The sequence below is a fragment of the Eschrichtius robustus genome, chromosome 19 (assembly GCF_028021215.1).
Source record: "Eschrichtius robustus isolate mEscRob2 chromosome 19, mEscRob2.pri, whole genome shotgun sequence".
NCBI lineage: Eukaryota > Metazoa > Chordata > Mammalia > Artiodactyla > Eschrichtiidae > Eschrichtius > Eschrichtius robustus.
Window position 1 is genome coordinate 68,129,745 of NC_090842.1, and position 71,192 is coordinate 68,200,936.

At 48.0% G+C, this 71,192-nt stretch overlaps 3 protein-coding genes across 3 annotated transcripts; all 3 read right to left on the reverse strand.

Annotated features, from left to right (window-relative positions):
* Window positions 1-3,764: 3,764 nt before the first annotated feature.
* Window positions 3,765-10,689, reverse strand: ZIM2 (zinc finger imprinted 2). The gene is made up of 6 exons (XM_068527198.1): window positions 10,311-10,689; window positions 8,604-8,707; window positions 7,912-7,959; window positions 6,507-6,633; window positions 6,219-6,311; window positions 3,765-4,747 (listed from the first exon to the last, which is right to left on the reverse strand). The coding sequence occupies exons 1-6, from the start codon at window positions 10,687-10,689 to the stop codon at window positions 3,765-3,767; spliced, it is 1,734 nt and encodes a 577-aa protein (XP_068383299.1).
* Window positions 10,690-24,222: 13,533 nt separating this feature from the next.
* Window positions 24,223-33,482, reverse strand: LOC137752559 (uncharacterized). Its single transcript, XM_068527245.1, has 6 exons — window positions 33,397-33,482; window positions 32,664-32,755; window positions 30,136-30,241; window positions 27,637-27,726; window positions 25,577-25,668; window positions 24,223-24,459 (listed from the first exon to the last, which is right to left on the reverse strand). Exons 1-6 carry the CDS (start codon window positions 33,464-33,466, stop codon window positions 24,277-24,279), a joined length of 633 nt encoding a protein of 210 aa, XP_068383346.1. The 5' UTR covers window positions 33,467-33,482; the 3' UTR covers window positions 24,223-24,276.
* A 7,114-nt stretch (window positions 33,483-40,596) lies between these two features.
* Window positions 40,597-51,418, reverse strand: LOC137753842 (uncharacterized). Its single transcript, XM_068529226.1, has 6 exons — window positions 51,333-51,418; window positions 50,600-50,691; window positions 47,483-47,588; window positions 45,018-45,107; window positions 42,935-43,026; window positions 40,597-40,833 (listed from the first exon to the last, which is right to left on the reverse strand). The coding sequence occupies exons 1-6, from the start codon at window positions 51,400-51,402 to the stop codon at window positions 40,651-40,653; spliced, it is 633 nt and encodes a 210-aa protein (XP_068385327.1). The 5' UTR covers window positions 51,403-51,418; the 3' UTR covers window positions 40,597-40,650.
* Between the last annotated feature and the right edge of the window lie 19,774 nt (window positions 51,419-71,192).

Sequence of the window (71,192 nt, forward strand, 5' to 3'; positions counted from 1 at the left end):
GTTTAGCTTGTAAAATGTGGAGGCAGTGGCTTATGCATATTCTATATGTTCCAAATACTCCAGGGGTGACAGGCAGAGTTAGCTCTCCATATTGTCACCACTGCCCTTTGTGGTATGAAAGAAGCATTAGAACAAAGTCAAGTCTGATGTTCCCTGACTTTCTTGAGAATCCCTGGCTCAGGGACTTCCCTGGTGGTCCAGTGGTTGACTCCTCGCTCCCAATGCAGGGGGCCCAGGTTCCATCCCTGGTTGAACTAGATCCCGCATGCTGCAACTAAGACCTGGTGCAGCTAAATAAATGAATAAATGAATGAATGAATAAATATCAAAAAAAAAAAAAAGAATCCCTGGCCCAGGGTCCTCAACAAATGGCCCACACCAGACCCCTCAAGGAGTCTCCACCACCTCTTAATTCAAGTACCTAAAGACCAGGGTGGAGTAATGGAGGGAGGCACATTGAGAAAAGTCTAGAAGAGGTAATGAAGAAGGAACTAAAGCAGCTGGACCATGAGTGATGGTGAAAACTTTGAAACCTCATTGTGTGTGAATGGTGCAGCGGCTTGGAGAATGACTTTAAAAGGCTGGACCTTTGGGAAGAGCCAAAAGCCTGATGGGATATGATATAAAGTACACAAAACCACCTATGAGGTGTTCTTGCCAAAGAAGTTGCAGATGAATCTAATTAAGCCTCCAGAGTTTAGAGCTAACTTCCATTTACAGAAAATATAGAGAGAGGAACAAGCTTAAGGATACTACAGGAAGCAAACAGACACATTTAGAAGGGGGGACATTCCACAGGACAACCGACCCAGTTTCTTCCAGTATTACTTGCATAATCACACAATGCTTTAAAGGAAAAAAAACAAGAGTGCTAGAATGATGGTTGCCAGGGCTGTAAGGAGGGGGAAAGGGGGAGTTACTGTTTAATGGATACAGAGTTTGAGTTTTGCAAGATGAAAAAGTCCTGGGGATCTATTGCACAACAATGTGACTCTACTTAACAGTACTGAACTGGACACTTTAAAATGTTTGAGATGGTTAATTTTAAGTTATGTGTTTCTTACCACAATTAAAAATTTAAGAATTTAAAAATGAGTGCTCCTAAATTAAAAAAAAATTAAACCTGAATATAAGGAGTACCAAGACTGTTAGATATATTAGGAATTGGGTGGAGAGAGGAGGGAAATACATTTCTACATTATTCTTGGGGTCACACAAGGCATTAAAAAAGTGAGAGGAGATTGCTTTAGATTGAGAGAGAATCAAGAGGTCAGACAACCAAATGCATGTTTGGATCCAGATTCAAACAAGCCAACTGTTAAAGGACATCTTGAAAATGATTGGGAAAATCTGATTATGGTCTGGGTAAAATCCTTTGAGTTGATTTAAAATTTTCCTTTTTAGGTAGATGTATTGAAGTTTTTAAAAAAAATAGAGATGACACAATTGAAAGAAAGTGTTAAGCAAATAACAAACCAGGTAGAATATAGATTTAGCAAAAATGGTGAAGGAAGAAATGAAATGACATATTGAGAAGGGTGTGAGTAAACCTATGACTCCGGGGAAAGCAGCAGATTTCACAAGACAGTGATGAGGTAGAAGCTATCATAAAGGCATGGCGTTTTCCTGGAGGTGAAGGGAGAGAAATTAAGCAGGGCGCAAAAGAAGTGTTCAGAAAAGGATGAGAGGAGCCAACTTGAAAGGACTCCCAGTGGCCAGAGCTGGAACAATCTGAACAAAATAAGTAATGGTAGTGTTGAATTACAGCCCATAGAATAAAATAAACACCCACGAATCCATACTGATATATATAAATTACTGAATAAATAAATAGGGAGGACAATTCTTCCTCAAAGGAGAATTCTAATTACTAAATGTAGAAGGAATGAGGAAAATTAAAAATCACCATTACAATACTACACAGTAAAAATGGCTGTAGGTAACATCCACTTGCTAGATGCTAGAATTTAGTAGGTAAAAGTGTGAGGAGAAACTAGATACTTGCATGATCTCAAAGCTTCTCCTGCAAGATATTTATTAATTACAAAGAGAAACAAATAAAGGTTAATTAACATCGTCAACAATAAGACATCTTGACATTATGTCCCTTTGCAGTAGTGGTGGCAGAATCGGAAACCAATTTATAGTGGGTTGGAGGGTGGACTGTGGTGAGAAAACAGGACCAGCCAGTGAGGACTGCTTCGTCAAGAACTTGGGAAATGAAGAAGAGGGGATGTGTAGCTCGCACTCATTTGGCTGGTATAGGTTCATGTTTGTTTTTAATTTCATGACTTTGGAGCCACACATCATAGATCAACCTCAAAAATGGCAGGATGAGAAAAAGCAGGGCAGTGAATGACAATAGCAGCAACCCACGCTTCCAGGCGAGGAGTCAAGTTCTGAGACACCGGATCCAACTGGTTCTCATGTGTCTTTGTATCTGACCACCATCCAAGTCAGTGATGGAAAACTTTTACATTATAGCAATATGGTATAAAAGAAATTTTTAGTGCAATTCAGGGCTCATACTTTTAAACAGTGAAGTGTGCCCAGCAAAGAATTAGGATTTTAGGTGAAGCTGGTCGTGCTGATGATGCCAGTGCCCAAGAAAAGCAGAAATACTGTTTTCAAACAGGATTTTTTAAAAGGAAGGAGAGGGGAAAAAAAGAAAAATACGAAACCTCAAACCTCCAAACAACTACAGAAAACTACAAAAATTCTACTTAATTAGTAGCAGATTTACGATCTCCAAGACCAATTATAAGAAAGTGGTTAGCAAAAATATCCTTCCTTGATCAGTGTCTCAAAAATTCATCTAACCCTAAATTGTAAGAGAAATGGCTATCAGAACTTCACCTTAAAAAAGCTTTCTGAACCCCTTATACTACAAGTGTCCCCATCTGATTTAATGTGAAATAGTGTTGGGATTACTAAAAAGGAAGACGGCTGCAGTCAGTATAGTACTGTACCTTTTCTTCAGAGGGGATATGGCAAGAATAAAACAAACCTGGGTTGAGCATCAAGATATAAAATAAATATCTCATGGAATCTCAAAAGCCAAACTTAACCAAACCACACTGGGGTTCAGTTCTTGCCCCATCACTTACAACCCAGGTCAAATCAAATGACAACTTGGAGTTTCAAGTTTGCTATACCTGTAAAAATGAAATAAATATCCTCATACTAGGTACAATGCAGCATTCCTTAAAAGATCAAATAATACATTTGGCAATGTTTTGTAAATTACCAAGTACTGTGTAAGCATATTACCAATTACTTCAGCTTTGTGGATGAATCAACATAGGTACACCTCAAAAATCTTTTTACCATGCCCTCTGCTGATACATCCCATGTGGTAAAGATACTGTATGTAAACACTTCTGTAGAAATTTAGGCAACAGAGTTCCTGTCTGGAGCCCAACTGCCAGTCGCAAGTTTTTTGTCAGGATGTCAAAATCAAGGTTCTCCATTCTATGGATAACACCAAAGAAGGGCAAAATCTATTAGCTTCTTTCGTATGCAACAAAAATATTCTTTGTAAGGCTTTTTGCCTGGGTGACTGACACATGTGCTGACTCTTCCTTTGCAAAAAGATTGTTCTAACCTCTTGCAACCATTCTGTTTTCTGACCACACCACGATGAATTTTCAAGTCGTTAACAAGGTGTGAGGGCTGGTCGAAGGCCTTCTCATATTCAGAGCACTCAAAGGGTCTCTCTCCAGGGGAAAGTCAAAAGTGTTGAGAATGTTCTGAGTGAAGGTTTTTCAACAGTAACTGCGCTCAACCGGTTTCTCTTGAGAATGGAGTTGATAATGTTGAGTGAGGTAGGAGGGTCGGCTGAAACACTTCCCACACAGCTGACACTGGTGAGGCCTCTCTTGAGCATGAATTCTGTAGTGCTGAATGAGATGTGAAGTATGAATGAAGACTCTGCCACAGTCACAACACTGACAGGCTCTCTCTCCGACATAGTCATGTTTCCGCTGATATCGAATTAAATGTGTCTTGTTTCGGGGCAACGCGGGTGGAAGGGCTTTTGCTGCCTCGTGGGCCTTGAGATGTTGAAAAAGATGCACATCCTGGATAAAAGCTTTGCCACACTGGAAACATTCATAGTAGTCCTCCTGACTATGAATTCTTACACAGCTGTTGATATTTGCACGCTGAGTGAAAGACTTTCCACCTTCGTTGCATCCAGGGGACTTCTCACATGAATGAGTCTTCTGATGTCTGGTAAGGTGTGGCATGAAGAAGAAGGCTTCTCCACACTGTTTACATTCAAAGGGTTTCTTCCCTGTATGGATCTGCTCGTGTCTCTCATGGGCCAACTGGGTACTAAAGCTTCTTTCACAAAATTCACTTCTGTTGTGTTTGTTCTCTTGGACGAAAGGCCTGCTGTCCACCGGCTGGGGACTGGTGCAAACTCCAGGAGGAGTGCGTTCCTGGGGATCCTTCCCTAGAAGACCATCTGACTGTTTAGTAAGATCTGAGCGTCTCTCAAATTGATCACTGTCATGGCTTCTTTCCTGAGCAAGGGTCTTGGGGTCATTCATTTTTACCGGACTCAAAAGTTTCTCCTGGTTGACCTGGTGCAAACCCAATGCATCATCAGGAGAAGACTCTCTTACATAGACACACCAGAAGTTACCTACCTCCAGATCCTGTCTTCCTGCCCCTGAGGATGATTTTTCTATAGGCAGGCTTCGCTCTGGAGTTAGATCTTTGGTTTCAGGTTTTTTCTCCCAATCTAAAAGCAATGTAAAAGTTCCTCTACTATTTTTACTCAGAGAGACACATCATTACAGTAGAAAGAGAAGAAAGAGACCAAACATAGCAGAACAGTTCTTAAAGAGGTTTGAGAGTTTTCTGGGAACCTAAGGAGAGAATGGGAGGATGCAAAGGACAGTAAGCAAGGAAGGGTGAGGATGAGGCAGAAAAGAGACCATCCAGGAGGACGGAATGTTGACAAAGATGCCAGAGACACAGACAGGAGAACAAGGAGGAAACCAGAGAAAGAGCTGGGACTGGGGTTTGTCTGCATCCAGACCATGCTTGGCAAATTACTACTATTCTGAGAAACTAATAGCTGTGGCGATAAAGGGATTCCACTGTCAAGTCAATTTGGGAGATACCATAGGATGCAAGTCAAGCAGCTTTCAATCCTGTAGGACTCTTCAGAACCTTTAATCAGCATCTCAAATTCCAAAGAGGGGAAATATAGTAGGCAGCATTTCTCTAACTGATCTCGTCATGGAACATTTTTTTTTTTTTTTTTTAAAAGAACGCCTATTACCATAGTTCTACAGGACCATTAGGGAAACGCTAGAGTAAACAGGTCAACAACCTCTTGCTCAGAATAAAGCAAAAGGATTCTAACTCTTTTCTTGGCTCCCAATCTCTAATCTTACCCCATTCCCTTCAATTCACCATTTATTAAATGCCTATTTTGAGCAAAGCATTATCCAACCAGATGGTCATAATAAGTCTGTAAAAAGGACCCCAATCAGGCAATAAATGACTACAGGAGAAGACATGGGGGTGGGGGTTGATTCCATTTAGGAACAGGAAAAACTCAACGGAGGGGATGGCATCAGGGCTCAGTAAGCAGTGAAGGGGGTGGCAAGCTTATGAAACATCCTGAGCAAAGACACTGAACTGTGAAAGTACACAGTCCTGGGGAGCCAGCAACACAGGTTTCTACTTGGAATATCTGTGAGAGATGAGGCTGGGATGTGAATTTTAGGCCACAGTGGGACGGATTTAAATGCTTTGCTAAAAGTTTGGATTTTCTTTTGAGGGTGGTAAGAAGCTAGTCAAAAGTCTGTGCTTTATAAAGGCAACTCTCTGAGTGGGGCTGGAAAGAGGAGTGGTATCACGCCAAAGTTTTTTGCTTGTCTCAGTTAAAGAGGAAAGACCTCTGATTTCTAGCTGCCAGGGGAAAGGCATGAATGAATGCAGGAGTTGGAACACTAGAGAAAAGGGAAACTGGCCTCCCTGGAGCTGCGCAGGACAGGAACTCATGCTGCAGGAAGAGATGAGCTTCAGAGAGGAGATGAAAGAAGTACCGAGTGCACGTGATGTGGGGAAGCGGCATGAACCCCTGAGGTGAGAGCACTTACCAACCTTCTCCCTGAGCTGAGAGGGCTTTGGGGAACAGCTCCCAGGCCCCTCCTGGCTGACCAGGGTTGTCTTCCCACGATTCCTGTCTCACTACTCACCTTGACATATCATTGTACTGCTGTCTTCCTCCACTGCACGTGACTCCTCTGCTTCCAGCCCTGAGATAATGTCAGGTTTAGGGAACTGGTACCCTGTTGAAGAAGGAGACTCATAACTTGGGGGTTCTGTCCTGTACCCACAGGAACTCCTAGCCTGGGTTATAAAGACGGTGAGATAATAAGGAAGATGCAAATTTAAACAGAAGAAAAATAAAGGCTGTTTCCAATGATTTTGCCACCAGGGACATATGGCAATGTCTGGAGACAATTTTGGTCATCACAGCTTACCTAGGGAGACCAGGTTCCTATAATTTTCCAGCATCACTTCCTGGTAGAGTTTCCTCTGAGCAGCACTAAGGTAGGTTAATTCCTCTGGACTGAAGTCCACAGCCACATCCTTGAAAGTCACCAGCTCCTAAAATACCAGACACACTCCTAAATGATCGAAATCCAGGAATTATCCCAAGGAGGGGGAAAGGTGCCTGATGAGAGGGGGACTGACCATGAAGCAGATGTTCAGACCAGCAGAAAGCTTCTAATCCAAGTGTTCTAATCCACTTAGATTATTTCTAGGGACTTAGAAAGATACCTTTTTTTGTCTTATAGTCTGAGAGAAGTGAGAACAGTTCTGAGATAGTTCCTGCTGCTAATTTTGAAAGATTTGGGTTGCAGGAGAAAAATCCTTTTAAGTCACTTTATAAAGAAAGAAAAAATGCAAATAATTAAAAGCTAAGCAGTATACCTCAACCTCAGGAATCAGAGACAGTTGGGTTTAGGTTCTGGGTCTGGTTCTTTCTAACAAGCTTTATGAGAATGGATAGGTTAAGCCTCAGTGACTCATCCATAAAACACAAAGAGCTCATAAATATGAAGAGATATTCGATCTTATTAATAAATAAGAAAATACATTTCAAAATGACAAAGTATGATTTTATACCCATTCAACTGACAAAAATTAAGAAGTCTGACAATACGAAATATTGTCTAAAATGTGGACCTTTGGGGCCTCTTATAAGATGCTAAGGGAAATGTAAATTAGTAAACCACTTTGGACTCAGAAATTCTGTTCCTAGGTATATTTGCTCATGTGTACTTGGAGATAGATATGTTCATAACATCTGTCTTATAACATCCAAAATATGGAAAAGACCCAAACATTCATTTATAGTAGGAGAAATAAATATATTATGGTATAGTCATACCATGGAATAGTATTCCAGCAATACAAACTAATTAACTACAGTTACATGCAACAATTTTGGTAACCGAAGGGCGAATTTAAAAAGCAGATATTAGAAGACTACATAAGACTATGATACCCATTTTACTAATATACATCTTTTGTGTTTTTATGGAAACATTATGCAGATCAATGAACATATGACTTAAACTAGAGGGCATATACTGGCTGCCCAGCTCCTACAGAGGGATTTATTTGGCTCACATGTGTTTTTTTTAATTCTTTCTTCAAAACTCATATTAGCTGCCAACACCAAAAAATTTGTATATTTCAAATTATTAACTGGATTTTTAGCTTCTCTTTAAAAAAAGTCAGAAGATCTGGGGATCTGGACCCACATTCTCACACGGTGCCATCAGCTGAAGCTGAGTCATAGCTGCCCCTTAGGTGGGGCAGGTGCCCCCCCAGTTTGTCATAATCCACCCACTTACATATGGTATTCGTTTATATTACCTCAGTAGTCCCTGTGGGCATCTTCACTTGGGATCCTTGACACGGACACTGTAAGGACAGAGGGCTACTCTCAGGAACAGATCATCTAGGACAGTGTTTCTCAACTTTTTCCCCCCATCTCTCCCTCAAGGAGCATTTTTAGACAATATTTTTCCTAATCGTCACCCCCTCCCATGAATTTTTTTCTGTTTCTAAAGGAAGTGCAGCATATTAATTTCTTCTAGGTTTCAAAATGTGATTTAACAAGAACATTAAGGAGCAAATTAAAAAAAAAAATCCTCACAACAGTATCATGTCCCTGTAATAGCTGCCATTTATTTCATATATAAAAAGGAGCATAATAATAGTACAAACCACATGAGGGTGGTTTTGACTAAGCCAAAAGTGGAGATAAAATGGAATACGAAACAACGAAAAATTAATTCAAAAGACAGGAAAAGAGCAACAACGTTGAAGATATAGTATGTGGGGTGGTGATAAGTGTGACACAGAAAAATAAAGCAGGGAAGGGGAATACGAAGAGTCAGAAGAACATTTTTTATACAAAAGCCAGGCAAAGGCTCAGTTAGGTAATGTTTATATAAAGACTTTGAGGAAATGAGGATGTGGTTTAATTAGACGGGGAAGGTCTGGAAATCAGGAAGGTGAGGTCCCCATATTGGAGAACTAAATCAGAAGAAAGCTTGACTCACCTGAGATCTAGCAGATGGCATACTGTCAAACGTCGTTGTGTCCTTCTTTTGGTGTTCTTCGGTGCTTCTCTTTTCTGTAAGGACAGAGTCCCGAGCAGGGAAACCTAGAAGGGAGCAGAAATGACCATGGGCTTGAGTCCAGTCTGGCAGCACCCACAGGTGCAGAGAGTAGCCTGCCACCCCCACGCCACCCTGTCCTGCCAAGGGAGGGAGCAGCAGTCCTGGACTTCCTATGACAAGAAAAAGACCACAGAAGTCATTTCTCAGCTCAATATGGCAAGTTCCAGAAAAGAGTTCTGGTTATCTCCCACCTCTAAACCCTTCCATTGCTTCTCAGTGCCTTCCAAATAAAGCAGAAGTTCCTCTTTATTTATATCAGTGGTCCTAGCCTCATCGTCCATTCAGTCACCAGGGAACCTCAGTTTCCCAGTTGTAACATGCAAATGATAAGACCTCTACTTCTAAGGGCTCCTGTAAGGATTAAACGTTACATATGTAAAGCACACAGCATGCATTTTTTAAAAATGGCAACTCTTATTGCTAAGCTTTCCCTACATCTTTTTCACTCACTGATCTAGAATACAACCACCACCTTCCCTAAAGAAACTTGAACCTTGAAGGCCTTCCTTGCCTGCAGTCTCTAAGTGTACCTTTCATTAATCTGTAATTTCTTTCTCATATCCTAGAGAGCGCTTTCCTTTCCCCTGAATTCCAGCTCCATCAAAGGCTGTGCCTTTGGCCAAGTTTAAAACCAACGTGGGACAATATCCCCCATGTCCACTGGAGGCAGTGTAACACCATGATTAAGAGCACAGACGCTGGTGCCAGCCTCCCAGCTGAATCCTGACTGCCAATTACTAACCGTGGGACCAGTGGCCAGTCAGTCAACGTTTTTGTGCCTCTGTCTCCTCATTTATGGAAGGAGGGTAATACCTCTTTCAAGGGCTATTAAGAGAAGTAAGTGAATATTATAAAATACCTAGAATGTAGTACATTTTAAGTGTCCAACATGTTCACTATTAACATCTTCAAAATTCTTTTAAGGAATTCAGGTGCACAGGACTGATCAGAATCCTTAATTCATGACACATCAGTATTCAGCCATGCATGACCCTCATGTTTATTTCAGATTTATTTGTTTATACTTTTAAATGTAATTAACCCATCCCACTGGTCCACACCCAAGTCTTGTTCCCTTGCCTTTCTCTCCTTGTCTTTCTCTATATACACCCAAACAATACTTTGTTTTTAGTATCAATTTTATTCAAAGGACTATTAGGAGTGAACAGCTTTCTTCTCTCATTATTGAAATGCCCTTAGTTCCAATCTAGTAACTTGAGTTGCTAAGCGACAAGTCAAATTTTAACCGAAGTGAAATTTCCAGGCCTCATATCTCCCACATTTTATGCCTTTTTTTTTTGGTTGTGTGGTCTTTTGTGTTGATACTAAAGTTTAGGCTTAATAAGAAATGTGGAAGGGAGGGGGAACAAAGCTGGAGAGAAGGGGTACTCCTAGAGAAATAATAAATAAGCAAAAGCCAAACCCCTAATTTCTTCCATTTAACACAAGATTAGGCAGATGAGACTGGATTATAAAATTCATTTGTTCAGTCATTCAACAAATCTTTATTAAGCTCCCTATTACATGCCAGGCATACAGCAAATGTTCAATAAATACAAACAGCCAGTTGCATCTTTCCTCTCTCACCTCTCTCCTCACACGCTTGGATCAAGTTTGCCACCAGGTTTCCTGCTTCCTTGCTGCTCTTGGGCTGTTTTGATCTCACCCATGTCTGAACCTCCTCTGGCAGAGCATTCAGAAACTGCTCCAGCACCAGTTGCTCCATCACCTGCTCCTTGGTGCGGGTCTCTGGCTGCAGCCATTGCCAGCAGAGCTCCTGGATCTGGCTCACAGCTTGGTGAGGCTCAGTCACTGACAGGTATTGAAAATGCCTAAACTTTTGGTGAGAAACTTTCAGAGCCCCTGGGTTTCTTATGCGGATGGTTTCTGGATTTTTTTCTTGATCACATAGATGAATGAGCTGGGGATTTCTCAAGATATCCAAAACCTCTGTCATATGCAGCATCTTTCCAGCTTGGCCCTTCAAAGGATGAAAATACTCTAAAAGGCAGGCTGCTTCAGAAGACACTGCTGTGGAAGATGGTGTGCAGAGTTGTACCAGATGAAGAAAGGATTCAGAAACCTCAGGACCTGCAGAAATTACATAGAGAGACTCACAAATGGCTTCCACAGTTAGGACTGGACAGTAAAGGTTATTTGAAGCAAAGGAAGTTAGCTCTTTTCACACAAATGTCTAAATGAACATTCACATAGATTTGCACATCTACAGACAGGATGCTGCCTCAGTCACAGTACCAGGTCTAGAAGATCCACAGGCACAGGCTAGTAAAATTTCAGAAATGGCAGTGAACGGAAAAGAGGCTTGAACCCCAAACCACAATGAACTGAACTAACTGATGAATCACAGAAGAATGTCACTTAAAAAAGTGAATTTAAATGAGTTAATACAGAATGAGGAAAGATCCTTACAAAACATATGTCCTACAAAGAACTGGATTCATATGCAAAATATATAAAGAAATCATACAAATCAGTAAGAAAAAGGCAAACAAAACAAGAGCAAAAAAGTTACAAGATCTGAGCAGGTACTGCATAAAAGAAGACAGCTAAATGGCCGTAAATATACGAAACAGGGCTCAACTTCATTAGTTATCAGAGAAATTTGAATCAAAACCACGATGAGATATCACTACACACCCTCCAGAATATTCAAAATGAAAAAATCAGATGATAGTTAAGTGTTCGAGAGGAGACAGAGCCACAGTAGAATGGTATATTCATAACAGTGGAATTCTAAACAGAATTGAGAATATGGAGGCATCTTGCTGTTGAGTAAAAGAAACCAGGCTCAAAAAAAGGTCCACATTATATGAGTCCATTTGTACACAGGTCAAGAAGAAGCAAAACAAATCTAAGGTGTTAGAAGTCAGAATGGTGGTAAAAGTTGGGACTGAGATTCGGGGGGCAGTGGTAATGACTGGGAGGGGACAACATAAGAGGTTTCCGGAAAGCTGGTAATGTTCTATTTTCTTAATCCAGGAGCTCATGACATGGACACAGTGTGTTCGTTTTGTGAAAACTGAGCTATATACTAATGGTTTGTGCCTTTTTCTGTATTATATTTGACTAAAAAATTTTTAGCTTTGTTATAGTTGTGGGGAAATATCTAGGTTGTAATATTAAGTGAAAAAGCAGGAAACAAACTTGAATATAGAATGTATACTCAACCATATAAAGCACAGGAAAAAAAACTGGAAAGTAAACCAAAATACCACACCAAGGGGGTGATCTATGAGCAGTGAGACTACAAATTATTTTTACTGGTGATTTTATACTTTCTCCCTCAAAACTACTTCCTAATTTCAAATGTCCTACAATGAACCTTCTATCTTCTATGATCAGGAAAATAAAAAATACTTTTCTTCTATAAAATTTGCACTCTATGAAATCACGAACAAAACTGTCACTTGGGGGAAACATTTCCTGTTTTCTTTTCTCCTCTCCACTAAAAAACATGCATTTATATGACAAGCAGTTTTTCTGTTTGAAGACATTTTTGTTTATATGACAAGCAGTTTTTCTGTTTGAAGACATTTTTGTTTTTCACTATTATAAATCATAATGCATGAACACCACTGAAACTAAGTATTTGTCCACATCTCTGATATTTCCCTTCTAGGACAGATTCCTAAAAGCGAAATTACCTGGACAAAGGGTATGAACTTTTTAAAAAGTTCTTAACACAATCTGCCAAATTTTCCTCCCAAAGGCTTCCACCAATTTCTTCTCCCAATCTCCATATATAAGATTACATACCCACCTTGCAAGTCAATAGGCCAGCTTCATGGGCATGTAACCAGTGCAGTCACACAGAGCCTCAGAAGGGCTCAAGCTTAATTTAATGCTCTCTTGTTGCTGTCTTGAGACTTTCCATATTTTAAACAAGGGGCCCCACTTTTTCATTTTGCACTCCACCCTGCAAATTATGTAACTAGTTCTGCCAGCCAAGAACATTATCATTTCTCGAAATCTGTTGCCAATAAGACAAATGAAAGATATATTTTATCCTTTAATTTTGCATTTCCTTTGATTAATAATAGAGCTTACTACTTTTTTCAGATTTATTGGCCAATTATACATTGCTCCTACCCTTTGCCCTTTTTCCACCAGGGTGTTCCTATTGCTGATTGGTAAAGGCTCCATATAAATAAAGGATATTCACTCGTTGACCTATTTGCTTAAAAAAAAATTCCAACCATGCCACACTTTCTCTTTAGTCTTCATAGAACTTTAATATTTCAAAGTCCAATTTATCACTACCCATTCAGAGATCAGTTAAATATTTAAATATATTTTCTTATTTCTTTATTTAAACATTTCATTTTAATTCTTTAGCTGGAATTTAGTCTGGGATAAGGTATGAGAAGAGTATAATTTTTTCTAAAAACTTTCCCACCTACCACCAATTATTAAATTTGCTATCGCTTCCTTCTTGGGATGTGTGAGGCCCCCCTGCATTGAATTTCTAGGTCTGCAGCCTCCAGGGAAGGATCCTGAGAAAGGAGTAGTGGAAATGACTGTGAAATCCTGCCAGCCTGCCTCCCAAGACTAGCCAGGTCCAAAGCTAGAACAGAGTCACAATTCTTTCTCCTGGCCCAAAGAGAGAAAGCAAGACCTTGAACAGTCAAGGCCCTCCAGGCTCATGGCTCTGTCTCCTCAGAGGGCACCCTCAGCATCCATCCTTTTCTCTCTTTTACATAAATTCTTGATTCTGCTTCCCTTAAATATTTATCTTTTGGAGCTCAGTCTTATCCTAATCCTACATCCCTTATCATCCAACTTTTAACCACATACCTCAGTAGTTCTTGGCACATTGTTTTTCTTCCTAACAATTTTTTACTCAAACTTTATTTTTTAACTCTTGATACCACTAAAACCATCTGGGCAAAAGGCTCTCTGATGTCAACCAATTAATGACTTTGTTCGGTGCTTTGTAATGCACGTGGAACTGCTCAGGTTTTCTATTTCTTGAATCCAATTTTTAAAAAATACTTTTCCTGGAAAATCATCCATTTTCTTGAAGTTGAAACATATTAACACATGATTGAGAATATGAAATCTCCTAAGTACACAACTTTATCCTGTCTCTAATCAATGTTGCTTTATTCCTAGTTTGTCTTTTTTGTTAATTACTGCTATTGTTTTTTTCATTATTGCCACTCATCCCAAGTACCAGCTGCTAGTTCCAATGCCATTATTTTTGTTTTCTCATGTATTAGTTTCACTTATCTTTATTATTTTCTCACTCCTGGTTCCTTTAGAGTTTTATCAGTTTGTCTGTGGGACTTTGGGAATCTCCTGAAACAAATGCCTAATTTATTTCATTCTTTCTTGACTACTGAAAGCTGTTAATTTTGGTTATATATCAAAATTTAGGGGATGTCACCACTCCTATTTCAATTATTTTTAAAATATTTCATAATTGTACTTCTGATTTCTCCATTCACCAAAAAGTTCCTTAGAAGAATATAATTTCATTTCCACTTTAAACATTCATTATTAAATATTTACTTGACATATGGGAAGTAAATGGTTTCTTTATTTTGGAACATTAGCCATCTACACAAAATGATGTGGAAACGTGGGTAATTAGTAGCACCTTTCTAAATTTAGCTTTTCTCGGGACTTCCCTGGTGGTGCAGTGGTTAAAAATCCACCTGACAATACAAGGGACATGGATTGCAGCCCTGGTCCGGGAAGATCCCACATGCTGCGGAGCAACTAAGCCTGTGCGCCACAACTACTGAGGCTGCGCTCTAGAGCCAACGAGCCACAACTGCTGAGCCTGTGTGCCACAACTACTGAAGCCCGCACACCTAGAGCCCATGCTCCGCAACAAGAGAAGCCACCGCAATGAGAAGCCCGCACACCGCAACCAAGAGTAGCCCCTGCTCGCCACAACTAGAGAAAGCCCACGTGCAGCAAAAAAGACCCAACGCAGCCAAAAATTAATTAATTATAAATAAATAACTAAATAAATAAATTTAGCTTCTCTCATCTGTGAAAATAAGGAAAAAGAAGAAAGACCTTTTTTTCTCATGTTGCTGTAAGGTTTAAATAAGGTGGGAGCTGATAATCACGAGGCATACCATCCTGAAGAATCAATTTTTAAGTCTACTATTAAGAAACATGTTTCATAGTAAGACGAAAATAGATGTATTATGTAATTTAATGCAAAAATATTATGAATTTTGAAACGAAACAGGGCAGCAAGTAAATTTCCTGAAAGGAGAAAGGTAATATTTATACTTTCTATCCTGTCTACCCAATTAGCCCCTTCTATCTCACCCCCGCCCCCCCACCCCGTTCTCCAGGGAAGCATGCTAGACAGTAGTGACAAAAGTAGCTAATACGTTAAACACTAAAAAAAAAGCTCAAGAGTTCCTAAAAAAAATGTATGAGAGATGGTAGGTTGTTTGATTTCTGAGTAGGGAAGAACTTCCAGAGAAACGGGGATGAGAGTGTCGGGAGAAGGGGGCGGAGACCGAGAGATCCCAGGTGGGCAGAGGCTGTGGTGCGAGGAGGAAGCAGGGGCTGAAGGGAGCAAACAGCAGAGAGGTGCGAGGCAAGAGAAAGGGAGCAAAGCAAGGCACGGCAGAGCGCAGGGGCAGAGCAGAGCAGGAGTGGGGCAGGCTAAGGAGGAAGCGCAGAAGAGAGCTGCCAGTCTGGGAAAGGAGGGGTGTGCCGGGGCAGGGGCCAGGCGCACAGAAAGAAGGGGCAGGACTCAGGTAAAGGAGCAGCAGAGAAGAGAGGCAGGACTGCGGAGAGGGGGGGGTCCAGAGCCAGCACGGAGGGGAAGGCTACGGAGAGGAGGGTTGGGACAGAAGTGGAGGAGAAGGGGGAACAGGGCTGAGGGAGACGGAGACATGGGGCAAGGGGAAGGAACACAGACAGGAGGGGTGGGACTGAGATGGGGGAGGGGCAGGGGCCAAGGCAGAGGGGACAGACGCAGAGTGGGACTGAGGCAGAGCCGCAGGAGTCGGGGCAGTGCTGAGGCAGAGGGAAGGTAAGGGACTGGGAGAGGAGAGGTGGAACCAGAGCACGGGGGAGAAACGCAGAGAGGAAGGGCGGGACAGAGTGGGGGGGGGCGCAGAATGAAGGAGCTGAGCTGCGGTAGAGAAAGCGGGCGGAGCTGGGAGACAGTCAGGGACAGGGCAGAGGGGCGGGACCAAGGCACGGCCAAGTACGAGAGCTGGGCCTTGAGGGGAGAGGTGGGGGCTTAAGGGGGCGTGGGGTCTCGATGCAGAGCGGAGGGGGCCTACGGGGGGGAGGGAAAGTGACTGGGGGGGTCCTCAAAAGGGAAGGCGGTCCTTGAGGAGGGGGGTCCTCAAGGGGAAGGAGGGTGTTCTGGCCAGGGAAGGGCCGGGGTGGGGTCCTTGAGGAGGAAGGCAGGGGTCCTGGAGGGGGAGGGCTGGGGGGTACTCGAAGGGGAGGGTGGGGGTCCTCAAGGGGGAAGGAGGGATTCTGGGGGGAGGGCGGGGGAGGGTCCTCAAGGGGGAAGGAGGGTGTTCCGGGGGGGAGACTCGGGGTGGCGTCCTTGAGGAGGAGGGCGGGGGTCCTCAAGGGGGAAGAAGCGTGTTCTGAGGGGAAGGGGGGAGGTCCTCGAAGGGGAGGCGTGCCCTGGAGGGGATGCGCGAAGGTCCTCAGGGGGAAAGGAGGGTGTTTGGTGGGGGAGGGCGGGGGCGGGCGGATCCGTCCAGCCCGGAAAGCCTTCTGGCTGAGGAGGGCGTTAGCAGGAGGCCGAGGTATGAGGGGCAGGGAGGCCGCCGCGTCCTCCTCTGAGCCGACAACCGCCCGCGCGGCCTCCCGCCTCTTCCCCTCAGGGCCGCTACTTAGCGCCTCCTTTCCCGTCGACCTCCCAGTGAAGGGGCCCGGCCGCCCCAGCGTCGCCTCAGGTAGGCCCGCGCCTCCATTGCCCGCGAGCCCTCTCCGCGCCCCCACGTGCCTCCCGCCGTGTCCGGGCCCGGGACACCACGCGCTCACCGTACTCGCCCGACGCCGCCGCCGCCTGACTGAATCGCCCCGCCTCGGACTTGGCGCCCAAACCCGTGGCGCATGCGCTGTGTGCGGTCTGCGCGTGCGCCCTGTGGGGCGGCCGGAGGGCTGCGCGGGAAACGCAGGCCGCTTCCGGAAGGCTCCGCTAGGGGGCGCGCGAGAACCAGGCTGGATTGGAGGGGACGGAAGACCTGCTTCCTGTAAATGCTTTAGTAATGTTTTCAATACTTAACACATGGTTTAAATTTTTTTAAATTAAATAAGCAGTATGCAGTGGAAAGTCTGCTCACCGTTTGTGTGTGTGTGTGTGTGTGTGTGTGTGCGCGTGCCACCCACCAATTTTTTTTTAACATCTTTATTGGAGTATAATTGCTTTACAATGGTGTGTTAGTTTCTGCTGTATAACATAGTGAATCAGCTATGCATATACATATATCCCCATATCTCCTCCCTCTTGCGTCTTCCTCCCACCCTCCCTATCCCACCACTCTAGGTGGTCACAAAGCACCGAGCTGATCTCCCCGTACTATGTGGCTGCTTCCCACTAGCTATCTCTTTTACATGTGGTACTGTATATAAGCCCGTGCCACTCTCTCACTTCGTCCCAGCTTACCCTTCTCCCTCCCCGTGTCCTCAAGTCCATTCTCTATGTCTGCATCTTTATTCCTGTCCTGCCCCTAGGTTCTTCAGAACCTTTTTTTTTTTTTTTTAGATTCCATATATATGTGTTAGCATACGGTATTTGTTTTTCTCTTTCTGACTTACTTCACTATGTAGGACAGACTCTAGGTCCGTCCACCTCACTGCAAATAACTCAATTTCGTTTCTTTTTATGGCTGAGTAATAGTCCATTGTATATATGTGCCACATCTTCTTTATCCATTCATCTGTCAATGGACACTTAGGTTGCTTCCATGTCCTGGCTGTGGTAAATAGACCTTCAATGAACATTGCAGTACATGACTCTTTTTGAATTATGGTTTTCTCAGGGTATATGCCAAGTAGTGGGATTGCTGGGTGTATGGTAGTTCTATTGTTAGTTTTTTAAGGAACCTCCATACTGTTCTCCATAGTGGCTGTATCAATTTACATTCCCACCAACAGTGCAAGAGTGTTCCCTTTTCTCCACACCCTCTCCAGCATTTATTGTTTGTAGATATTTTCATGATAGCCATTCTGACTGGTGTGAGGTGATACCTCATTGTAGTTTTGATTTGCATTTCTCTAATGATTAGTGATGTTGAGCATTCTTTCATGTGTTTGCTGGCAATCTGTATAGCTTCTTTGGAGAAATGTCTGTTTAGGTCTTCTGCCCATTTTTGGATTGAGTTGTTTGTTGTTTTGATATTGAGCTGCATGAGCTGCTTGTAAATTTTGGAGATTAATCCTTTGTCAGTTGCTTCATTTGCAAATATTTTCTCCCATTCTGAGGGTTGTCTTTTCGTCTTGTTTATGGTTTCCTTTGCTGTGCAAAAGCTTTTAAGTTTCATTAGGTCCCATTTGTTTATTTTTGTTTTTATTTCCATTACTCTCATAGAGTGTTCTGCCTATGTTTTCCTCTAAGAGTTTTATAGTGTCTGGCCTTACATTTAGGTCTTTAATCCATTTTGAGTTTATTTTTGTGTGTGGTGTTCACCCACCAAATCTTTAATGCCATAAACCACATACACCCAGATAACCAGTGCAATTATTTAAATATTTATGAATAATTATATTGAATAATTATGAAAGCATGCATGTTTTCAGCGTCCTTCCACAATTTCTTTATGTATATATAAGTAGATATATATGTGTATGTATTTGTGCATTATACACACAGATGCGTCTGGTTATCATTGATATATATTATAAACGTGTATCTGTACTATAATATAGGTTCTGTACATATATATCTGTCATACAAATAAATATATTTTAAAATATAAAATATTTTTAAAATATAAATATGATATATATCTTATAAATAAATTTAAAATGTAAAGATATAATACAATGTATAACATGACACTTGCACAATATGATATATACTGTAACATAAAATGTGTACTTAAGTAATATATAATACATCTATCATTATGATACATAGATTCACTATTACGTATAATTATATATTTGTCCAAAAATAATACATATATTTTTATGTTTGCAAAAATACTCATGGTCTTATTTCCTCCCTTTTTTATACAAAAGGTGGCAGACTTTGCACACTATTCTGTGCCTTCATTTTTTACTTACCAGTATACCTTGGAGAGCTTTTCATATCAGTACAAAGAGAATTTGCTCACTGTTCTTGAACAGCTGTTTGGATTCTGGTGTATAGTTGTGACTTGATTTATTTAACCCATTCCTGACTACTGGGTGGTTGAGTTGTTTTCAGCCCTTTGCTACCAGTATTCAGTGCATAACTTTGACCTTCAGCGATTCCGCGGTGTGTAAATCTGCTAGGAAGATAAATCCCCTGGAGTGGAATCGCTGAGGCAAAGTGCACATGTGTGTGTCATTTTGATAGAGATTTCTAAATTGCGTTCCATAGACACTGTTGCAGCTTAGACCCCCCACCAGCCTGTGTGAGCAAGCCTGCATTCTCAGTGTTATATGATGCTTTTTCATATTTTCCAAAACCAAGGTTGAGAAACCCAAGGCAGTTCTAGTTTATGTTTCTTTTTTCATGAGCAAGGTAGAACATGTTTTCCTGTGTTTAGGAGTCATTTGACTGAAACCTGTTTCAGGGAAGAAGGGGAAAGGCGAGCTGAGAGTTAATTTCCTGCTTTGGCTGTTTTCTCAAACCCCTTCGGCTTCAATATGCCAGGTGCCACATTTGGGGGTAGGGTATCCTGAACCAGATCACATGTCAAGTGCTTGAAATAGTGTATGAGACCTGTACAGGCAATTTATGGGTTGGCTACAATTTTATTGTTATTAGGGGGTGAGTATCAGGAGACGGCTTCCTGCACCTCCTCGCCGGGGCTTCAGATTCCCTGCATCACTGTCGCTGTCGCTGTCCCCATACCCCCTGGACCCGTGCTCCTCACCAGTCAGGAAGACAGAGCCCTCGCTGTCCCCTCCCTGCTGGACCCTGCGTCCTGCCTTGTCCCTCCGGTCTTCTCTCCTCTAGGTGGCAGGAGGAATCCACGGGAATCAGAGTCGCCTGTGCGCTCAACTGGACCAAGAACTGCTGGCCGTCCTGGGGTGACTCCCTGGTCCTCAACGTGGCTACTCGGCGCGCCCGCCACACGGGTCCCGGGTTCCTAGGCAGCGCCCCTTGAGCCCCCCCAGACCCTGAACGCACTTGGCGCGCGCTCTCAGGGAGCCTCCTCCCCTTCCCTCTGCAGCCCCTCAGCGCAATCCCACTGCCGCCCCGACCCCCATCAGCCCTCCAGCCCCGAGCACACGCAGACCCTTCAGAGCTGCAGCGGCGGGACTGCCCTCCCCTCCCGGCTTGTGACTTGGCGCGGGCTTCCCGGGGAACAGGGGCGGGGCGGGCTAGCTCAGTGCTGGTCCCTGGCATCCTGCAGGGGGTCCAGAAAACGTGCCCGGGGACGCGCAAGACAAAAGCGCCAAAGGAGCCGCTCACGACCACCGCCCCTCTCCTGTCCACATAGATACTCAGGTCCAGTGACTGAAACAGTGCCTGAAACAAAGTATTCAAAGTTGTCCTGCTGGCTACAACTTATTGTTACTAGGGTTTGAAAATCCTGGTCCTGCACCTCCTCTTTGACCCCAGCGTCCCTGCCTCACTGTCTCTGTTTCTGGGCGTTCCAGCTGGGCCTCAAATAGCCATCCTCCCCACAGCGCCCCTCCCCCCCTCGCCTCACCTGGACCCTGCCCTGGACCAGGTCTTCCAGGAGAAGGGAAGTGCGACTTGACGGGGAAGAGCCGCAGGTTATGCTTCCGAGCAGCAGAGACACACAGCCTGGATGCCCGGGTCACGGGGGGACGGGCGGGGGGGGGGCGGTAGGGGGCTGCAGAATCATCAGCCACACAGTGACCCCCAGCCACACTGTGGAGTTATTGGGATCGGAGCATGTATAGGTGCAGTTCTCCTAGATGCCGGCCACCAGTTTTCTCTTCTGAAGAGCTGCACCAATTTACCCTTCCACAACAATGCATGAGAGTTCCAGGGGTTCCACAGCCGCACCAACTCTCATATTTCTCCTCTAGTCATTCTGATGGATGCGTACTTGTACCACTGCAATCTGGTTTTGGAAAGCAAAACTTTAATTTAAAGAAATTTCTCAAGCTGGATAGGTTATAAATATCAACAAAATTAGAACTTCAGAAGTAGAAGCTGGAGTGAGAAAGAGGTTGTTTGTTTGTTTGTTTTTATAATGAATACACCTTGTTACTATTTGGGATTCTTATGAAATGTGTGTATTATCTGAAAGAGAAAACTCTCTATATGTCCTCCTATATTCTTGAGGTGAAGAAGCTGAAGGGTGATAATTTTACTACTCAGAAATGGGTGGATGCTTTCCTAAGTAACAGAGGGCTGTAAACTGGTGATAATCTTAAAACCAGCCAGCACGAAAGAACTGCCATAAATATCTTTTAAACTATGAAGGCACCAATACATGCATACAAGGAGGAAAATGGAAAGATGCTGGCTGAAGCAGCAACAGAAAAACCCTGGAGGAGGGGCACTGCAGATGGAGGAAACAGCCAGTGCCAAGGCCCTGAGTCAGGGTTTCTGTCGCTTGCCACCCAAGGAGTCTGATACAGAGGATGCAGGACAAGGAAGAAGGGTGGGGATGAGAACGTGAGAGTGGAAGAATCTCTCGGGCTGGAGGAATGGAAAAGCATTTCTGGAAGGAAACTTGTCCTGCAGACTAGTCCCACCTCCCCAGGGGCGTATAGGGAGGGTTTCCCACGGAGATTGCGGTGCTATCTCTCCGGCTCACATGTGGAGGTGTGTCTCACGTTGATTCCACATCACCTCGCTGGGGGGCTCCAGGGACATCTCTCTCCCTGACACCAGGATCATCTCCTTGCTCCGACCTGGTGGTCAACTTTGGTTTGAAAACCTGATGCCCTGCTCCAAAGAAGGAAAGAAGGGTGAGATGCCTCCCAGCATGCAACCCAGACCAAATGTTTGCATAGAAAGACCAACCATGTGATAAAAAAAGGACCTCCAGAGAGAACGTAGGGAAACTCCCTCCCCAGCCTCCACATCCACCTTGACCTACCCCCACCTTCCACCCCACCAGCTCAAATTTCTAAGGATGGAGATCCAAGTAGTTCCCAGGCCGCAGAGCCCACCCCATTGAGTACATCAGCCAATCAGCTCATACCTCGTCTCTTTGGCCACTGTAACTGGTTAGCTGTGGTCATGTGATGAAGCCAGGTCCAATCAGATCAGGTCAGACTCCTGGGGGGGAATACAAGCACCAAAATAGTCTACCATTCCTGTTGCAAGTGAATTAGAACACTGGTGCTCTTGGGGCTCCTGGAAGCTGTCTTGAGACCAGGAGCAGAGCCAACACCATCAAAACCCCAGTGCTAGAGGCCAGTCCTGGGCTGGAGCTCATCCGTGTGTTCTGGAAACTTTATAGCCTTTTGGAATCACCAGACCACCAAGCTCTGGCGAGCCCTGTCTGAACTGGGGGAGGCCGTCCTTATCCAGGGAGCTCAGGTTCCCATAGTTGTCAAGTAACACGTCCTTGTACAGGTCCTTCTGAGCCAGCTCCAGCAGGACCTGGGTGAAGGACATGGCCACGTCCTTGAAGATCACTGGTTCCTGTACCGCCAGACAGCATCCTTGTTCACCAAGGGACTGGTCCCTCACGCGGCCCAGGAGAGGACATGGAAATCCACTGGATGTTGGGAATATGTTCAGAATTGCATTGTGGTAGATTGCAAAAATAGCCAGAGTTTTCCACCCTGCCCCATGTCCATACCATTTGACATTTAAGTGTGCAGTGCTCTCCTGTTCTGAATCTGTGCTTGGCCATGAAAATTGCTTTGGCCAATGGGATCCTGGCAAAATGTGACTTAAGGAAGAGTTTGAAAACTGCTTGAGAAACTGTTATTGGTTTCTCTCTTGTGCCCTGAACACTGCGTGGGGACGAACATGCCTAGGCAAGCCTGCTGGAGGATGAAAGATACCTAGAGCAGGGCCAGGTCTCCCCAGTCCCCCAAGAGAAGCCAGCCTAGGTGAGCTGAGGACCAGCACCCACCAGGCATCTGGAGGAGCCCAGAAACCTCAGCAGAGCCGCCTCCACGACCCCTGTGGCTGTTGCTTCTAAAATTTACCAACTAAAGGATGCTCCCCACTCTCCAGTCCTACCTACAGTTCACCCTGAAAGGAATTCAGAGTGAAGATCCGGGTGAGGCATTCTATGCTCTGGGAAAAGGGGCGGAAATGGCCCTCAGATAATTAGATATTTTCAGGAGAAAATATTATGAACCAAGATTCTTGCATCTTCCCATATTTAGAAAAGCACTAAAATCATGGACTGAGACGTGTGTTCTTCATGACCAACAGGAACCTTGTGCTGAGGTGTGTGCTTGACTGCATGGACCCCTTCTCCAAAATCACACAGAAACTGACCTCCTACCTACCATTTGGAGCAGTTCCTCAGAGCTCTCTGAGAGGCTCTCTCCTGGTTCTAATCCTCAGTAAGTCCCCAAATAAAATTGAAATCCACCCCTCTCATGTTGTGCATTTTTACTTCAGTCGACAACTTCGACTTTGTGGTTGTTGGCATAGACTCTGGAGCCAGCCTGCCTGGGTTTGAATCTTGGCTTGGCTACTTATGATCTGTGTGACCTGAAGCAAGTGACATGAACTCTCTGTGCCTCTGTTCTCTTATCCTGGAAAGATGGATAATAACAGAACCAGCCATATGGTTGTGAGAATTAAGTGGATCAAAATGTGTAAAGACATTAGCTCAGTGCCTACCACATGGTCAGTGCTCGAAGGTTCATCATTCTAAATATTTGTGTAAAAATGGAGGCGATCCCAGTCAATGGGAGAGAGATACAGAATTGAAGAGTACATTTATTCACTCGTGTATTCATCACAGCCTGATGCCAGGGCTAAATTAACATAACAGACCTGGTCAGTGGTGGACATATTATCCATTCTCCTCTGCTGTAATAATAGAAGCTATTAGGTGAGCACAGGACTGCACTTCCCAGCATCTCTTGCAGCTAGATGTGGTCATGTGACTATGTTCTGGCCAATGAGGTTTAAGGAAAAGTGATCTGTAGGAGTTGCCCTTTGAAGGACTAAAGTGTGTCTTCCCCTTCCCTCATCCTCCTCCCCTTACCCTGAGCCACAATGTGGACGGGATGTGGGGGGTGAGCCCTCTCCAGCCACCTGGCGCAGAGCACCAAGGTCAAAGGACCTTGGCTGCCCAACTCGACGGGAATGCAACACCCCGGCCGGTGGAGTTTTACACACAGACCACAGCTATGAGAGAGACATCAAGTTCGGTTTATTTAAGCAGCTGTATTTGGGGATTTTACATCACAGTAGCCCAGCATGCATGATTCCAGGGTGCTGAGGCAAGAGCAGGAAGCAGAGGGAGCTCAGGTATTAGGAAGCAGTGACAAAGCTGAGACAGCACAGGGGACATTCACACACCTTGATTTCACGAAACTCTAACACAGGCAGAGGCACAAAGGTGCAATTTGGGTCAGGTTTCGAAGGTTCAGGAGGAAATTGGGAATCAGAGTCAGAGTCATCCGGTTCCAAGTAATAGGTGAAGCAAACACTTGGCTGGAAGGACAGAGAACAGAGAAGAAAGAAGAGAACGTTAGTGTCACACTAGTGACATTTTGGGGTCAGATCATTCTTTCGGGGAAGGGGGGCATCCTGTACATTGCAGGATTTTGAGCACCATCAACATCATATATTATATATATTCATATTAGAGAAAAAATGCAAATAGAAAATGTGTTAACAATCGGTGGATTTGGATGACCTTTGTAGTGTTTTTATAAAGTCTTTGATTCTCACATTTCCTAATAAGAAAACCTCTTCAAAAGTCCTCCCTGGGACTGCTGCAGGCACTAACAGGAAAGGTGTTCTTGCGATCATCCTGACCCTGTGCCTCCCCTGACCTCTACCCGCGGCCCCCTGGCTCCCCATCAGGGCCGCTCCAAACTCCCCTCCCACCTGTTAAGAATCCCAGAGACGGAGCAGACTCCTCATTGGCTAAGGTTGAGTCACGTGCCCAGCCCGGAACCAATCACAGGGAACCCTGGCATTGCCGGCTCTGATTGGTCAGGGGCATACCTGGAGGTGGTCTGAGGATGGGATCAGATCCATCCAAAGGGCATGGAGACAGGTGGTCCCCCCAAAAATCAAGTGTTTTAGCAAAAGAACGAGGAATGGTATCCAGGTGGACAAAGCCACAGCTGCCTGCCTCAGCAGGGACCGTTCCCTAATTCATTCCTTCATTTAATCAGCCCACATGTGTACAGTGCCTACCGCTGGTTACATCTGTTCTAGCCAGGGGGGATATGTCATTGAACAACAGAACATGTTCCTACCCCTTCAGAATGAACAAGCAAATACAAGGTATGCTCTCGGGTAGCAATAATTATCTGACAAATATTCAGCAAGGCAGGGGGTTGGGGCAAAAGTGAGCAAGGGAGGCTTCATGGAGGAGGTGACATTGGAGCAGAGGCAGGAATTAGGAAAGAGAAGGAAGCAGGAAAGAGGGCAGCATCTTCAAGGAAAACCATCCCTCACAGGATGGGGCCACATCCTCAGGGGGACAAGGGGCACCCAGCCACCCAAGGGTCTCTGCTGGGCAGAGAGGGTGGTGGAAGTACCTGACCTCTCAGAACCCAGGAGCCTCTGGTCAAAGGGAGGAAACAAGCAGGCTTACCATGGGACAGAATGGCAGGACTTTGAATGACAGTCTTCCCTTCATTCCAGTGGACTTCTTCCGCGGCTCACCAGGGTTCTCAGGAAGCAGGGCTGAGAGAGGAGGAAAGACTCATGAGGCCATTTTGCCCTCTGAGGCTTGAGAAACTCAATAATAATAAGATCTTCATCATGAAACCATTGACAAGAACTAACATGTGTTGAGTACTTGCTATGTGCCAGGTACGCATTTAAGTATTTTACACATCATAGCTAAATTGAGATGGCTGCTATCATCATCCCACTTTAGAGATGAGGAAACCAAGGCACAGAGGTTAGGACACTTGCTGGAGGTTGCACACAGAGCCTGCAGACATGCATTAAATTGCATCCCGAAGGCCCACAGGGAACAGAGAGGGAATGTCAGTGAGTGAAGGGGCTGGGGTAAGACAACAGGGGGCTCTGGAGATGGTGGCAGCCTGGGGAGCCCGTGTCCAGGAGGAAGGGATAGCTGATATGCAGCTGTCTGTGGGGATGCCTCTCCAGAAAATTGTCTAGTTTCCCCACAGAAGACAGATGTCTTGATTTAAAGTGAAATCTCCTGATATTTGAAAGCTACCAACAAATCCAGATATTTTCTTAGAAACTCCTACACTCCTGCTGGGAATAGAAATCGGTCTCTCTATGGAGGACCATTCAGTCAACCTGTCAAAATTACAAAATACACCCCTTTGATGCATCCATTTCAATTTTTAAACACATTATCATGGTTATACTCCTCCGTGTGCCATATGGCCCAACTATAATCCTACCTCTACTTGCATATATTGTCATCCTCAAAGATTGGGAATAACCCAAATGGCCACCTGTACGAACCAGGTTAAATAAATTAGAACACAGGACAGACAGACCATGGAATGCCAGGCAGCTGGAACACAAACTGGGCATGTTGTGGAGAAGGGTCCCCAAGATGGACAGGGGACACAGTGCTTAAGGTCAAAGACCCCGAGGCCAGACGCTTCAAGTCCCAGCATGAGCTAATCATTCATCCTTGTCACCCCTCAGATTTCCCATCTGTAAAATGGGGTAATCACTCTCCTTACCTCACAGAGTTGTGAAGCACCAGTGATTGGGTGCTTGGAAAGCATTGGGACGGTGACTGGAAGATACTAAGTGCCAGGTCAGAATTAAATGAAACAAGACAAAATGGGAACTGGCGGTGGCATATACAGTACACACAGTACATCAGACATAAATACATAGTAACAGGTACATACACATCCTTGTCTGTATGCGTGGGCATAGAACATTCTGGAAGATTGGACAAGAAGCTGGAAAGTAGCCACCTCTGGTAAGGGAGTAGCTGGCTAAAAAAGTGGCCTGTATCTTGTTTTGTATGATGGTTACACACAGCTATAGATGTGGTGAAATACAAGTAAAAACACACATGGATTGTGCCAATATCCATGGGCTAGTTTTGATGTTGTACTATCATCATATAAAATAAAAATACTGGGGGAAATGGGATGAAGTGTCCATGGAACTTCTATGTACTCTTACGGCAACTTCTTGTGAATATAAAATTATTGCAAAGTAAGATGTTTCAGAAAGGAAGCATCACAACAAAACCAACAACCCTCACTCATGTGTCCAAGCTACCCGCAGGATCCACAGGCTTCACAGGAATCACCCCACTCCTGCCAACCCTCTCTGCCAACTCCTTGGGTCAGGCCTCCTTCATCTTCCACCTGAATGACCCTGCAGTTCCTGACTTGGCGACTGGATGCAGGGCCAGTCCAGGCAGGTATCTGGGCCACAAAATGGAGCCCAGATTAATTCCAGCTCCCAAGAGACACCCCTGAAGACTCTGAGCAGGGGAGAGACAGGACCCACTGACATGAGGGGATGTCAGGGAGGTTCCATCCTGGGTGCTGCTCAGGGCCCTCCCTTCCCAGGAAGAGCAACTAGGAGATATTTGGGGTTGGGATCAGTCTTCAGGGTCAACCTTTCCTCATCAGCCTTACCCTGGAGGCTCTCCCCATTCCCACCTGCCCACAGGTTTCCACCCCATGTGTGTCTCACCTCCTTTCTCCGGCGGCTTGGTCTGCACCTCCTCCGTTTCCTGGCCCTCGATGGTGCTGAGGGGTAGCATCGTGACACCACAGGTGCTCCCTATGGACAGGAGACCAGAGCAGTCAGTGCCTGGGCTGGGGACCCAGATGGCCTGGGTGTGAACCCCAGCACCACTCTCAGGTGTCGGATGGACTCAGACAGCTCCATCCCCTCCCCAAGTCTCCAGGTCCCCAACATCCAAGGGGAGTGTTGGCAATGCCTGCCTCCTAGAGCTGCTTCCAAGGCCCAGTGTGTGATTTGGGGAGAGCGATTGCCATGGTGCCCCTTTAAGGAAAAGAAGAAATATTATGACACAGAGTGCTGGGAATCATAGGTGAAGGTCAGTTAACTGGGTATCAAAAGGGCCTCTGGAGTCTGGCATACAGCAGGCACTCAATAAGTGCACCTCATGGTCAGCATTCCCAGTGCTGTATTTCAGGGCTGTCCTAAGGCTGTAAGTGATTAACTTGGCAGCTTAACCAAGTGATTCAGACCAGAACATCATTTCCCTGACCTCGGGGGCCCCTTCTGGTACAGGATGCTTAAGTGACTGCCTCTCAGGACTGCTGTGAAGATGAGGGAGCCAGTCCACAGACCCCTCACCACAGCCCCTGGGGAGGAGCCAGCACTGCAGCAAGTGTGCCTAGCAGCAGACTCAGCTGTGGGGTCCTGGGACCCGCCCCACCCTCGCTTTACCCTCGGCAGAACTTCAGCCTGTGTGTCTGGAGGGTGCACTGGGGGTATTCCAACCTGCCAGTCACTAGCTGAGAGATCTCAAGGATCAAGTTTGCCAGATTTAACAACAATATTACAACAAATACACAGCAAACTGAGATTTGAATTTGAGACAGGCAAATCATATTTTAGCATGATAGGTCCCAAACACCTCATGGTAAATGTCTACATAAAAATCATTTATTTAATATACGAAGTTATGTTTAAGAATACCCAAGTGTCATGAAATATTTGGGACATAATTATACCCAAAGGTAATTCATTATTTGTCTGAAATTCAAATTTAAGTAAGCATCCTGTATTTTACCTGGCAAGCCCCATTTCAGAGGTTCTTTAACCTCTTGTGCTGTCAGCTTTCCTCTCCAGAAAAATGAGTAAACTTAATTATTAAACATGAGGATTAAATATGATTAAATACACACACATACATACACACTGACAATACACTATCTGGAAAATTAGAGTCAACACCTCTTCCTGTAAACCTTTTTAAGAAGTGTAAGATGCAATCACAGACTCTCACTCGTAATCATGCAAATACAAGATGCATCAATTTGTGGGAACACCTAGCCAGATAGACGCACACACAATTGTTGGAAACACATTTTCAGATGAACACTGAGGAAACCAGGGCATGACCATGCAAGCACACCTGCAGACACGCTCCAGGGAAACTCTGAGACCCCCGCCACTCAGGCGGGCAGGCCAGCTAGTTAGTACTGAACGCCCTCCTCACACAAAGTCCTGGACGTACGTGCACGCGCACGCAAACACAGACACAGACACACACGCACACAGACACACACACACACACACACACACACACACACACACACACACACACACGCTCCGGCCACCCACAAACGCAGACCCACAGGCTGAAATTACACATCACCCTCTCCAACATAATTTCCCTCTGCCTACACCCGGGGCCCACGCTCATTCTCCCCCAGGGCCCATCCGCAGAGGCCGCAGCTCTACGATAAGCGCACCCAGCACACCCCCAGCCCCCACCCGCAGCACACAGGCGCACAGAAGCGCTGGAGGCTCAAAACCTGTTTTCCAAGAGCCCTTTTCATCTGCTAACCTGCTTATGCGTCCTTCGTGAACCTCCAACCCATCTGGAGGGACGCCCCGCCCCTCCCGACCGCCCAAACTACCCTCTGGACTCTCCCCCAAATCATTTTCCTATGTTCCATTAAGCGAATTCGTTACCTGAACCCCTGATACCCAACTGACCTCTGTGGTGTGCAGAGCAAACCTGTTCCGCCCGCCTCCTCCATCCAACTACAAGGTCCCCCGTCCGCCCCTCCTGCCCCCTAAACCTCAGGACCAGGACCCGGGCGCCTCCCCAACCTGTCCTGGACGGAGTCCCCGCCACCCCTACTACTGACACCCCAGCCTCCTCTGTCCCCTCCACTCTTCCCTCCTCCCAGTGGCCAGAGAAATCCTCGGACCAGGAGTCGCCCCGCGGCTCACGAGGACCTGAGCGTCCCGACCGCCCTCAGGGGAGACGCGGGCTCCTCAAGGGGCCCCACCGCGCGCACCATCGGGTCTCAGGGGCTCCTAGGCAGCAGCTCCTGCGCCCCACTCCCCAGAATTCGCCCGCGCGTCCTCCCTGGGCGCGCCGCCCTCCCCGCGGAGACCCCGCAGCGCCGTCCCGCCGACCCCCGCCCCGCGCTGCGCCCCCGCCCCATGGCGCACACCCTTCAGAGCTGCAGCCGCGGGACTGACCTCCGGACCCGGGTTCTGGCTGGGCCGCTGGGCAGGAGCGGGCGGGCTTGCTCAGTGCTTGTCCTTGGCGCCCGCGCAGCGCTGGCTCCGAAGATGTCCAGGGAATCTGTGGACAAACTCGGAGGAATGAACAGAGCTGAGTCGCTAAGCGTCACGCAAAGCACCCCCCCAACCCCCAAACACTAGTCAGGTGGTTAAAACAGTCTCTGACACCAGCACAGGTTTCAGAGTGTTCCCTTCAGTTTCATTATTGCGGGAGGTCGGGGGCCTCCTCATCCTCATTGGTTAGAGAAACCTATATAAAAGGTCGCCAATGGCACGTTTTAGGTGGAAGAGAATCAGTTGTTCAGGTAATAAGGGTAAGTAGTGTTTCTTAAAGTTCTTACTGGAATATGAAGAAACACACGCCACACACATAGACACACATGTATGTAGCATGTGTGCTGGACCCAAACACAAAATAACTTTTACACTGCATCACAGTCACAGCAGTTTGTTTCCCTCCTTCTTCTAACTATTCTCACACTTTCACCCGTATTGATTTCAGTCTGGCATCTATTCAAAGCAAGATCAGTCACCTTTGTTGTCAAGGATGTCACAGCGAATAGTTTAGCCTTTGTGCACCATCAGGTCTGTGTCACAGCTACTGGACTTTGCAGGAAAGCAGCCCAGACTCTACCTAAGGATGGACGTGGCTGTGCTAATGAGCCCTTATTCACACTACAGGCTGTGGGCTGCATGGCCAGAGTCTGCCCACTCCTGACCTAGAGAATCTTCTGTGCCAGCTCCTGCAGTAGATGAAGCCAAGCTGCTCTCTGGCAAAAGAGCAGTTTGGGCAGAAATGTGAATAGATACACTTTGTTGCTTTTCTTTTAAAAAAGAAATACTTTATGAAGATATGGATCCTGAGAACCAAAAGAGTGTAATATAAAAATAGCCATTGAGTCTTGATTATGTACAAAATTTGAAATAACAACCTTAAAATAAAAAAGCTCTCACCAAGCCCATATCCTCACTTTCTGGTGGCTACACTGTGTGATAATTCTGATAATATAAGATATCTAACCCAGTCCTGAGACAGAACCTTCTGTGACCATGGCAATGTTCTGTATCTGCAGTGTCCAGTATGGTAGCCACTGGCCACATTTGGCCACTGAAACCTGCCCTGAGCGGCCGAGAAACCGTGTTTTGAATTTTTTTCAAGATTGATTCATTGACATTGAAGTAGCCTCATGCAGTTACTTAGTGATTACTGTGTTGCAGAGCAAGAAAATTATACCTGAATTCCTGCTCAAATGCAAGACACGGCATCAATTAGATGGTATTCCAGAGATCATAGCTACCCTGAATCTCATTGGGGGAAAAGGTAAAAAACAACCACATACAACAACAACAGAAAACATTAGTATGTGGCAGGATGTGACTCTGGTCTTCAAAACCACACTATATAAGAGAATATTCTATTTCTAAGGTGATACACACTAAGGAATATATACATATATATATATAACATACATATTATATACATATAATATACATATTATATTTACAAGAGAAAACATACCAACAGAAAAATATTAGCAATTGGTGAATTTGGATGATCTTTGTACTGCTTTGCAAAATCTGTGACTCTTACATTCTTTTCTAATAAGATTTCTAGAGAGTCCTCCCTGGGACTGCTGCAGGCTCTAATAGGAAAGGTGTTCTTGCGAGCATCCTGACCCTGTGCCTCCCCTGACCTCTCCCCGCGGCACCCCTGGTTCCCCATCAGGGCCGCCCCAAGCTCCGCTCCTGCCTGTTAAGAATCCCAGAGACAGAGCACATTCCTTATTGGCCAAGGTTGAGTCACGTGCCCAGCCTGGAACAATCACAGGGAACCTTGGCATTGCTGGCTCTGATTGGTCAGGGGCATACCTGGAGCTGGTCTGAGGATGGGATCAGGTCCATCCGAAGGGCATGGAGACAGGTGGTCCCCCAAGAAAAACCAAGGGTGTTAGTAGGAGAAGGAGGAATGGTATCCAGGTGGACAAAGCCACAGCTGCCTACGCAGAAGGGACCTTTACGTAATTCATTCCCGCACTTAATCAGCCCATGTGTATACAGTGCCTAAGGCTGGTTACATCTGTTCTAGGCCATTGAACAACAAAGGAGGTTGCTGCTCCCCAAGAACCGCTCTAGTAGGGAACACAGATGATGAACACACAGATACAGGTATGCTCTCAGGTAGCAATAATAACGCTGAAGAAATTGAGCAAAGCAAGGGGTTAGAGAGAAATGGGGCAAAAGTGAGCAAGAGAGGCTTCATGGAGGAGGTGACATTGGAGCAGAGGCAGGAATTAGGAAAGAAAAGAAGGCAGGAAAGCAGGCAGCATCTTCAAGGAAAACTGTCCCCCACAGGATGGGGCCACATCTGGGATGAGGGAGGGACAAGGGGCACAAGCCACCCAAGGGTCTCTGCTGGGCAAAGGAAGTTCCTGATCTCTCAGAACTCAGGAGTCTGGTCAAAGGGAGGAAACAAACAGGCTTACCACAGGACAGAACGGCAGGACCCTGAATAACATTGTTCCCTTCATTCTGATGGGCTTCTTTGGTGGATCATCAGGGTTCTCAGAAAGCAGGACTGAGGGAGGAGGAAAGAGGCATGAGGCCATCTTGCCCTCTGAGGCTTGAGAAACTCAATAATAATAAAATCTTCATCATGAAACCATTGACAAGAGCTAATATATGTGGAGTACTTGCTTTGTGCCAGGGATGCATTTAAGTGTTTTACACGTATTATCTTTCTTGGTTCTTCATAGTAACTCTCTGAAGTGGCTACTCTCATCATCCTACTTTAGAGATGAGGAAACCAAGGCACAGAGAGGTTAGAACACTTGCTGGAGGTTGCACAGCAGCACCTGCAGACATGCCTTAAATTGCATCCTGAAGACCCACAGGGAACAGACTGGGAATGTCAGTGAGTGAAGGGGCTGGGGTAAGACAACAGGGGTGTCCAGGCCACAGAAAGGAGCCTAAATTCATTCAGCTCTCAGGAGATCTCTGACGGGTCTGAGCAGGGCAGTGACAGGACCTACTGACATGAGGTGATTCTCGGGGTTCCATCCTGGGAGCCCTTCAGGGCACTCCCTTCCCAGGAAGAGCCAGTGGGAGATATTTGGGGTTGGGATCAGTCTTCAGGGTCAATACTTCCCCATTAGCCTTACCCTGGAGACCCTCCCCACTCCCAACTGCCCACAGTTTTCCACCCCATGTGTGTCTCACCTCCTTTCTCGGGCGGCTTGGTCTGCACCTCCTCCGTTTCCTGGCCCTCGATGGTGCTGAGAGGTAGCATCGTGACACCACAGCTGCTCCCTATGGACAGGAGACCAGAGCAGTCAGTGCCTGGGCTGGGGACCCAGATGGCCCGGGTGTGAACCCCAGCACTGCTCTCAGGTGTCGGAGGGACTCAGACGGCTCCCCAAGTCTTGAGATCCCCAACATCTAAGGGGAGTGTTGGCAATGCCTCCCTCTAGTGTTCTTCCAAGGCCCAGTGCGTGATCTGGGGAGAGCATTTGGCATGGCACCTGGCAAGGGCAAGGGCAGGGGTCATGGGTCTGGTGTTTATGCCCCTTTAAGAAAAACAAGAAATATTATGACACGAAGTGCTGGGACCCTGAAGGTGAATGTCAGTTAACTGGATATCAAAAGGGCCTGTGGTGTCTGGCATATACAGCAGGCACTAAATAAGCACACTCATGGCCAGCATTCCCAGTGCTGTATTTCAGGGCTGTCCTAAGGCTACGTTGCAGCTTGACCAAATGGTTCAGACCAGGACCTCTCTTCCCTGTCCTTGGAGGCCTCTTCTGGTACAGGATGCTTAAGTGACTGCCTCTCAGGAGTGCTGTGAAGACGAGGGGGCCGGTCCACAGACCCCTCACCACAGCCCCTGGGGAGGGGCCAGCACTGCTGCAACGGTGCCTAGCAGCAGGCTCAGCTGTGGGGTCCTGGGGCCCCGCCCCCACCCCAGCTTAACCCTGGGCAGGACTTGGGCCAGTGTGTCTGGAGGGTGCACTGAGGGGTTCCAGCCTGCCGGTCACTAGCCGAGAGATCTCAAGGATCAAGCTCGCCAGATTTAACAACAACAAGATTACAAGAAATACACAGCAAACTGAGATTTGAATTTCAGATACACAAAACATTTTTTAGTATAAGTATGTTCAAACACTGCATGGGTCATGTCTACATAAAAATCATTTTTTATTTAGTTTTCTAAATTATGTTTAAGTATAGGCAAGTCCCATGAAATATTTGGGACATGCTTATACCCAAAGGTAATTCATTATTTGTCTAAAGTTCAAATTTAAGAAACCATCCTGTATTTTACCTGGCAAGCCCCGATTCTGGGGTTATTTAACCTCTTGTGCTGTCAGTTTTCCCCTCCATGAAAATGAAGACTATAAATGATTAAACATGAGGATTAAATGTGATTAAATACGCACATACACTCAGAACATATTATCTGGTAACTTAGAGTCAACACCTCTCCCTCTAAGCCTTTTTAAGAAGCATGAGACCCATCACAGACCCTCACACATAATCGTGCAAATACAAGGTGCGTCAAAGAGCGGGAACACCTGGCCAGATAAACACACACACAATTGTTGGAAACACACATTTTCAGATGAACACTGGGGAAACCAGGGCATGACCACGCAAGCACACCTGCAGACAGGCTCCAGGGAAACTCAGAGACCCCCGCTTACCCCGTGGACAGGCGTGCTTGTCAATACTGAATGCCCTCCTCACAGGCAGTCCTGGACATGCACACACACACACACACACACACTCGGGGCACACACAACTGCAGACGCAGAAGCTGAAAATACACGTCACCCTCTCCAACACAGCTTCCCTCTGGCTGACACCCAGGGCCCACCTCCAGTTTCACCCAGGGTCCACCCCCCCGAGGCTGCCCCTCAAAGATGCGCGCCCCAAACAGGCTCCCTGCCCCCACCCGCAGCACGCAGGCGCACAGAAGCGCTGGCGGCTCAAAAGCTGTTTTCCAAAGGCCCTTCTCATCTACAAACCTCTTATGCGTCTCAGCGAACCCCCCAACACAACCGGAGGGGCTCCCCCCGCTCCTCATCCCTCAAACTACCCTCTGGACCCCCTGCAGTATCATTTTCCGATTCTCTACTCGGCCAGTTCGCTACCTGACCCCCCGATACCCGAGCGGCCTCTCTGGTGTGCAGAGCAAACCTGTTCCTCCCGCCTCCTCCATCCAACTACAAAGTCCCCCGTCCGCCCCTCCTGCCCCCTAAACCTCAGGACCAGGACCCGGGCGCCTCCCCGACCTGTCCTGGACGGAGTCCCCGCCACCCCTACTACTGACACCCCAGCCTCCTCTGTCCCCTCCACTCTTCCCTCCTCCCAGTGGCCAGAGAAATCCTCGGACCAGGAGTCGCCCCGCGGCTCACGAGGACCTGAGCGTCCCGACCGCCCTCAGGGGAGACGCGGGCTCCTCAAGGGGCCCCACCGCGCGCACCATCGGGTCTCAGGGGCTCCTAGGCAGCAGCTCCTGCGCCCCACTCCCCAGAATTCGCCCGCGCGTCCTCCCTGGGCGCGCCGCCCTCCCCGCGGAGACCCCGCAGCGCCGTCCCGCCGCCCCCCGCCCCGCGCTGCGCCCCCGCCCCATGGCGCACACCCTTCGGAGCTGCGGCCGCGGGACTGACCTCCGGACCCGGGTTCCGGCTGGGCCGCTGGGCAGGAGCGGGCGGGCTTGCTCAGTGCTTGTCCTTGGCGCCCGCGCAGCGCTGGCTCCGGAGATGCCCGGGGACGCGGTGGACAAACTCGCGCGAATGAACAGGGCTGAGCTGCTCGGCGACACGCACACACCCCAACCCCCGCCCGCAAACACAAGTCAGGTGGTTAAAACTGTCTCTGACACCAGCACAGGCGTCAGAGTGTTCGCTGCGATTCCGTTGTTAGTGGGGAGGGTCGGGGGCCTCTTCGTCGTCGTTCGTTAGGGAAAGCAATTTAGGAGGTCGCCCTGGGCAGGTTTTCAGTGGTTGAGAATTACTTGTGCAGGTAATAAGAGTACGTAGTATTTCTAAACTTGTTCTTCGAATATGAGCAAACACACGCCACACACGGAGGAACACATGTATGTAGCATGTGCCCTGGACTCAGACACAAAATATCTTTTACACGGTGCATCACAGTTGCAATAGTTCACGATTTCCCCTCCTTTTTCTAACCATTCTCACACCTTCTCCCGTATTGATTTCATTTTGGCATCTATTCGAAGCAAGGTCAGTCACCTTTCTTGTCAAGGATGTCATGGCAAATACTTTAGAATTCTGGGCCATCGGGTCTGTGTAGCAGCTACTCCGCTTTGCATGAAAGCAGCCCAGACGTTAGGTAAGGAATGGGTGTACTTGTGGCAACGAGCCCTTATTTACACAACAGGCTGTGAGCTGGATGACCAGAGTCTGCCCATCCCTGACCTAGAGAATTTTTTGTTCCAGACCCTGGAGTAGATAAAGCCAAGAAGTTCCTGTAAAAAGTGTTGTTTGGACAGAAATGCGAACATATATACTTTAAAAAAAAAAGAAATATTTTATGAAAATTTGAATTCTGTGACTTGAAAGAGTGTAATATAAAAATAAGAATAGATTCTTGATATATGTGCAAAATTTGAAATAACAACCTTTAAAAACACCTCTCATAAGCCTCGGGTTTCTCTTCTACAAATTGGGGATCATATTTGTTCCTATTTCACAGGACTCTGGTGAAGGTTACATAAGATCTTCTATGCTCAGCACCATACCTGACAGGTGGAAAGTGCCCAGGAAATGTTAGCATTTATCCAACATTATCAGTAACCGACTGGTTAATCTGCCCCAGGCAGAGGGGTTGTCCTGCGGGCAGGGCACTGGCCACCCTGAGACTCAAACTGCCCAGAGGACCGTGCATGGAGCCAAGAGTCTCCAAGAGCCATTGATAAGATGTTCCATCTGGCTGTGCTTCTTCAGTCTCTCACAGCACCAAGCCCACATCCTCACTTTCTGGGGGCTACACTTTGTGATAATTCTGTTAGCCTACGAGATTTAAAGCAGTCCTGAGACAGACCATTCTGTGACTTTGGAAATTTTCTGTATCTGCACTGTCCAGTGCAGTAGCCACTGGCTACGTTTGGCCACGGAAGCGTTCATGGAGCAGCCGAGAAACTCTGTTTTGAATGTTATACAAGATTGATTCGTTTACACTGAAGTAGCCTCATGCAGCTAGTTAGTGATTACTGTGTTGGAGAGCAAGAAAATTATACCTGAATTCCTTCTCAAATGCAATTCTCTGTAATGATACTATTGACATTGACATTTGGGGCCGGAACATTCTCTGTGCAGGGGGTTTCCTGGTGCATTGCACCATGTTTAGAGGATCCTTGGTCTCTATCGATTACAACCTAGTAGCAACACCAATTTTGGACAACCAGAAATATCCCCAAACTTGCAGGGAAATTCCAGGAGGGGGCGGTGGAGTATCACCCCAAATGAGAACGTCTGGTCTACCAGAAAACTTCTGAGCAGAACTGAAGGAAATCTCCACCCACATAGGTTCCCTCATTTTACCTGCACTGGGGGTTGTGCGTGCATTCCAGCTAAAGGTCTTTTCACACCGGGAGAGTTTACAGTCTTTTCCAACATGAATTTTCTGGTGGTGCGTCAGGGAGGAGACCTGCCCGAAGGACCCCACCTTTGGTGCATGTACACGGCTTCCCTGCAGTGTGGAATTTCCCGTGATTATTAAGAGTCGGGCCTTAGGTGAAAGCTTTCCCACACTCAGGACACCTGTAGGGTTTCTATCTGGGAAGCATGCTCTGATGTCTCTGAACACTTGACTTACACAGGAAGTCTTTCCTCATCCCTCACACTGATAAAATATCCTCCCAGAGACTTTTCTGACTCTTGAGGAGGGCTACCTGGCAGGTGGAGGCTCTCCCACATTCCTGGCTTCCCTCCCAGGTGCCTGGCTGGTGAATCCTATTGTGTTCTGACAGGTGGGAGTCGATGCATGTTGGGGATATGATCACAATCCTGCATTGTGTTAGGTTGCAAACATGGCCCCAGTTTTTTACCCTCCCCCATGTCCAAACCTGTTGCCCCCTAAGTGTGTAGTGCCCTCCTCTTCTGAATTTGCACTTGGCCATGAAATTGCTTTGGCCAAAGGGATGTGGCAAAATGTGATTCAAGCAGAAGCTTGAAAAGTATTTGTGAAACTGGTATTTGTTTCTCTCTTGTGCCTCTACCACTGCCATGAAGATGAACATGCCCAGGCAAGCCTGCTGGAGGATGAAAGATACCTGGAGTAGGGCCAGGTCTCCCCAGTGCCCCAAGAGAAGCCAGCCTAGGTGAGCTGAGGACCAGTGTCCACCAGGCATCTGGAGGAGCCCAGAAACCTCAGCAGAGCCACCTCCACGACCCCTTGTGGCTGTTGCTCCTGAAGTTTGCCAACTAAAGGATGTTGCCCACCGTTCCGTACCACCTATAGTTCACCCTGAAAGGAATTCAGGGTTAAGACCCGGGTGAGACACTCTATGCTCTGGGGAAAGTGGCAGAAATGGCCCTCTGAATGCAGCTTTTTTGGCCCTTTCCTGTTTGTCCATTTCTGTTCCCCTCTAACCTTAAAAGAACCTAATTATAGGAATGAGATCACTAAGCAATTGAAACCAACTCCTGACTTATGCTCTCCTGAATGCACATCATGCCTTGTCTAACCTGTCGATTCTTTTCCTAGATAAAAAGAAGTATGACTAGCTCTCTACCCCCAGTAGCGCCCCTAAGCAATCCTGCAGGCAGATCACGTGGGCAAGATAACATCTGAAGAGAGACTCAGCCAGTTCTGCATGCAATGGAGAATGATGCAGAACCCAACCTCCTGCCTCGATGATTCACTGAGATTCCTCCATTTTTTCCTTTTAAAACTGTCAAGGCTGAACAGAATCTTTGGGGTTGGTCCCTGGACATGAGTCCACCATCTCCCCAGATTGTCAGCTTTCCTGATTAAGGCACCTTTCCTTTCTATTGACACTTGCCTCTTTAATTATTAGCTTATGAGCGGCAAGTGGCCAAACCTGGGTTTGGTTACACCTCAGACATTAGATATGTTCAGGAGAAAATAATATAACCCAAGATTCTTTGATTCTCCCATACTTAGAAAAGCACTAAACACATTAACTGATATGTCCGTTCGTCCCAACCAACAGTAGCCGTGTAATGAGGTGTGTACTTGACTGCATGGACCCCTTCTCCAAAATCACACAGAAACTGACCTCCTACCTACCGTTTGGAGCAGTTCCTCAGAGCTCTCTGAGAGGCTGCTTCCTGGGCTATAGTCCTCAGTAAGTCCCCAAATAAACTGAAACTCACAGCTCTCACATTGTGCATTTTTACTTCAATCGACAATTTCTGTGGATTTTGTTGTTGTTGTAGTTAAGTGGCATTACTGTGTCTAAAGATAAGTGTTACATGCATATTCCAAGTATTTACGCAATATCTGAAGAGGTAAGTGAATGGATGCTATGAATCTTGGAAGGTATGAATGTTGGAAGGTGCTCTTCCACTCACACTTGTGTGACCATCTGGGAAAGTCCCAGTGTCCACATGTGTGAGGTTATTACCATGATGGATAAGGGCATAGACTCTGGAGCCAGCCTGCCTGGGTTTGAATCTTGGCTTGGCTACTTATGATCTGTGTGACCTGAAGCAAGTGACATGAACTCTCTGTGCCTCTGTTCTCTTATCTTGGAAAGATGTATAATAACAGAACCAGCCATATGGTTGTGAGAATTAAGTGGATCAAAATGTGTAAAGACATTAGCTCAGTGCCTACCACATGGTCAGTGCTCGAAGGTTCATCATTCTAAATATTTGTGTAAAAATGGAGGAGATCCTAGTCAATGGGAGAGAGATACAGAATTGAAGAATACATTTATTCACTCATGTATTCATAGCCTGGTGCCAGGGCTAAATTAACATAACAGACCTGGTCAGTGGTGGACACAATATCCATTCTCCTTTGCTGTAATAATAGAAGCTATTAGGTGAGCACAGGACTACACTTTCCAGCATCTCTTGCAGCTAGATGCGGTCATGTGACTATGTTCTGGCCAATGAGGTTTAAGGAAAAGTGATCTGGGCATCTTGTAGGAGTTGCCCTTTGAAGCCCTAAAGTGTGTCTTCCCCTTCCCTCATCCTCCTCCCCTTCCCCTGAGCCACAATGTGGACGGGATGTGGGGGGTGAGCCCTCTCCAGCCACGTGGCGCAGAGCACCAAGGTCAAAGGACCTTGGCTGCCCAACTCGACGGGAATGCAACATCCCGGCCGGTGGAGTTTTACACACAGACCACAGCTATGAGAGAGACATCAAGTTCGGTTTATTTAAGCAGCTGTATTTGGGGATTTTACATCACAGTAGCCCAGCATGCATGATTCCAGGGTGCTGAGGCAAGAGCAGGAAGCAGAGGGAGCTCAGGTATTAGGAAGCAGTGACAAAGCTGAGACAGCACAGGGGACATTCACACACCTTGATTTCACGAAACTCTAACACAGGCAGAGGCACAAAGGTGCAATTTGGGTCAGGTTTCGAAGGTTCAGGAGGAAATTGGGAATCAGAGTCAGAGTCATCTGGTTCCAAGTAATAGGTGAAGCAAACACTTGGCTGGAAGGACAGAGAACAGAGAAGAAAGAAGAGAACGTTAGTGTCACACTAGTGACATTTTGGGGTCAGATCATTCTTTGTAGTCAGGGGGGCATCCTGTACATTGCAGGATGTTAAGCATCTTCTCTGGCCTCTACCCACCATGTGCCAGCAGCACCATCCCTTTAGCTGTGACAAAGAAAAATTTTCCAGACACTGAAGGTGTAACCTGGGGGATAAACTGCCTGTGGTTGAGAATAGCTGCCTCACCCCATACTTCTGTTCTTGTGGTTGGGGACAGGTAGGGAACTTCTACCGCCCATGGGCATGTGGCCCAGGTTGAGAGTTTTAGGGTTCTCATCTCCTAAGCTGATGATTGGTTCATTGGTGAGCACAGGACCCGAAATGAACCAATCAGAATGCTCTCTGTTTCTAGATTATTTGGTTCATCTACAGTGTCTCCCCACTGATATCTCATTAGTTAGTTGCATGGGGAAAACAAAAATCAGAAAGTATTCAGTGGAGAAAAGGGACAAGCATCTCAGCTGAGTGGATCAAAATTCGTATCACCAACGATGGCAGACAGACCTAGGGTGCATCTAGATGTGATGTCCTGAGAAGGGCAGGGCATCACTTAGGTGATATTCCAGAGGTCATAGCTTATCCTGAATGTCATTAGGGGGACAGCGTAAAAAACAAACAAGCAAAGAAATGAAACGAAACAGAACCAAAAAAGCAATCGACATTGTAGGAGGTGTGACTCTGATCTTCAGACTCGTCAGTGTCATAAGAGGCAAAGAAAGACGGAGGGGATTTTCCAGCTTAAAGAGACTAAAGATACATTACTAAGCACTATACCTGTCCTTACACAGGACCTTGCGTAGGAGGAAAAAGAACACCAAGCAGACAGTATGTAGTAAATTAACAAACCTGGAATATGGACAGCAGATGTGACGAAAGTGTGTATCAGGGTTAAAAGCCCAGAGGTGAAAACATGCCAACAGTTGGATAAGAGAATATTCTATTTCTAAGGTGATACACAGGGGAGAAGAGTTTTATATATATATATTCCTATAGGAATATATATGAATATATATAATATGAGAAAACATGAAAATAGAAAACATGATAACAATCGGTGAATTTGGATGATCTTTGTACTGTTTTTTTTTTTAAATCTTTGATTGTCATATTATTTTCTAATAAGAAGATTTTTAAAAGAGTCCTCCCTGGCACTGCTGCAGGCTCTAATAGGAAAGGCGTTCTTGCGAGCATCCTGACCCTGTGCCTCCCCTGACCTCTCCCCGTGGCTCCGCTGGTTCCCCATCAGGGCCGCTCCAAGCTCCGCTCCTGCCTGTTAAGAATCCCAGAGACAGAGCACATGCCTTATTGGCCAAGGTTGAGTCAACGTGCCCAGCCGGGAACCAATCATGGGGAACCTTGGCATTGCCAGCTCTGATTGGTCACGGGCATACCTGGAGCTGGTCTGAGGATGGGATCAGATCCATCCAAGGTGCATACAGACAGGCGGTCCCTCAAGAAAAATCAAGGGTCTTAGCAGAAGGAGGAGGAATGGTGTCCAGGTGGACAAATCCACAGCTGCCTGCCTCAGCAGGGACCGTTCCCTAATTCATTCCTCCATTTAATCAGCCCACCTACGTACAGTGCCTACCGCTGGTTACATCTGTTCTATGCACAGGGATATGTCATTGAACAACAGAACAGGTTCCTGCCCCCGCCCCCCGCCCCCACAGAACTACTGTAGTAGGGAAGACAGATGATGAACACACAGATAGAAGGTATGCTCTCAGGTAGCAATAATTACTCTGAAAAAAATTCAGCAAGGCAGGGTGTTAGATCCAGATGGGGAGGAAGTGTCCAAGGGAGGCTTCATGGAGGAGGTGACATTGGAGCAGAGGCAGGGATTAGGAAAGAGAAGGAGGCAGGAAAGAGGGCAGCATCCTCAAGGAAAACCATCCCCCAGAGGATGGGGCCACATCCTTGGGGGAACAGGGGCACCCAGCCACCCAAGCGTCTCTGCTGGGCAGAGAGGCTGGCAGATGTGCCTGAGCTCTCAGAATCCAGGGGCTTCTGGTTGAAGGGAGGAAACAAGAAGGCTTACCATGGGACAGATCGGCAGGACTCTGAATGACAGTCTTCCCTTCATTCCAGTGGACTTCTTTCGTGGCTCATCAGGGTTCTCAGAAAGCAGGGCTGAGAGAGGAGGAAAGACTCATGAGGCCATTTTGCCCTCTGAGGCTTGAGAAACTCAATAATAATAAGATCTTCATCATAAAATCATTGACAAGGACTAACATGTGTTGAGTACTTGCTATGTGTCAGGCACTCTTTTAAGTATTTTACACATCATAGCTTAATTGATTGTTCATAATAACCCTCTGAGATGGCTACTATCATCATCCCATTTTAGAGATGAGGAAACCAAGGCACAGAGGTTAGGACACTTGCTGGAGGTTGCACACAGTGCCTGCAGACATGCATTAAATTGCATCCCGAAGGCCCACAGGGAACAGAGAGGGAATGTCAGTGAGTGAAGGGGCTGGGGTAAGACAACAGGGGGCTCTGGACATGGTGGCAGCCTGGGGAGCCCGTGTCCAGGAGGAAGGGATAGCTGATATGCAGCTGCCTGTGGGGATGCCTCTCCAGAAAGTTGTCTAGTTTCCCCACAGAAGACAGATGTCTTGATTTAGAGTGAAATCTCCTGATATTTGAAAGCTACCAACAAATCCAGATATTTTCTTAGAAACTCCTACACTCCTGCTGGGAATGGAAATCCGCCTCTCTATGGAGGACCATTCAGTCAAAGTCACCAAATTACAAATGCACATCCTCCTCTGATGCAGCCATTCCCCCCTTTAGACATATTGTCCTGGATATACTCCCCTGTGTGCAATATGACCCAACTATAATCTTATTTCTACTTGCATTTATTGTTTTCCTCAAAGACTGGGAATAACCCGAACGGCCACCTGCAGGAACCAGGTTAAATAAACTACAGTACAGGACAGACAGACCATGGAATGCCAGGCAGCTGGAACACAAACTTGTCATCTTGTGAGGAAGAGTCCCCAAGATGGACAGGAGACACAGGGCTTAAGGTCAAAGACCCCGAGGCCAGACGCTTCAAGTCCCAGCATGAGCTAATCATTCATCCTTTTCACCCCTCAGATTTCCCATCTGCAGAATGGGGTAATCACTCTCCTTACCTCACAGAGTTGTGAAGCACCAGTGATTGGGTGCTTGGAAAGCATTGGGACGGTGACTGGAAGATACTAAGTGCCAGGTCAGAATTAAATGAAACAAGACAAAATGGGAACTGGCAGTGGCATATACAGTACACACAGGACATCAGACATGAATGCATAGTAACAGATACATACACAACCTTGTCTGTATGCGTGGGCATAGAACATTCTGGAAGATTGGACAAGAAGCTGGAAAGTAGCCACCTCTGGTAAGGGAGTAGCTGGCTAAAAAAGTGGCCTGTATCTTGTTTTGTATGATGGTTACACACAGCTATAGATGTGATGAAATACAAGTAAAAACACACATGGATTGTGCCAATATCCATGGGCTAGTTTTGATGTTGTACTATCATCATATAAAATAAAAATACTGGGGGAAATGGGATGAAGTGTCCATGGAACTTCTATGTACTATTATGGCAACTTCTTGTGAATATAAAATTATTGCAAAGTAAGATGTTTCAGAAAGGAAACATGACAACAGACCCAGCATCCCTCACTCATGAGGCCAAGCCACCAGCAGGCTCCACAACCTACCCCACTCCTGCCTATCCCCTCAGCTAAATCCTTGGGTCAGGCCTCCATCATATCCCAAACAAATGACCTCGTAGCCCCTAGACCTGGCAACTGGATGCAGGGCCAGTCCAGGCAGGTGACCAGATCACAGAGAGGAGCCTAGATTGATTCCAGCTCCCAGGAGACCCAGGAGACACCCCTGCAGGCTCTGAGCAGGGGAGAGACAGGACCCACTGACATGAGGGGATGTCGGGGATGTTCCATCCTGGGTGCCCCTCAGGGCCCTCCCTCCCCAGGAAGAGCCAGTGGGAGATATTTGGGGTTGGGATCAGGCTTCAGGGTCAGCCCTTCCTCATCAGCCGTGCCCTGCAGACCCTCCCCACTGCCACCTGCACACAGTTTTCCACTCCGTGTGTGTCTCACCTCCTTTCTCGGGCGGCTTGGTCTGCACCTCCTCCGTTTCCTGGCCCTCGATGGTGCTGAGAGGTAGCATCGTGACACCACAGGTGCTCCCTATGGACAGGAGACCAGAGCAGTCAATGCCTGGGCTGGGGACCCAGATGGCCTGGGTGTGAACCCCAGCACTGCTCTCAGGTGTCGGATGGAGTCAGACAGTTCTATCTCCTCCCCAAGTCTCCAGGTCCCCAACATCCAAGGGGAAGTGTTGGCAATGCCTCCCTCCTAGAGTGGCTTCCAAGGCCCAGTGCGTGATCTGGGGAGAGCATTTGGCATGGCACCTGGCAAGGGCAAGGGCAGGGACCATGGGTCTGGTGTTTATGCCCCTTTAAGAAAAAGAAGAAATATCTTGACACAAAAAGCTGGGACCCTGAAGGTGAATGTCAGTTAACTGGATATCAAAAGGGCCTGTGGTGTCTGGCATATACAGCAGGCACTAAATAAGTGCACTCATGGTTAGCATTACCAGTGCTGTATTTCAGGGCTGTCCTAAGGCTACATTGCAGCTTGACCAAGTGGTTCAGACCAGGACCTCACTTCCCTGGCCTTGGGACCCATTCTGGTACAGGATGCTTAAGTGATTGCCTCTCAGGACTGCTGTGAAGATGAGGGGACCGGTCCACAGACCCCTCACCACAGCCCCTGGGGAGGGGCCAGCACTGCTGCAACGGTGCCTAGCAGCAGGCTCAGCTGTGGGGTCCTGGGACCCCGCCTCCACCCCAGCTTTACCCTGGGCAGGGCTTGGACCAGTGTGTCTGGAAGGGGTCGGCTGTGGGGGGTTCCAGGCTGCCAGTCACTAGTCAAGAGATTTCAAGGATTAAGTTTGCCAGATTTAACAAAACGACATTACAACAAATACACAGCAAACTGAGATTTGAATTTCAGATACACAAATCATTTTTTAGTATAAGCATATCCGAACACTGCCTGGGGCATGTCTACATAAAAAGTCATTTTTTACTTAGTTTTCTAAATTATGTTTAAGTATAGGCAAGTCCCATGAAATATTTGGAACATACTTATACTAAAAGGTAATTCATTATTTGTCTTAAATTCAAATTGAAGTAAGCATCCTGTATTTTACCTGGCAAGCCCCGATTCAGGGGTTTTTTAACCTCGTGTGCTGTCAGCTTTCCCGTCCATGAAAATGAGGAAAATAAATGATTAAACATGAGGATTAAATATGATTAAATACACACACACACACTCAGGACACACTATCTGGTAACTTAGAGTCAAACCTCTTCTTCGAAGCCTTTTTAAGATGCTTAAGAACCATCACAGACTGTCACCCATAATCGTGCAAATATAAGGTGCATCATATAGTGGGACCAGCCGGCCAGGTACACACACACAGAAATGCACATTTTCAGATGAACACTGAGGAAACCAGGGCATAACGACACACCGACATCTGCAGACACATCAAGGGAAATCTGAGACCCCCACTACTCAAGCAGGCAGACCTGCTCGTCAGTACTGAACGCCCCATTCACAGGCAATCCTGCACATGCACGCACACACACACACACACACACACACACACACACACACACACACACTCGGGAGACACAAAACTGCAGATGCACCAGCTGAAATTACACATCACCCTCCCACACAATTTCCCTCTGGCTGACAATCAGGGCCCAACCCCCCGAGGCTGCCCCTCAAAGATGCGCGCCCCAAACAGGTTTCCTGCTCCCACCCGCAGCACGCAGGCGCACAGAGGCGCTGGAGGCTCAAAAGCTGTTCTCCAAGCGCCCTTCTCATCTGCAAGTCTTCTTATTCGTTCTTAGTGAACCCCCAAACCTTTCCGGAGGGGCTCCCCGCTCCTCCTCACCCCTAAAAGGCATGCTCTATGGACTCCCCCCAAAGTAATGTTCCTATGTTTTTATTCGGCCAGTGAGATAACCGAACCCCTGACACCTAACTGGCCTCTCAGGTGTGCAGACCAGCCCCCATACCTCCCGCCTCCTCCATCCAACTACAGAGTCCCCCGTCTGCCCCTCCTACTTCCTAAAATCTCGAGACCAGGACCCGGGCGCCTCCTCCACCTGTCCTGGACGGAGTCCCCGCCACCCCTACTACTGACACCCCAGCCTCCTCTGTCCCCTCCACTCTTCCCTCCTCCCAGTGGCCAGAGAAATCCTCGGACCAGGAGTCGCCCCGCGGCTCACGAGGACCTGAGCGTCCCGACCGCCCTCAGGGGAGACGCGGGCTCCTCAAGGGGCCCCACCGCGCGCACCATCGGGTCTCAGGGGCTCCTAGACAGCAGGTCCTGCGCCCCACTCCCCAGAATTCACCCGCGCGTCCTCCCTGGGCGCGCCGCCCTCCCCGCGGAGACCCCGCAGCGCCGTCCCGCCGACCCCCGCCCCGCGCTGCGCCTCCGCCCCATGGCGCACACCCTTCGGAGCTGCAGCCGCGGGACTGACCTCCGGACCCGGGTTCTGGCTGGGCCGCTGGGCAGGAGCGGGCGGGCTTGCTCAGTGCTTGTCCTTGGCGCCCGGGTAGCGCTGGCTCCGAAGATGTCCAGGGAATCTGTGGACAAACTCGCAGGAATGAACAGAGCTGAGTCGCTAAGCGTCACGCAAAGCACCCCCCGCCATCCCCGGCCCCAAACACAAGTCAGGTGGTTAAAACAGTCTCTGACACCAGCACAGGTATCTGAGTGTTGGCTGTAATTTTAGTTTTAGGGGGGACGGTTGGGGGCCTCATTCGTTAGAGGAACCAATTTAGGAGGTCGCCATGGGCAGGTTTTAACAGAATGAGAATCAGTTATGCAGGTAATAAGGGTAAGTACTGTTTCTAAACTTCTTATTTGAATATGAGGAAATATATGCCGCACACACCTAGAAAGACATGTATGTAGCATGTACACTGGACCCAAACACAAAATATCTTTTATATACTGTATCACACTCACAGTAGTTCAAGAGTTTCCCTCCTTTTTCTAAACATTCTCACACTTTCACCCGTATTGATTTCAGTCTGGCATCTATTCAAAGCAAGATCAGTCACCTTTGTTGTCAAGGATGTCACAGCGAATAGTTTAGCCTTTGTGCACCATCAGGTCTGTGTCACAGCTACTGGACTTTGCAGGAAAGCAGCCCAGACTCTACCTAAGGATGGACGTGGCTGTGCTAATGAGCCCTTATTCACACTACAGGCTGTGGGCTGCATGGCCAGAGTCTGCCCACTCCTGACCTAGAGAATTTTCTGTGCCAGCTCCTGCAGTAGAGGAAGCCAAGCTGCTCTCTGGCAAAAGGGCAGTTTGGGCAGAAATGTGAACAGATACACTTTGTTGTTTTTCTTTTAAAAAAGAAATACTTTATGAAGATATGGATCCTGAGAGTTGAAAGAGTGTAATATAAAAATAGCCACTGAGTCTTGATTATGTACAAAATTTGAAATAACAACCTTATAAAAGCTCTCATGAGCCTTGGGTTTCTCTCCTATACATTGGGGATCACATTAGTTCCTATTTCTTGGACTCTGGTGAAGGTTACACGAGATCATCTATATAAAGGGTTCAGCTCCATACCTGACAGGTGCAAAGTGCCCAGGAAATGTAAGCATTTATCCAACGTTATCAGTAACCGACTGTTTAATCTGCCCCAGGCAGAGGGGTTGTCCTGCGGGCAGGGCACTGGCCACCCTGAGACTCAAACTGCCCAGAGGACCGTGCATGGAGCCAAGAGTCTCCAAGAGCCATTGATAAGATGTTCCATCTGGCTGTGCTTCTTCAGTCTCTCACAGCACCAAGCCCACAACCTCACTTTCTGGGGGCTATGCTCTGTGATAATTCTGATAACTTAAGAGATCTAACCCAGTCCTGAGACAGACCCTTCTGTGACCATGGAAATATTCTGTATCTGCACTGTCCAGTGAGGTAGGCACTGGCCACATCTGGCCACTTAAACCTGCCCTGAGCGGCTGAGAAACCGTGTTTTGAATTTTTTTTAAGATTGATTCATTTACATTGAAGTAGCCTCATGCAGTTAGTTAGTGATTACTGTGTTGCAGAGCAAGAAAATTATACCTGAATTCCTTCTCACATGCAAAACCTCATGTGCATCTAGATGTGATGTCCTGAGAAGGACAGGGCATCACTTAGGTGGTATTGAAGACATCATAGCTTACCCTGAATCTCATTAGGGGGAAAGCGTCAAAACAACAACAGAAACAACAAAGTAAAAAGCCATCAATATGGGGCAGGGTGTGACTCTGGTCTTCAAAATCGTCAGTGTTATAAGAGGCAAAGAAGGGCTGAGGGGATTTTCCAGCTTAAAGAGACTAAAGACATTACTAAGAAACCTAGAGGAGACCTTGTGTTAAGAGGAAAAAGAACGTCAAAAAGACGTTAGGTATTAAACTAACAAACCAGGAATATGGACATTAGATTAGGTGAAAGTGCATGTAAGAGTTAAAAGCCCAAAGGTTACAGCAGTCTCACACTTACCAAAGAGAATATTCTATTTCTAAGGCCATGCATACTGAGGAATACATATGTATATTATATATAATGTATATTATATATATATGAGAAAACATGCAAATAGAAAAAGTGTTAACAACTGGTGAATTAGGATGATCTTTGTACTGCTTTGTAAAATCTGTGACTCTTAAATTTTTTTTCTAATAAGATTTCTAGAGAGTCCTCCCTGGGACTGCTGCAGGCTCTAATAGGAAAGGCGTTCTTGAGAGCATCCTGACCCTGTGCCTCCCCTGACCTCTCCCCGCGGCACCTCTGGCTCCCCATCAGGGCCGCTCCAAAAACTCCGCTCCCACCTGTTAAGAATCCCAGAGACAGAGCAGATGCCTCAGTGGCTAAGGCTGAGTCACCTGCCCAGCCTGGAACCAATCATAGGGAACCTTGGCATTGCTGCCTCTGATTGGTCAGGGGCATACCTGGAGCTGGTCTGAGGATGGGATCAGATCCATCCATAGTGCATGGAGACAGGTGGTCCCCCAAGAAAAATCAAGGGTGTTAGTAGGAGAAGGAGGAATGGTATCCAGGTGGACAAAGCCACAGCTGCCTGCCTCAGCAGGGACCGTTCCCTAATTCATTCCTCCATTTAATCAGCTCATGTGTATACAGTGCTTACCGCTGGTTACATCTGTTCTACACACAGGGGTATGTCATTGAAGAACAGAGGAGTTTCCTGCCCCCAAGAACTACTCTAGTAGGGGAGACAGATGATGAACACACAGATACAGGTACGCTCTCAGGTAGCAATAATTACTCTGGAAAAACTTCAGCAAGGCAAGGGGGTTGGAGAGAAATGGAGAAAAAGTGAGCAAGGGAAGCTTCATGGAGGAGGTGACATTGGAGCAGAGGCAGGAAGTAGGAAAGAAAAGAAGGCAGGAAAGAGGGCAGCATCTTCAAGGAAAACTATCCCCCACAAGATGGGGCCACATCCGGGATGAAAGATGGACAAAGGGGCACCCAGCCACCCAAGGGTCTCTGCTGGGCAGAGATGGTGGTGGATGTACCTGACTTCTCAGAACCCAGGGGCCTCTGGCCAAAGGGAGGAAACAAGCAGACTTACCACAGGACAGAACGGCAGGACCCTGAATAACATTGTTCCCTTCATTCTGATGGGCTTCTTTGGTGGATCATCAGGGTTCTCAGAAAGCAGGACTGAGGGAGGAGGAAAGAGGCATGAGGCCATCTTGCCCTCTGAGGCTTGAGAAACTCAATAATAATAAAATCTTCATCATGAAACCATTGACAAGAGCTAATATATGTGGAGTACTTGCTTTGTGCCAGGGATGCATTTAAGTATTTTACACGTATTATCTTTCTTGGTTCTTCATAGTAACTCTCTGAAGTGGCTACTCTCATCATCCTACTTTAGAGATGAGGAAACCAAGGCACAGAGAGGTTAGAACACTTGCTGGAGGTTGCACAGCAGCACCTGCAGACATGCCTTAAATTGCATCCTGAAGACCCACAGGGAACAGACTGGGAATGTCAGTGAGTGAAGGGGCTGGGGTAAGACAACAGGGGTGTCCAGGCCACAGAAAGGAGCCTAAATTCATTCAGCTCTCAGGAGATCTCTGACGGGTCTGAGCAGGGCAGTGACAGGACCTACTGACACGAGGTGATTCTCGGGGTTCCATCCTGGGAGCCCTTCAGGGCACTCCCTTCCCAGGAAGAGCCAGTGGGAGATATTTGGGGTTGGGATCAGTCTTCAGGGTCAATACTTCCCCATTAGCCTTACCCTGGAGACCCTCCCCACTCCCAACTGCCCACAGTTTTCCACCCCATGTGTGTCTCACCTCCTTTCTCGGGCGGCTTGGTCTGCACCTCCTCCGTTTCCTGGCCCTCGATGGTGCTGAGAGGTAGCATCGTGACACCACAGCTGCTCCCTATGGACAGGAGACCAGAGCAGTTAGTGTCTGGGCTGGGGACCCAGATGGCCCGGGTGTGAACCCCAGCACTGCTCTCAGGTGTCGGATGGACTCAGACAGCTCTATCTCCTCCCCAAGTCTCCAGGCCCCCAACATCCAAGGGGAGTGTTGGCAATGCCTGCCTCCTAGAGTGGCTTCCAAGGCCCAGTGCGTGATTTGGGGAGAGCGAGTGCCATGGAACCTGGCAAGGGCAAGGGCAGGGGTCATGGGTCTGGGGTTTATGACCATTTAAACAATGAAGAAATATTACCTTTTTTAAAAAAACTTTTTATTTTATATTGGAGTACAGCTGATTAACAATGCGATAGTTTCAGGTGCACGGCAAAGGGACTCAGCCATACATATACATGTATCCATTCTCCCCCAAACTCCCCTCCCATCCAGGCTGCCACACAACATTGAGCAGAGTTCCCTGTGCTATACAGTAAGTCTTTGTTGGTTATCCATTTTAAATATGGCAGTGTGTACATGTCAATTCCAAACCCACCAACTATCCCTTCCCCACTGGTAACCATAAGTTCGTTCTCTAAGTCTGTGAATCTGTTTCTGTTTTGTAGATAAGTAAAACTGAAGAAATAGTATGCCACAAAAAGCTGGGACCCTGAAGGTGAATGTCAGTTAACTGAGTATCAAAAGGGCCGCTGGTGTCTGGCATACAGCAGACACTCAATAGGTGCACCTCATGGCCATCATTCCTAGTGCGATATTTCAGCCCTGTCCTAAGGCTACAAGGCAGCTTGACCAAATGGTTCAGACCAGGACCTTGCTTCCCTGGCCTCAGGGGCCCCATTCTGGTACAAGATGCTTAAGTCTTAAGTCTTAAGACTGACTCTCAGGACTGCTGTGAAGACGAGGGGGCCGGTCCACAGACCCCTCACCACAGCCCCTGGGGAGGGGCCAGCACTGCAGCAAGGGTGCCTAGCAGCAGGCTCAGCTGTGGGGTCCTGGGGCCCCGCCTCCACCCTGGCCTTACTTTGGGCAGGACTTTGGCCAGTATGCCTAGAGGGTGCACTGAGGGGTTCCAGCCTGCCGGTCACTAGCCGAGAGATCTCAAGGATCAAATTTGCCAGATTTAACAACAACAAGATTACAAGAAATACACAGAAAACTGAGATTTGAATTTGAGATACACAAATCATTTTTTACCATAAGTATGTTCAAACACTGCATGGGTCATGTCTACATAAAAATCATTTTTTATTTATTTTGATAAATTATGTTTAAGTATAGGTAAGTCCCATGAAATATTCAGGACATACTTATACTAAAAGGTAATTCATTATTTATCTGAAATTCAAATTTAAGCAGGTGTCCTGTATTTTACCTGCAATCCCTGATTCAGGGGTTATTTAACCTCTTGCGCTGTCAGCTTTCCCCTCATGAAAATGAGGACTATAAATACTAAACCTGAGGATTAAATATGATTAAATACACAGCCACACTCAGAACACACTGTCCGGTAACTTAGAGTCAAACCTCTCCCTCTAAGCCTTTTTAAAGAATAAGACCCATCACAGACTCTCACACATAATCGTGCAAATACAAGGTGCGTCAAAGGGCGGGAACACTTGGTCAGATAGACACACACACAATTGTAAGAGACACATTTTCAGATGAACACTGGGGAAACCAGGGCATAATGACACAAACACATCTGCAGACACGCTCCAGGGAAACTCAGAGACCCCCGCCTCCCCCGTGGACAGGCGTGCTTGTCAGTACTGAATGCCCTCCTCACAGGCAGTCCTGGACATGCACACACACACACACACACACTCGGGGCACACACAACTGCAGACGCAGAAGCTGAAAATACACATCACCCTCTCCAACACAGTTTCCCTCTGGCTGACACCCAGGGCCCACCCCCAGTTTCACCCAGGGTCCATCCCCCCGAGGCTGCCCCTCAAAGATGCGCGCCCCAAACAGGCTCCCTGCCCCCACCCGCAGCACGCAGGCGCACAGAAGCGCTGGCGGCTCAAAAGCTGTTTTCCAAAGGCCCTTCTCATCTGCAAACCTCTTATGCGTCTCAGCGAACCCCCCAACACAACCGGAGGGGCTCCCCCCGCTCCTCATCCCTCAAACTACCCTCTGGACCCCCTGCAGTATCATTTTCCGATTCTCTACTCGGCCAGTTCGCTACCTGACCCCCCGATACCCGAGCGGCCTCTCTGGTGTGCAGAGCAAACCTGTTCCTCCCGCCTCCTCCATCCAACTACAAAGTCCCCCGTCCGCCCCTCCTGCCCCCTAAACCTCAGGACCAGGACCCGGGCGCCTCCCCGACCTGTCCTGGACGGAGTCCCCGCCACCCCTACTACTGACACCCCAGCCTCCTCTGTCCCCTCCACTCTTCCCTCCTCCCAGTGGCCAGAGAAATCCTCGGACCAGGAGTCGCCCCGCGGCTCACGAGGACCTGAGCGTCCCGACCGCCCTCAGGGGAGACGCGGGCTCCTCAAGGGGCCCCACCGCGCGCACCATCGGGTCTCAGGGGCTCCTAGGCAGCAGCTCCTGCGCCCCACTCCCCAGAATTCGCCCGCGCGTCCTCCCTGGGCGCGCCGCCCTCCCCGCGGAGACCCCGCAGCGCCGTCCCGCCGACCCCCGCCCCGCGCTGCGCCCCCGCCCCATGGCGCACACCCTTCGGAGCTGCGGCCGCGGGACTGACCTCCGGACCCGGGTTCTGGCTGGGCCGCTGGGCAGGAGCGGGCGGGCTTGCTCAGTGCTTGTCCTTGGCGCCCGCGCAGCGCTGGCTCCGGAGATGCCCGGGGACGCGGTGGACAAACTCGCGCGAATGAACAGGGCTGAGCTGCTCGGCGACACGCACACCCCCCCAACCCCCGCCCGCAAACACAAGTCAGGTGGTTAAAACTGTCTCTGACACCAGCACAGGCGTCAGAGTGTTCGCTGCGATTCCGTTGTTAGTGGGGAGGGTCGGGGGCCTCTTCGTCCTCGTTCGTTAGGGAAAGCAATTTAGGAGGTCGCCCTGGGCAGGTTTTCAGTGGTTGAGAATTACTTGTGCAGGTAATAAGAGTACGTAGTATTTCTAAACTTGTTCTTCGAATATGAGCAAACACACGCCACACACGGAGGAACACATGTATGTAGCATGTGCCCTGGACTCAGACACAAAATATCTTTTACACGGTGCATCACAGTTGCAATAGTTCACGATTTCCCCTCCTTTTTCTAACCATTCTCACACCTTCTCCCGTATTGATTTCATTTTGGCATCTATTCGAAGCAAGGTCAGTCACCTTTCTTGTCAAGGATGTCATGGCAAATACTTTAGAATTCTGGGCCATCGGGTCTGTGTAGCAGCTACTCCGCTTTGCATGAAAGCAGCCCAGACGTTAGGTAAGGAATGGGTGTACTTGTGGCAACGAGCCCTTATTTACACAACAGGCTGTGAGCTGGATGACCAGAGTCTGCCCATCCCTGACCTAGAGAATTTTCTGTACCAGACCCTGCAGTAGATAAAGCCAAGCTGCTCTCTGGCAAGAGAGCAGTTTGGGCAGAAAACTGAACGGGCATGTCTTTAAAGAAAAGAAATATTTTATGAAAATAATATTGAAAAAATATTGAATCCTGTGGATTGAAAGAGCATAGTATACAAATAGGCACATAGTCTTGAATTTGGTAGAAAATTTTAAATGATAGTGCTTTGAAAAAGCTCATGAGAGCCTCGCTTTTATCTCCTATAAAATGAGGATCATATTAGTTCCTATTTCCTAGGACTCTGGTGAAGAGTAAGTGAGATCATCTATGTAAAGTGCTCAGCTCCATACCTGACAGGTGGAAAGTGCCCAGGAAATGTTAGCATTTATCTACATTATCAGTAACCGACTGGTTAATCTGCCCCAGGCAGAGGGGTTGTCCTGCAGGCAGGGCACTGGCCACCCTGAGACTCAAACTGCCCAGAGGACCGTGCATGGAGCCAAGAGTCTCCAAGGGCCATTGATAAGATGTTCCATCTGGCTGTGCTTCTTCAGTCTCTCACAGCACCAAGCCCACATCCTCACTTTCTGGGGGATACACTTTGTGATAATTCTGATAGCCTACGAGATCTAAAGCAGTCCTGAGACAGACCCTTCTGTGCCCGTGGAAATGTTCTGTATCTGCAGTATCCAGTATGGTAGCCCCTGGCCACATTTGGCCACTGAAACTTGCCTGGAGCAGCTGAGAAGCTCTGTTCTGAATTTTACTTATGTTTGACTCCTTTACGTTGAAGTAGCCATATGACGTTCATGGTTACTTTGCTGGGGGCAAGAAAATTAAACTGAATTCCTTCTCAAATGCAGTTTCCCATAGTATCGCTATTGACATTTGGGGCCAGAACATTCCTTGTGCAGGGGGTGTGCCTGTGCATTGGAGGAGGTGTAGAGGATCCTTGGCCCCTGCCCATTAGAGCCTAGTAGCACCACCAAGTTGGACCAACCATAATATCCCTAAATTGTGGAGAAGTTCCAGGAGGGGCGGTGGAGTATCACCCCAAATGAGAACGTCTGGTCTACCAGAAAACTTCTGAGCAGAACTGAAGGAAATCTCCACCCACATAGGTTCCCTCATTTTACCTGCACTGGGGGATTTTGCGTGCATTCCAGCTAAAGGCCCTTTCACACTGGAAGAGTTTACAGTCTTTTCCAACATGAATTTTCTGGTGGGGCGTCAGGGAGGAGACCTGCCCGAAGGACCCCACCTTTGGTGCATGCACACGGCTTCCCTGCAGTGTGGAATTTCCCGTGATTATTAACAGTCGGGCCTTCGGTGAAAGCTTTCCCACACTCAGGACACCTGTAGGGTTTCTATCTGGGAAGCATGCTCTGATGTCTCTGAACACTTGACTTACACAGGAAGTCTTTCCTCATCCCTCACACTGATAAAATATCCTCCCAGAGACTTTTCTGACTCTTGAGAAGGGCCACCTGGCAGGTGGAGGCTCTCCCACATTCCTGGCTTCCCTCCCAGGTGCCTGGCTGGTGAATCCTCTTGTGTTCTGACAGATGGGAGTCGATGCATGTTGGGGATATGATCACAATCCTGCCTTGTGGTAGGTTGCAAACATGGCCCCAGTTTTCCACCCTCCGCCATGTCCATACCCTTTGTCCTAAGTGTGCAGTGCCCTCTTCTTCTGAATCTGTACTTGGCCATGGAACTTGCTTTGGCCAAAGGGATGCTGGTAAAATGTGATTTAACCAGAAGCTTGAAAAGTGCTTATGAAACTGGCATTTGTTTCTCTCTTGTGTGTTTACCCCTGCCATGAGGATGAACATGACCAAGCAAGCCTGCTGGAGGATAAAAGATACTTGGAGTAGGGCCAGGTCTCCCCAGTGCCCCAAGAGAAGCCAGCCTAGGTGAGCTGAAGACCAGCATCCACCAGGCATCTGGAGGAGCCCAGAAACCTCAGCAGAGCCACCTCCACGACCCCTTGTGGCTGTTGCTCCTGAAGTTTGCCAACTAAAGGATGTTGCCCACCATTCCGTACCACCTACAGTTCACCCTGAAAGGAATTCAGGGTTAAGACCCGGGTGAGGCACTCTATGCTCTGGGGAAAGTGGCAGAAATGGCCCTCAGATAATTAGATATTTTCAGAAAAAAAAAATACTATGAACCAAGATTCTTGCATCTTCCCATACTTAGAAAAGCTCTAAAATCATTGACTGAGACATCTGTTCTTCATGACCAACAGGAACCTTGTGCTGAGGTGTGTGCTTGACTGCATGGACCCCTTCTCCAAAATCACACAGAAACTGACCTCCTACCTACCGTTTGGAGCAGTTCCTCAGAGCTCTCTGAGAGGCTCTCTCCTGGGCTATAGTCCTCAGTAAGTCCCCCAGTACTGAAACTCACAGCTCTCACATTGTGCATTTTTACTTCAATCGACAATTTCTGTGGATTTTGTTGTTGTTGTAGTTAAGTGGCATTACTGTGTCTAAAGATAAGTGTTACATGCATATTCCAAGTATTTACGCAATATCTGAAGAGGTAAGTGAATGGATGCTATGAATCTTGGAAGGTATGAATGTTGGAAGATACTCTTCCACTCACACTTGTGTGACCATCTGGGAAAGTCCCAGTGTCCACATGTGTGAGGTTATTACCATGATGATTAAGGGCATAGACTCTGGAGCCAGCCTGCCTGGGTTTGAATCTTGGCTTGGCTACTTATGATCTGTGTGACCTAAAGCAAATGACATGAACTCTCTGTGCCTCTGTTCTCTTATCTTGGAAAGATGGATAATAACAGAACCAGCCATATGGTTGTGAAAATTAAGTGGACCAAAATGTGTAAAGACACTAGCTCAGTGCTTACCACATGGTCAGTGCTCAAGAAATGTTCATCATTCTAAATATTTGTGTAAAAATGGAGGAGATCCTAGGCAATGGGAGAGAGATACAGAATTGAAGAATACATTTATTCACTCATGTATTCATTACAGCCTGATTCTGGGGCTAAATTAACATAACAGACCTGGTCAGTGGGGACACAATAGCCATTCCCCTTTGCTATAATACTAGAAGCTATTAGGTGAGCACAGGATTGCCCAGCTAAGGACTGCACTTCCCAGCATCTCTTGCAGCTAGATGTGGTCATGTGACTATGCTCTGGCCAATGAGGTTTGAGGAAAAGTGATCTGGGCATCTTGTAGGAGTTGCCCTTTGAAGGACTAAAGTGTGTCTTCCCCTTCCCTCTCCCCTTCCCCCTTCCCCTGAGCCAGAATGTGGCCTGGGTGTGGGGGGTGAGCCTTCTCCAGCCAGGTGGCACAGAGCACCAAAGTCAAAGGACCCTGGCTGCCCAAATCCACCAGTTTGTAACAGTTCCCCCTGGAAGTTTACACACGATCACCAACAGAGAGAAATCAACTTTGGCATATTTAAGCAGCTGTATTTTGGAGTTTTACACCAGAGTAGCCCAGGAAGTGTGTTTTGGGAGCACGGGGTCTAGGGCGGGAAGCAGAGGGACCTCAGGTATTAGGAAAGGTAGAGAATGCTGAGGCAGCACAGGGGACATTCCCACGCCTGGATCTCCTGATACTTTGCACGAGGCTTCGAAGGGGAGGTGCACTTTGAGCCAGGTTTCGAAGTTTCAGGAGAAGATTGGGATTCAAAGTCAGAGTCATTCGATTCCATGTAAAAGGTGAAGCAAACACTTGGCTGGAAGGACAGAGAACAGAGACGAAGGAAGAGAATGTTAGTGCCTAGGTAGTGCCCAGTCACCTTTAGTTTGGGGGCTGAGCACGTGCACTCAGGGGCAGCCCACCTGGGGTTGAATTCCTACTTGGCCACGTACAGCCGGGGATCCTGGGGCAAGCACCCTGACCTTCCCTGGCCTCAGTTTACACTTCTGTATAATGGAATATAAATAACTGCTCTCTCATAGGGGAGTGTGAGGTATGAACAAGGTAATCCTAGAAAAGGATCTTTAAATTTAACAATGTTTGCCACTTACTGAGAGCTGGAAACCCGTTAGCTGTGACAACGTTTGCTTTGCTGCTTTCTTAAAACCATCTGCTTTGCTAAAAAAATTAAACACTTCCTTTCAATATAAAGCATCTCCCACGGTGCTGGCAGTATGTAGCTGCAGTAATTTCTGAGAGGACTATTATTTCTACCCAGTGGTTATTGAGTATTTACTCTGCTGCATGAATGACATGTCAGGTCCCATTTAATCCTCATGAGGTGGCTTTTGTTCTTATTTCTCCATCCTACAGATGAGGTAACGGAGGTGGGGAGGGACCAGTAAGTTTTCTCACTCTTTATGATCAGACATAGAGGTGGGGGATATGAGGCAGTCAGGATTAGAAGTGAGTATATAACCTCCTCAGGGGACAGAAATCTCCCATCATTTATGTGACAGATACTTATATCCCAGGCACTGTTGTACGCACAGCACAAATGTGAACTCACTTAATCCTCGTAGTAACCCTGTGAGGGGGGTGTTCCTGCTGCCCTATTTCACAGATGAGGAAACCGAGGCTCAGAGAAGTTCAGGAACTGGTCCCGGGTCCCACAGCTGGTAGTGGCTGAGGCCGGATTTGAACCCAGCACTGAGACTCTGGAGTCTGGGCTCTCAGCTTCACCAGGCTGGCATTCCCAGCTGGGAGGCTTCGGGTGCACAGGAAGGCTTTCCCTCCACTCAGTGTCCTCACCTGTGCAGAATCGTCCTTCCCCCTATTTCCGGGTTACCTACCCTCCATACTAGTGATGCTATGGGTCCAGATCCTTCTTGCAGGGGTCGGGGGGTGGGGACGTCCTGGACATTGCAGGATGTTGAGCACTATCCCTGGTCTCTACCCACTAGATGCCATCACCATCACCCCTTCAAATTGTGACAAACAAAAATGTTTCCAGACACTGAAGGTGTCCCCTGGGGAACACATTGCCTCTGGTTGAGAATCACTGCTGCATCCCATACTTCTGTTCTCGGGGTTGGCGAAAGGTAGGGACCTTCTACCCCTCACACTCCCATGGGCATGTGACCCAGGCTGGGGCAATTGGGGTCCTGCATCTCCTCAGCTGATGCTTGGTTCAGTGGTGAGCACAGGACCCGAAAGGACCAATCAGAATGGTCTCTGCTTCTAGGTTATTTGATTCATCTACAAGTGTCTCTCCAATGATTTCTTAGTAGTTAGTTACATGGAGAAATAAGAAAATCAGAAATTATTCAGTGGAGAAATGGGACAAGCATCTTGGCTGAATGGATCAAAATTCATATCACCAGTGATGGCAGACAGACCTAGGGTGCATCTAGATGTGATGTCATGAGAATGACGCGGCATCACTTAGGTGGTATTCCAGAGATCATAGCTACCCTGAATCTCATTCATGGGGAAATGGTAAAAAATAAACCCAATAAACCATGAATATGGAGCTGGGTGTGACTCTGGACTTCAAAATCTTCAGTGTCATAAGAGACAAAGAAAGGCTGAGGAGATTTTCTAGCTTAAAGAGAAGTAAAGATACATTACTAAGCACAATACCTGGCCCTAGACCAGACCTTGTGTAGGAGGAAAAAGAACACCAAGCAGACAGCATGTAGCAAATTATCAAAACTGGAATATGCACAGGGATAAGATGAAAGTGTGTATCAGGGTTGAATGCGCGAAAATAGAAAATAGAAAAAGTGCTAAAAATTGGTGAATTTGGATGATCTTTGTACTGCTTTGCAAAATCTGTAACTCTTACATTCTTTTCTAATAAGATTTCTAGAGAGTCCTCCCTGGGACTGCTGCAGGCACTAATAGGAAACGTGTTCTTGCGAGCATCCTGACCCTGTGCCTCCCCTGACCTCTCCCCGCGGCACCCCTGGTTCCCCATCAGGGCCGCCCCAAGCTCCGCTCCTGCCTGTTAAGAATCCCAGAGACAGAGCAGCTGCCTCATTGGCTAAGGTTGAGTCACGTGGCCTGCCCGGACCCCATCATGGGGAACCTTGGCATTGCTGGTTCTGATTGGTCAGGGGCATACCTGGAGCTGGTCTGAGGATGGGATCAGGTCCATCCGAAGGGCATGGAGACAGGTGGTCCCCCAAGAAAAATCAAGGGTGTTAGTAGGAGAAGGAGGAATGGTGTCCAGGTGGACAAAGCCACAGCTGCCTACGCAGGAGGGACCCTTACGTAATTCATTCCCTCACTTAATCAGTCCATGTGTATACAGTGCTTAACGCTGGTTACATCTGTTCTAGGCAGGGGGATAAGCCATTGCACAACAGAGGAGGTTCCTGACCCCAAGAACCACTCTAGTAGGGAATACAGATGATGAACACACAGATACAGGTACGCTCTCAGGTAGCAATAATAACGCTGAAGAAATTGAGCAAAGCGAGGGGTTAGAGAGAAATGAGGCAAAAGTGAGCAAGGGAGGCTTCATGGAGGAGGTGACATTGGAGCAGAGGCAGGAATTAGGAAAGAAAAGAAGGCAGGAAAGAGGGCAGCATCTCCATGAAAACCATCCCCCAGAGCTGGGGCTACATCCTCAAGGGTACAAGGGGCACCGAGCCATCCAAGGGTCTCTGCTGGGCAGAGAGGGTGGCAGATGTGCCTGAGCTCAGACCCAAGGGCCTCTGGTCAAAGGGAGGAAACAAGCAGGCTTACCATGGGACAGATCGGCACCCGTCTGGCTGACACTCTTGCATTCTTTCTGGGGGGCTTCCTTGGCGCCTCACCAGGGTTCTCAGAAGGCAGGGCTGAGGGAGGAGGAAAGACTCATGAGGCCATCTTGCCCTCTGTGGCTTGAGAAATGCAGTAATAATAAGATCTTTGTCATGAAACCATTGACAAGAGCTAATATGTGTGGCGTACTCGCTATGTGTGAAGGATGCTTTTAAGTATTTTACACGGATTACCTTATTTGGTTCTTCATAATAAGTCTCTGAGATGGGTACTATATTAATCCAACATTAGAGAGGAAACGAAGGCACAGAGAGGTTAGGACACTTGCTGGAGGTTGCACAGCAGTGCCTGCAGACATGCATTAAATTGCATCCCGAAGGCCCACAGGGAACAGAGAGGGCATGTCAGCAAGTGAAGGGGCTGGGGTAAGACAACAGGGGGCTCTGGAGATAGTGGCACCCTGGGGAGCCCGTGTCCAGGAGGAAGGGACAGCTGATATACAGCTGCCTGTGGGGATGCCTCTGCAGGAAATAGTCAGGTATTTTCTGTCTCCTGTATGATTGTTACAGGCCACTACACATGTGAAAAAATACATGGAAAAATACACATGGATTGTGCCAATATCCATGGGCTAGTTTTGATGTTGTACTATCATCATGTAAGATAGAACTACTGGGGGCAGTTCAGGACCCTCCCTCCCCAAGAGGAGCCAGTGGGAGATATTTGGGGTTGGGATCAGTCTTCAGCGTCAATACTTCCCTATCAGCCATGCCCTGGAGACCCCCCCCCCCACTGCCACCTGCACACAGTTTTCCACCCCATGTGGGTCTCACCTCCTTTCTCCGGCGGCTTGGTCTGCACCTCCTCCGTTTCCTGGCCCTCGATGGTGCTGAGGGGTAGCATCGTGACACCACAGCTGCTCCCTATGGACAGGAGACCAGAGCAGTCAGTGCCTGGGCTGGGGACCCAGATGGCCCGGGTGTGAACCCCAGCACCGCTCTCAGGTGTCGGATGGACTCAGGCAGCTCCATCCCCTCCCCAGGTCTCCAGGTCCCCAACATCCAAGGGGAAGTGTTGGCAATTCCTGCCTCCTAGAGTGGCTTCCAAGGCCCAGTGTGTGATGTGGGGAGAGTGATTGCCATGGCACCTGGCAAGGGCAAGGGCAGGGATCATGGTTGTGGGGTTTATGCCCCTTTAAGAATAGAAAAATTATGACACGAAGTGCTGGGACCCTGGAGGTGAACGTCAGTTAACTGAGTATCAAAAGGGCCTCTGGAGTCTGGCATATACAGCAGGCACTGGGCCTCTGGAGTCTGGCATACAGTAGGCACTAAATAAGTGCGTTCATGGTCAGCATTCTCAGTGCCATATTTCAGCCCTGTCCTAAGGCTACAAGATAGCTTGACCAAGTAGTACATACCAGGACCTCTCTTCCCTGTCCTCAGGGGCCTCTTCTGGTACAGGATGCTTAAGTGACTGCCTCTCAGGACTGCTGTGAAGACGAGGGGGCCGGTCCACAGACCCCTCACCACAGCCCCTGGGGAGGGGCCAGCACTGCTGCAACGGTGCCTAGCAGCAGGCTCAGCTGTGGGGTCCTGGGGCCCCGCCTCCACCCCAGCTTTACCCTGGGCAGGACTTGGGCCAGTGTGTCTGGAGGGTGCACTGAGGGGTTCCAGCCTGCCGGTCACTAGCCGAGAGATCTCAAGGATCAAGCTCGCCAGATTTAAGAACAACAAGGTTACAAGAAATACACAGCAAACTGAGATTTGAATTTCAGATACACAAATCATTTTTTAGTATAAGTAGCTCCCAAACACTGCATGGGACATGTCTGCATAAAAAATCACCCTTTATTTATTTTGCCAAGTTATGTTTAAGTATAGGCAAGAAATATCTGGGACATAGTTACACTGAAAGGTAATTCTTTGTTTGTCTGAAATTCAAATTTAAGTATGCATCCTGTATTTTACCTAACAAGCCCCGATTCAGCGGGTATTTAACCTCTTGTACTGTCAGGTTTCCCCTCCGCAAAAAGAAGGACAATGAATGATTAAACCTGAGGGTTGAATATGATTAAACACATGTCAGGTATTGAGAACACAGCCTGACACAGAGTCAGGCAGTTTATGTGTTGGATCCAACTCTCTTGTTATTGGTGGGGGGGAGGGCGGTTAGGAGGCCTCTTCCTCCGCCTCCTCTGCCGCCCCCACCTTCCCTGCCTCACTGTCCCTGCTGCCAGGACCTTCCAACCTGGCCTCTGACCTCTGATCTCCCGCAGCGCCCCTCCCCCACCCGTGCAGGCCCTGGTTCTGGGCCAGGTCTTCCAGGAAAGACAGAACCTCATGGAAGAAGATCCGCAGGTCACAGAGCTTCATGCTTCAGAGCAGCTGAGGCACAAGGGCCTGGCTGCCCGTTCAAGTGTGGCTGGGGAGTTAGGGCTGGCCCAGCAGGGCCATCAGACACACGATGACCCCCCAGGAACTTGGTGATCCCCCATCAGGGACTCACAAGCACACTCCAACACCCCGTGATGTTCTTTGAAAACCTCTGAGACCCCCTTTGAGCCCACAGACCTATTTGTAAAAATTGAGACCCACCAGTAGATACACACACACACACACACACACATGCTTGGGACACACACAACGGCAGATGCACAACCTGAAAATACAAGTCACCCTCTCCAACACAATTCCCCTCTGGCTGACACCCTGGGCCCACGCTACTCTCACGCAGATGCCCCTCTAAGCCACCAGGATGCTCCCAGCCCCCACCTGCAGCCAGACATGAGCCCCCAGAATCACTGGAGGCTCAAAAACCCTTCTGCAATCACCTTATTCATCAGCGAATCATCATATGTGTCCTCAGCGGACCCCCAAACGCCTCCACAATGCTCCCTGCCCCAAGTTGTCCCCAAAACTCCCCTCTGGATTCCCCCCAGATAATTTTCCTATGTTCTCTTCGGCCAATTCTGTACCTGGCCCCCCTGACCCCCCCGACCTTTCCAGTGTCCTTACAGCACCCCCCCCCCATACCTCCCGCCTCCTTCATCCAACTGCGAAGTCCCCCGTCCGCCCCTCCTGCCTCCTAACACCTCAGGACCAGGACCCGGGCGCCTCCTCCACCTGTCCTGGACGAGTCCCCGCCATCCCCTACCTCGGACACCCCAGCCTCCTCTGTCCCCTCCAGTCTCCTCTCCAGCTAGTGGCCAGAGAAAACATAGGACCCTGACTTCCCCCGAGGCTCAAAGGGGGTGAGGACTCGGGTTGCCCTCAGGGGAGACGCCGGTTCCTGAAGGGGCCCCACCGTGGGCACCATCGGGCCTCAGGGGCTCCTAGAAAGCAGCTCCTGCGCCCCATTGCCCTGAACGCACCCGCACATCCTGGCCTGGTGCCCCGCCCTCCCCGCGGAGACCCCGCAGCGCCATCCGGCCGCCACACCCCGCCCCGCCCCCCGCCCCCTACTGCGCACTCGCACTGACGGCGCCGACCCTTCAGAGCTGCGGCCCTGGGACTGACCTCCGGACCCGGGTCTATCTGCGCCCCTTGGCAGGAGCGGGTGGGCTTGCTCAGTGCTTGTCCTTGGCGCCCGAGCAGGGCTGGCTCCGGAGATGCCCGGGGAATCTGTGGACAAACTCACGTGAATGAACGGGGCCGAGTTGCTCAGCAACACACACAAACCCCCAACCCCCGCCCCCAAGCACAAGTCGGGTGGTTAAAACAGTCTCCGACACCAGCACAGGCGTCAGAGTGTTGGCTGCAATTGTATTTTTACGGGGGAGGGTCAGGGGGCCTCTTCCTCCACGAAGGCCCCCCAGCCTGCCAGCATCACTATCCTTGTTACTGAGGGGTTCCTGCTGGGCCTCAGAATCCGTCCCCTCCCCCAGCGCTCCTCCCCCACTGCCCAGGCCAGGCCTTCCTAGGAAAGGCACAGAGGCTCATACTTCAGAGGCACTGGGGCCTGGGGACCCCTTGGGGGTGGTTGGGGGACACGGTGGGTCCTGCAGGATCATCAGGTACACAATGAATCCCTCCCACGAGGTGACCTCCTGCCCAGGACTCACACTCCTGCTCACAGTGGGATACTTTCAGAATCTCAGAGACACCACTTTGGCCTCACTGTCCTGCTTCTACAATTTAAGACCCACCTGTAGATCCTCAAATACACACAAATGGGCAGTAACACATCCTGAGGTTCAGTAACACTCAGGCATGTGCATTCACACACACACACACACACAAATGTGCAGATACACACAGCTTCAAATACTGGGCACACCAGGCACACACACACGCAGGACACCCACATCGGCACACTTAAAACTCAAAGGGCACCCTATGGGATACTCAGACCACCTCTGCCTGACACCCCAGGGTCCACCCTCAGTCTCACCTGGGGACCCATCCCCCCAGAGGCCTCCCCCTCTCAGATGCCGCCTATCACTCCGCTTTGGACGCCCCCCCCCAGCTCCTACTCACAATGGCTCACATTAAACCTCAGAATCACTCCTTCAGCCTTGTAAGCTTGAAAACATTGAGACCTACTAGCAGATCAGACAGACAAATATGCGGAAATCCATCCAAAAGCTCAGCAACACCCAGTCGTGCACACACACAGACACACACACACACACACACTGCAGACACACACCCACACTGCAGTCACAGACATTCCTAGAAAATCAGAGACACCCCCTCAGCTTGCAGACCTTTTAGAAACTACGACCCACTCACAGATCCACACACACAAACGTGCAGATTCAGATTCACAGAGCTCGAAACAGCAGACATCCCAGGCAGACATAGACATACAGACACACAGACACACACACACACACTAACTTGTAGAAACACATATTTTCAAACACATACTTTGGAAAGCAGGGCATAAAGACACAAACACATCTGCAGACACATCTCAAAACTCAAAATCACCCTCCAGACACATGATCCCCTCTGGCTGACACCCAGGACCGAGCCTAGGTTTCACCCAGGGCCCATTCCCCAGAGGCTGCCCCTCCAAGATGCACGCCCCCGGCAAGCTCCCGGCCATCACCCTCAGGCAGGCACGGGCGCGCAGAATCGCTGGAGGCTCGAAAACCCTTTTCCAAGCGCCCTTCTCACAAGCTTCCTCTGGCTCCCCCAAAAGCCTCCGGAGGGGCTTCACGACCCTCCCCACTCCCCAAATGCCCTCTGGACTCCCCCCACCCAAGTCATTTTCCTACGTTCTATTCGGTAACTAGCGCCCGACCCCCAACTGATCTCTCCAGTGTCCCACCCCCATACCTGCCGCCTCCTCCATCAAACTACGAAGTCCCCAAGATCTGACCCTCCTACCTCCTAAAATCTCGGGACCGGGACCCCGTTCCTCCTCCACCTGACCTGGAAGGAGACCCAGCCATCCCCTAACCCGGACAGCCCAGTCTTCCTCGGTCCCCTCCAGTCTTCTCTCCTCTCAGTGGCCCGAGAAATCCTCGGACCAGGAGTCGCCCCGAGGCTCAGAACGGTCTGAGGACTCTGGCCGCCCTCAGGGGAGACGCGGATTCCTCAAGGGGCTCCACAGCGCGCACACCATCCGGTCTCAGGGGCTCCTCGGCAGCAGCTCCTGCGCCCCATTGCCCAGAACGCACCCGCGCATCCTGGCTGGGCGCCCCCGCCCTCCCCGCGGAGACCCCGCAGCGCCATCCCGCCGCCCGCCGCCCCCCGCCCCCTACTGCGCACTCGCACTGATGGCGCAGACCCTTCAGAGCTGCGGCGGCGGGACTGCCCTCCCCTCCCGGCTTGTGACTTGGCGCGGGCTTCCCGGGGGGCAGGGGCGGGGAGGGCTAGCTCAGTGCTGGTCCCTGGCATCCTGCAGGGGGTCCAGAAAACGTGCCCGGGGACGCGCAAGACAAAAGCGCGAAAGGAGCCGCTCACGACCACCGTCCCTCTCCTGTCCACATAGATACTCAGGTCCAGTGACTGAAACAGTGCCTGAAACAAAGTATAATGTTGTCAGGGTTTAAGGACTGGAAATCCCGGTCCTGCACCTCCTCTCTGACCCCAGCTTCCCTCCATCACTGTCTCTGTTGCTGGGCTTTCCAATTGGGCCTCAGATAGCCGTCCTCCCCCCAGCGCCCCTCCCCCACGAGTCTAGCCCTCTGTCCTGGACCAGGTCTTCCAGGAGAAGGGAGGTGCGGGTTGACAGGGAAGAGCCGCAAGTTATGCTTCTGAGCAGCAGAGACGCAAGGGCCTGGATGCTTGGGTCGGGGGAAGTGGTTACTGGGGGCTGGGGGCTGGTCCTGCAGAACCATCAGAAGCACAGTGACCCCCAGGCAAGCGGTGACCCCTCTCCCAGACGCCCACACACTCACTGCTACTCACAATGGCATACCTTCAAAACCCCCGAGATATCGCCTCAGCCTCCCAGGCCTGCTGGTAACAATTGAGACCCACTTGCGGATGGGCACACAGGTGCAGAAACACAGCCCACCTGGGCTGTCTGGTAAGGATGGTCCTTACCCTTATGCCTCACTGGCCAGGCCTTAATCAAACAGAATACCAGCACAATAGGTGAGAAATGCTGTCCTTCGTTCAGGTAGCAATATCCCAGCTGAGATTCAGGGTTCTAATGTCCTGGAAGAAAGGGGAAATGGATGTAGGGGAACTTTGGTTTCTGCAAGGGTGGTGAAAACTTCCAACAGGATAAAATATATGGAAAAGAGTATGTCTCCTTCCCCTCCAGCTCTCCCCACCGTGTTCCCTCCTTAGACTAATCCCCACTGGCATTAATGGATTTCTTATCTATGCTTTCAGAGATAAATATTTATTCATTTATTTGTATGCTTAATTATATGTTAATTTATAGGTTTAATTATACATGTATATGCATGTGTGTATATAAACAAATATATTTCATCTGCCACTAGCCACCTGTTTCTTTTTTTTACATAAACGACATCCTACTATACACACTCTTGCTTTTGTTTTCCTTTTTTAGCTAACGAATATATTTTGGAAATCTTGCCATATCAGTCCATACAGAACTGCCTCATTCTTTTTTATTTTTTTTAAATTATTGAGCACCCCAAATCACTTTTTTAAAATTTATTTATTTTTATTTATTTATGGCTGTGTTGGGTCTTCGTTTCCGCACGAGGGCTTTCTCTAGTTGTGGCAAGCGGGGGCCACTCTTCATCGCAGTGCGCGGGCCTCTCACTATCGCGGCCTCTCTTGTTGCGGAGCGCAGGCTCCAGACGCGCAGGCTCAGTAGTTGTGGCTCACGGGCCTAGTTGCTCCGCGGCATGTGGGATCCTCCCAGACCAGGGCTCGAACCCGTGTCCCCTGCATCGATAGGCAGACTCTCAACCACTGCCCCACCAGGGAAGCCCTGCCTCATTCTTTCTGATGGTGGTAGACTATTCCCCTGAATGACTTTACCATGATTTGTTTAACCAAGTCTCCTAAGACTGGATAGTTGGGTGGCTTCTGTTTTTTTCTTACTACTAACATTACTGGAATGACCTTCCTTGAAAATATGTCATTGCACACAATTGGAAGCTTCTCAGGACAGGTTTTAGAACTGAAAGAATTGCATCAGAGCATATGTGCATTTCAAATTTGGGGACAGCTATTGCCAAAGTGCTCTACGCAAAGAGTGCCAGATGAGAACCCAACTAACAAGGCATTTGGAGAGGCCAAGTCAGTATACGAACATATTTTTTATTATTATTTTTTTGAACACATTTTTTAATCTTTACCAACTGCTGGGTGAAAACATGGTTAGAAGCAGTTTCATTTCTTTACTATGAATTATCTTTTCATATATCTCACCAATTTTTGATTGGGTCATTGGTCTTTTTCTTATCTATTTGTAAGTGTTCTTTACATATTAAGGATATTGATCTTTCCTCTGTAATGTGTACTGAATGTACTTTTGATCCGTTTCTTATTCAAATTTTGACTTTATTTATGGTGTCAGTAAAAGAGTTTGGAATAAATGAATGAATAACTTAATTGACTATCAAGTTTCAAGCTTGACCTGCAGATCAGAACACACTGGGCAGTGCCAGATTCCTGGACAAGAGGGAATGGGTGAATATTAAGGTAATTTGAAAAACCAGACAGACACGAAGGTCAATTAAATATTTGTAGATTAAATGCACACTCCCTGCGCTTGCTAAGGCTTATTTGGCTACAATTCAACTTAACACGTCCAAAATTAAATGAACCCTTATCATCCTACTTCTGTCCCTCCCAAGTCATCCTCAACTTGGAACCCAGCACCTCCAGTGGCTCAAGCCAGAATTCATGAAGTCATTCAAGACGCCCCCCCACAGGGACTTCCCTGGTGGTCCAGTGGTTAAGCCTCTGCGCTGCCAATGCAGGGGGCATGGATTCGACCCTGCATGCTGCATAGTGTGGCCAAAAGGAAAATAAAAGGACGCCCACCACTCCTTGGTCTCCACATCCAATCCCTAGCACACCCTTTGGCTCAATCTTATTTATGTATCCTGAAGCTATTCAGAAGCAGCAGTCAGTTACCTTTTTCTGTCAAAGGTCTCATAGCAAATATTTTCGCCTTCCTGAACCAATAAGTCTCTGTCGCAGCTAAAAGACTTTGCATGAAAGCAGCCCAGACTGTAACCAAGGAATGGACATGGCTGTGCCAGCAAGCCCTTCTTTATACAACAGGCTGTGGGCTGGATGGCCAGAGTCTGCCCACCCTTGACCAAGAGAATTTTCTGTGCCAGCTCCTGCAGTAGACAAAGCCAAGCTGCTCCTGGAAAAGGGGCAGTTTGGGCAGAAATGAAAACAGCTATACTTTATTTTTTAAAGATATAGTTTGTGAAAATTTGAATCCCATGAAGTTGGAAAAGTGTAATATAAAAAATAGCCATAGAATCTTGATTTATGTTCAAAAACTGAAACAATAATCTTTTTTAAAAAGCTCTCATGAGCCTTGTTCTTCTCTCCTACAAATTGGGGATCATATTAGTTCCTATTTCATAGAACTCTGGTGAAGGGTAAATGAGATCATCTATGTAAAGTGCTCAGCACCATACCTGACAGGTGGAAAGTGCCCAGGAAATGTTAGCATTTATCCAACATTATCAGTAACCGACTGGTTAATCTGCCCCAGGCAGAGGGGTTGTCCTGCGGGCAGGGCACTGGCCACCCTGAGACTCAAACTGCCCAGAGGACCGTGCATGGAGCCAAGGGTCTCCAAGAGCCATTGACAAGATGCTCTGGCTGTGCTTCTTCAGTCTCTCACAGCACCAAGCCCACATCCTCACTTTCTGGGGGCTACGGTGTGTAATAATTCTGACAATGTAAGAGATCTAAAGAAGTCCTGAGACAGACCCTTCTGTGACCATGGCAATGTTCTGTATCTGCAGTGTCCAGTACAGTAGCCTCTGGCCACATTTGGCCACTGACATGTGCCTGGCGGGGCTGAGAAACTGTTTTGAACTTTATGTTTAATTTGTTTACATTGAAATGTCTTTTTGACAGATACAGATTTCTGATAACTTTCGAATCATACCACTGAACTGGCTAAGAAGTTAAAGAATTCAAATGGAAAACCTGATGACTTCATCAATTGTTAACACAAGATTAAGATCAACAAGGATTAGTTCCACAGGACT

Bases quoted from the DNA above. Each gene is read 5' to 3' on its own strand.
- ZIM2 (XM_068527198.1), bottom strand. From the start codon at position 10,689: ATGCTGCATATGACAGAGGTTTTGGATATCTTGAGAAATCCCCAGCTC. The intron at 6,634-7,911 runs GTAATATAAACG...CTGGTATTTTAG, and splicing joins TGCCCACAGGGACTACTGAG to GAGCTGGTGACTTTCAAGGA. The intron at 6,312-6,506 runs GTAAGCTGTGAT...CTTCTTCAACAG, and splicing joins TAGGAACCTGGTCTCCCTAG to GGTACCAGTTCCCTAAACCT.
- LOC137752559 (XM_068527245.1), bottom strand. From the start codon at position 33,466: ATGCTACCTCTCAGCACCATCGAGGGCCAGGAAACGGAGGAGGTGCAG. The intron at 30,242-32,663 runs GTAAGCCTGTTT...GTTTGTCCACAG, and splicing joins TCCTGCCGTTCTGTCCTGTG to ATTCCCTGGACATCTTCGGA. The intron at 24,460-25,576 runs GTAAGCCTGCTT...CTGTCCTTCCAG, and splicing joins TCCTGCCATTCTGTCCCATG to CCAAGTGTTTGCTTCACCTA.
- LOC137753842 (XM_068529226.1), bottom strand. From the start codon at position 51,402: ATGCTACCTCTCAGCACCATCGAGGGCCAGGAAACGGAGGAGGTGCAG. The intron at 50,692-51,332 runs GTGAGACACACA...CTCCTCCCTCAG, and splicing joins CAAGCCGCCCGAGAAAGGAG to TCCTGCTTTCTGAGAACCCT. The intron at 40,834-42,934 runs GTAAGCCTTCTT...CTGTCCTTCCAG, and splicing joins TCCTGCCGATCTGTCCCATG to CCAAGTGTTTGCTTCACCTA.